This window comes from Piliocolobus tephrosceles, chromosome 6 (assembly GCF_002776525.5).
Source record: "Piliocolobus tephrosceles isolate RC106 chromosome 6, ASM277652v3, whole genome shotgun sequence".
NCBI classification, from domain to species: Eukaryota; Metazoa; Chordata; class Mammalia; order Primates; family Cercopithecidae; genus Piliocolobus; species Piliocolobus tephrosceles.
The window spans coordinates 142,810,381-142,882,289 of NC_045439.1; the positions used below are offsets into that span (position 1 = coordinate 142,810,381).

Genomic DNA, 71,909 nt, shown 5'->3' on the forward strand with positions numbered 1-71,909 from the left:
ACCCACTTTGGGGTTGAAGAGACTTTTTGTTTTGAAGATAAGTGGGACTGAGTATCTCACCTCTCCCACCTCCCAGCCCCTGAAGTGAGTCAGAATCAGAAAGGTAATGGATAGGCAGTTTCCAGTTCTCATCCGGATCTGGAAATTCTGATCTAACCCGGGACAAATGTTGAGGTCTGTTTGGAAAGGCATGAGTGCTCCCTGGGGGCAAGAGAGCTCCTTTTCTCTAGGGGCTTTCCAGTAGCCCCAGCCTCACCGGTCACCTTCAGGTGGTGAGCTGGGCATTTAGGGAAGCTGTGCCTTTTGCCGTTAAGCTGCTGGTTTTGCAAGATTGGAAGGCTGGAGATCTTTTCTCAAGTTAGCAGCCATCGCAGGGAAGGAGGACCAGAGTAGGAGTGCTGGGCTAGAACAATCATCTCTCTGGGCTTCAGTGTTTCCATCTGTGAAACAAGAATTCCAACACTACATTCACAGAAGTATCTGAAGGATAAGCTGAGATAATAGATGCAGAGATGATGTGAAAAGTAGGAAGTGCTTTACATGTGCCAGTTTTCTTCATTCATTCATTCTCATTCACGCATGTACTAATTTAGCAAAAAATGATGAAGCATCCATTAGATACTATAATTGCAAAATGCTAAGTGTTCAGGGCAGAGCAAGTGGACAGACTTTGTAACAAAAGTCTGCTTTTGACTATTTTACTCCTGCCCCCACTGTCTGCAGAAGATAGAGAAGGGTAGAGCTGATGGGTCAATGGACATCTGCGCCCTAGGCTGGGGGTCATCACTAGCCCTGACTTTGCACTGCAATCAGTAGACTGTGTGGGATTCTGTGATGGGAGGAATTTCCTACTCTTTTTGTTGTGGTAGGGAAGAGTTTACAGTGAGTAGGGTCAAGGGTTGTTTTTTGCTTTGTAGTGTTGATTTCAGAGGCTGCCTCATCTGTTGTCTGGCAGCAACGGCACACTGGCCATTGACATGGGCAAAGGTCACTGTCCTGAGATGTGCGTGCAACAGAATCATGGGGCAGCTTTAGCAGACCATCAACAGAGACAGCTCAGTAGATGCAGCTGCCTTCTGAGTATAAAAGATTTGGATTCAACTCTGGTGGGTGAACTTGGACAAGGTGCTTAACCTTACCGAGACTCAACTTCCCCATCTGCAATAGGGGACTCTTAATACCTACCCTTTGTGCTTGGTGAAGACAAAGTGAGAGTCATGAGAGAATGTCCTCCTCCCCTTCTTCCACTGATGTCAATTCATGATTACTGACCTCATTAGGCAGTTATCTGACTCAGATGTATCAGATCTAGCAGGTACAGTGACCTCTGTGCCACTCATACGTCCCTCAGTTATTAGGTACCAGGCTTCTGGTGATGTGAAGAGTGTCTGTTGTAGCCACTGTTTCTGAATTGTTAATAAAATAAGACAGCTCTGGCCTGGAGGAGAGTTGGGGAGAAGCCCAGGAGTCAGATTAAAGCCCATGTCCAGGCGGGCATCCCTGACTGCTCTTCTTCCCTCCCTAAAGGTTCTGAGGATTCAGCCTGTTGCAACTTCCTCATTAACCCTTTCACCCATCATGGTGCTTGTGGTAGGGATCTGCCCCTGAGCCTGGCTGGGGAATGGAAAGCAGCCCCTCAGCATGCCACCACCCACCTCACTGTTCCCAAAAACAAGCACTCTGGCCGTTTGCATAGTGGGGGCTTTATCACTAATCAGAGAAGGTGAACACACCAGGCAGCAAAACAGTAAGCACAGAGAAAGGCAAAGTCTCCAGCAATCTACAAATCCCTGATGCCGCAGGCCCTCACACATGGAGGCCCTACTGGACTTATTCTTTCTGTGCCAGGCTGGGTGAAGAGAGCAGGAGCTAGCAGCTTTCATCTGCTCTATCATCACGCTTGCAGTTTCAGGGGACTTCCAGACCAATCAACCACTCACTCCATCCCCTTTGCCCACCCCAACGCTAACCCCTCTATCCCAGCATTGTCTGGATCTATACTTTGTCTTTGCCTGTCTCTGGACTGTGGGCTCCTTGAAGGGAAGAAGAAAGGTGTTTTCTTCCTTCCTGGGTCCTCAGAGCTATCACGTGTTTCCAACAAGGGGACGGGGAAGTTTGGCCTCAGGTGTGAGGAGCAGTTGCCTGGGTCATTGGTTCATAGGATGGGTGTTTCTGGGGTCTATGCGGTTACTCAGATGGTGCTCACCTTGCTGGGCTCTGTCCCACTCTCTCCTTCTTCTAAAGCACGCTTCTGGGGTGTGAGAGGTACACTCAGAGGGATAGCCATCGGAGTGCATTCCTAGCTTATCCTTCCTTCCATCGAACTGCCTGCTGAGTGGTTTGCCCCGGTAAGAGTTTGCCAATTTCTTGTCTTAACTGTATTCTATTACACCTCATAAAGGTTGTAGCCCAAACGACTCTGAGTTTCAGGATCACAAAACATCAGTATAGGAGGAAGCCTTGGAGAGTGTGTGGTCTGTCTGAAAAATAAAATAAAAAAAAAAAACAAGTGGATAAAAATGGAATGGTGCCTCCTCAAACCTGAGTGGCTTTTCAATGATCCCACCAGCCTTCTAGGCCACAGCCAATATGGAGGGCTAAGATGGGCATGGTTCCAGTGCAAGTCCCTTTACAGGTACATGCCATCTGTCAGCAGGCATCTGCAGATGTTCAGATTTGGGCAGCCTGGCAGAAGATTTTGGGGTGCAGGCGATGGTTGGATATTTCAGCTTAAACTTTGAGGTTTAACTACCCATAAATGACTTCAAGGTCTATTGCATGCCACCATTTGTAAACTGACTGAAGTGGAATGTGAATGGTTGGTGTTTGAGGCTTATAAAAGGAAATGAGGATTTGGCCTGGGAAGGGTCTTGTCCATTGACCAGTATCTCATCCCAATTTGCCCTCAAATGTTCAAACTCATGAAATGATAACCAAGAAAGCCAACTGCTGGGGTTGTGGTAGCAGTGTGGAGGAGGAGGCCATGAAGAATAAGAAAGTGATGATTTTAAGCCAGAAAATAGAAACTTGAGGTAACTTAAATTTTTTTTTTTCTTTTCTTCTTTTTTTGAGATGGAGTCTCACTCTGTCATCCACTCTGGAGTGTAGCGGGGCAGTCTCAGCTCACTGCAGCCTCCATCTCCCAGGTTCAAGCAATTTCTTCTGTCTCAGCTGCCTGAGTAGCTGAGATTACAGATGCACAACACAACCCTGACTAATTTTTGTATTTTTAGTAAAGATGGGGTTTCACCATGTTGGCCAGGCTGGTCTTGAACTCCTGAACTCAGGTGATCCACCTGCCTTGGCCTCCCAACGTGCTGGGATTACAGATGTGAGCCACTGTGCCTGGCCATAATTTTCAGGTATATATATATATATATCTGAAATAAAAAAAATACATATTTTACCATATGAGATAAATTATGTGTTATACTATGTCTTAGTCCATTTTCTGCTGCTATGACAGAATACCACAGACTGGGTAATTTATAAAGAAAATAAATTTATTCGTTACAGTTCAGGAGACTGGGAAGGCCAAGGTTGAGGGGTTGGCATCTTGCAAGGGCCTTCTTGCTGTGTCATTTCATGGCAGAAGGCAGAAGGGCACAAAAGCCCAGGAGAGCAAAAGAGAGCTTAACTCACTTTTATAACAACCCACTCTTGCAACAATGAACTCTTTCTCATGATAATAACATAAATCCACTGATGAGGATGAAGTCCCCCTGAATTAACCACCTCTTAATTATCCCACCTTTTAATACTGTCATGATGGCATTCAAATTTCAATGAGAGTTTTGGAGGGACTTTCAAACCACACCATGCTGGTTTTAGTAAATTTAGAGATTCACAAAATCTTTGGGATATATTCTTTGGAAACGTTATAGAAAACCTAAGGCAATAGCAAAAATCTAGAAACAACTGAAATATTCCTCAGTAAAAGTAGTTATACAATAGGATCAATACATAATGTTTATATTAATAACAATTAAGCATGATATTACTGATATGTACTAAATATGTTATAGTACTTTCATATAATAGAATGTATTACAATTGTTAAAAAAATTTAAGTGATGGTTTAATAAATGAAAAAAGCACGGTGCAGAGAAGAATGTGTTAGTGTGAATCCAAATCCATTAATGTATCTCTTTTAAAATCTTATGCGCATTTATCTCAGGAGAGACTCCATTTTTTTATTCTGGAAAGATACATAGGAACCTGTTGATGAGGGCTACCTGCAGAATCTGCACATCAACTCTCTGAGCCTCCGTTTCTTCACTTTACAGTTGGCTTTATAATCTCATATTCAGGATGTTTGTGAAACTCCAAAGAGACACCTCCTGGGCATAGCCCTTTGCCAAACATACAGCCTAATAGAAACAGCAGCTATTGGTGTGTGCTTGAGGCAATGTGATGGGGAGAAGTTCCATGACCTCTGCAGTCAGGCAGATTATGGCCTGCTACCCTTTACTTGTATGGATCAGAAGGGAGCTGTCTCTTGCTTCTGAGCTTCACTTTTTTGCACAAATTCTTAAATATAAAGTTCCTAACATAGCCCCTGGAATAGAGCATGTGTTAGCTCTGCTTCTGCACAGCTGTGGAAGTCACACTCTGTAGGACTTCCTGACAACTGCCTGTGGGCAAAGGGTGCTTCCTATGAACCCTCCTGGGGCTCCACTGAGCCTGGAGGCCCCTCTCCTGATTGGCGACAGACAGAGACCTGCTCTGGGAAGTGTTCCCACCACACACTTCACTCCTCACACTTCACTGGCTAGTGGATAGCCTTCCGGGAGCAGTCCTAAACACCCAAAATCAATTTGCTAAAAGCCAATTTGCCAAACAATCAATTCACTGAACGACTAATTTGCCATAGGACTAAGGATTTGTTTTCTAAATTTCAGTTTCCTTGTGGCTTTGCATAGAAGTTCTGGTTACAGAATTTTTGCATGAGTCTCAAAGTTCAGATGCTGAGCCCAACTGCAGCACTCAATATTTTATATAGAAAAGATAGGCTCGCTCCATCTCTCAGCCTCTGCCCCTGAATATGCCTCTTCTCTGCTTTTTAAGTAAGTCTTTCTTTCAGATGCAGTTTCTATCTTCTCTCTCTCTTTTTTTTTTTTTTTTGCAAATCTGGCTCTCTGTTTTCTTATGAACAGACATCAGCAATGATAGATTTTTGATGGAGTGGAGGCCCAGACTTTAGCCCTAAGGGGGTTCAAGACCATGCACTGGGGTAATTAGTGGAATGAAAGAAAGGGACATCTCTTGCAAACCTGAGTTTGTGATCTAGGACTTATATCCACTTATTATTATTATTTATCTTTTTAATTTAAGTTGTAATAGACATTGAAATAGCATTTCTAGGTGAAAAGATCTATTTATTTATTTATTAGATTTTAGACTCTGAAGCTTAGTTTAGAAGCATCTTATAGCCAGCACATAGGTGGATAAAATGTGTAGTCACTCCAAACCAGCAGTTAAGATCTTGAGTTATTTTAAACCTTGATTTCCCTACATTTCTTATTTATTTCTATCTCTATGTCTATCTACCTAACCTTGTGCCTATACCTACTTATGAACAGGCAATTCAGAAAAGCAGACTGATCCCAAATGTTTTCATATGCTTTGGAATCTGTGGTACTTTTTAAATTTCTAGATTTTCTCTCTTAGTAGACTCAACGTCTTCATCTGCCAAGTGGGGCTAAAGACATCTACCCAATGAGTGTTCTGTGAGTATGAAAAGAGACGAGTGGGTGGAAAACGCTGTCATTATTCATGGAGTTGAGCAGATGCAGGATGTTAATCTGGCTTGACTTCCAGAGAGGAAGAGCAAATCTCTATGTGTGCTGCCCCTTAGAAGAGAGATGGTCGAGGCCAGGAAGATAAATCGCCGTAGCCAGGTTGAAAAGCAGAGAGCTCCTTCTTTGCTGAAACACTTCCTGGATTCCCCACCCGCCCAGATCAGGTTCTTTGCTGGCCTGAAAGTCCCTGCTACTGCTCCAGCCTCATCACAGCCTCCTATTACCCGTGTGACTCTGAGTTCCAACTGCACTGACTATCTCCAGATATCTGGAATATTCCATGCTTCTTCCTGCCTCAGGGTCTTTGTGCAGGCTGTTTCCAGTTTCCCATTTCCCTACTAAAGACCATCTTTAGGTTTGAGCTAAAATATCACTTCTTCTCTGAACTTTTGGTGACTGTACCACAGCTATGCTCCCGCTGACAAATGTTCGGCCTTAGCACCCTGCATTTACTTATTCTTCCCAGCATCAATTCTAACAGCAGTTAATTAATTCATTGGGTAATTATTTGGTTAATGTCTGCCCTTTTTACTGGTCTATAAACACTTTGAAGTCAGAGGCTGTGTCTGCTTGTTCATGGCTGCATCTCAGCCTTTAGCACTGTGCCTGGCATGTAGTAGCACTTGGTAAACATTTTTTAAAATGAATGAATGATCAAAGCTGGTTCAGGGTCTCTTTGGAGGCAGAAGAGCATGGGACGACGAATGTCTGCCGGAGGGCCCTCTTGTTTCTTATTTTGGCACTCCCTAGTTCGGCTTGTTTTGATGTTTCCCTCGTTAGTCTGTCCCCTAGCCAAGTCTCTGCTTCCGCTCTGGGGGCTACAGTCAATCAGTCAGTTGGCAAACATTGTATGATGTGGAACAGCAGACAGCCTGGGTGACACAGAATGTAAGGTCTGTAGGCCCTCGGAGGAGGAAAATAGCTCAGGGGCTGGGATGACTGGGGGACTGCAGGGAGTGGCGGAAATGCGATTCAAGCAGATAAAGGTTGGGGGAGGCCTGACCAGCTCAGGAGGTAACCCTGTGAGGACCTCAGCCAGTCCCATCTGCCATCAGGGCAATGGCTGGCCTGGGCATTGGCAGCCTGCGTGTGCAATGCAAGAAGAAGGCCTGGAGGTGGTAACATGGCCCTCCAGGGAGAAAGGTCACTCAAACCTGGGCAAGCCCCTGCCAGTACCTGCAAACAGAGCAGGTGTCAGCTCCCAGTTTGCCCCAGGGACTGGCTCGTGTTCTACCTGCTTGCCCAGGCCGAAGGGTGAGGGCAGACTGAGCTCGACTGCATGAGTCTCCAGCTCATAGGCATGGCTGGGAACTGAGAAGCTCCAATTCTCTGACTTTTCCCAGGAACCCCACCTCTTCAACCCTTTTCTGGCCTTCAGTTTCTTCAGAGGTCAGTGCCCTTGTTCTGCCCCCACCTCACTGGAGTCAGTGGATATGCCTTTTTGGTCCTTTTCTACCAGTCCTTTGACCTTACACTTATACAAAAGAAATGAATATTGCATAGAATTTCTTGTGCTCCACTTCCCCCTTATTAGAAACATTTTATGGGACCACAGAATGTGGGAGCTATGGGGAAGCTAGTTCAACTTGATTTTTGCAAGAGGAGGAGGCTCCGACCCCAGGAAGTAACCCGAAACTCCTCGACCCACTTCATCAGTGCATGCCTTCAGTCTAGAATGTTGGACACTTGCTGATGCTGAAAGGTGAAGCCAGCTGGACTTCCGGGTCAGGTGCAGACTTAGAGAATTTTTCTGTGTTGATTGTAATATGCACCAATCAGCACTCTGTAGCTAGGATTGTAAAACGCACCAATCAGGGCTTTGTGGCTAGAGGTTTGTAAAATGGACCAATCAGTACTGTGTAAAATGGACCAATCAGCACTCTGTAAAATGGACCAATCACACCCTGTAAAATAGACCAATCAGTGCTCTGTAAAATGGGCCAATCAGCAGGACGTGGGTGGGGACAAATAAGGGAATAAAAGCTGGCCTTCGAAGCCAGCAGAGGCGACTAGGTGGGGTCTCGTTCTATAGTATGGAAGCTGTGTTTTTTCGCTCTTCACAATAAATCTTGGTGCTGCTCAGTCTTTGGGTTCGTGCCACCTTTAAGTACTGTAACACACTCACTGGGAAGGTCCCCGGCTTCATTCTTGAAGTCAGTGAGGCCAAGAACTCACTGGAAGGAGCCAACTCCGGACACAATGCCTTAAGCCATCATTAGGTGCCATACTGAGTGGAGTCACTGGACAAGCAGCTAAAACTGGTCCCCACAGGGGTGGGAAGAAGGATAGAACCCAGAGGTGGAAAAGCACTGGCGCAAGCATCACGAGAGTACGGTACTCCTTCTCTGTCACACCCTGGCTTGGTGCCTCTGTGAGTGGCCCATTCCTCGGGGGTCTCTTTTCTCATCTGCTGCATGGGATAATAATCTTGTCCCTGGACTGCTACTTTACCAGGAAAGTTGTGAAGGGGTTTATGACAAGATAGAGTTTGGAATGCGTTATGGATTGAATGTTTATGTCCTATCAAACTCCATATGTTGAAGCCCTAACCCCCAGTGTGACTGTAGTTGGAGACGGCGCCTTTAAGGGAATAATTAACATTAAATAAAGCCATAAGAGTCGGGCCCTGAGCTGATGGAACTGGTGCCTTTGTAAGTAGCAAACTCTTCCTCTATCCGTGTGTGCTCCTGGCAAGGAGAGGACGTGTGAGAACACAGTGAGGAGGCAGCCGTATACAGGCCAGGAAAAGGCACCTCCCCAGAAACGGAATCCACTGGAACCTTGATTTTGGACTTCCAGCTTTCAGAATTGGGAAACAATAAATTTCTGTTGTTTAAGCTGCCCAGTATTCTGCAGTATTTTGTTATGGCAGCCCCAGCAGACTAAAACAGAATGCCTGATTTCTGAAATCACCCCATAATTCTAGGGGTATCTGTCCTGGAGCCTGGACTGGGAGTCCTGGGCCTGAAAGCCTGAGAGACAGCAATGTGGGAGAGGCCACTCTCTAGGCAATGGGGAGAGAAGGAAACGTTTTGGAAACATCAGCTTCTCTTGGGATGCTCCGCTCTGGGCTGCCTGTCCCTAGCCTCCATGAGCCTGGCTGACTGTGGACCCATCTCTGAGAGTAGCAAGGATCTTAAGCCCTGAATACTCAGCGTCATCAATAGATTCCTGTTTAAAAAGTCTGTTGAGCAAAATTATATGGAGTTGTGCTTTCTTAAGAAAAATCCAACATTTCTTCTAATGTTTGGTGAGGGAGCTGCTGAATGTGTCCTAGCACCTTGTGGACCCTGTGTCCTTGCCCCTCCATGTTCTGGAAGTCTTGGCTTTGCAAAGCCAATCAGGGGTCTTTGATAGCCAATCACTGTTAGCTCAGATTCACATGAAAGAACCTGGTTTTGCCCAATGCCACACCTCCAGCCTCTCCTCCACAATCCTCCAGAATGTAGAGCTCCAACTCTGCCAAGACTCTCCCACACCAGAGCAGACAGCATACTCTAACCTGGCTCTATCAACCCTCCCTCCCCTTCCCCCTGGTTCCCTCTTCCCTAGAGCACAGGAACGCAGTGCCAAGGCTGGAGTTGTGGCACATCTTTCTCTCTCCTATTCCACAGTCTACCTTCTCTTCCTTCTCTCTTTCCAGCCCCCATGTGAGAGCTAGTGAGCCAATGCATGGAAAAGCAATGCGGGTGGAGAAGTGAGAGAGGCTGGTGGGTCTGGGATAGTCAGGGAGGCCTTCCTGGAGGAGGAGACCCCAGGCTAGGCTTTAAAGGATGGATAGGTTTGGAAGCACAGAGAGGGAAGGACAAACTATAGAACTCAGAGTTTAAGGATGGGTGTGGGGACCCTGGCTTAAGACTGTGGCATAGGGTGGAGGTCAGGGATGTGCATGTGGAGCTGGGAGGAGACTGGCTAAGAGAAGTTTGGAAAACCAAAGCCTAGACGTTTTCTTTGACGCAGAACCCAGTGGTCCCTGGCTGCAACCGCTGTAGCTAAATAAAGCAGTCACTGATTTTGAAACCACAGTGGGCTTGTTGCACTGTGATGGCAACTAATTACGGATTGTAATTTGTCTAAACACAGGGAGGTGTTTTGACCTGAATAGTAATAATGTGACAGGCTTCCTTTGGTGTCTTCCCGCAGCTGGTCCACTAGCCAGGGGCATGTCTCCATGCCCGCCCTGCTCGGGATGCCTGGCGAGGACAAGGGGAAGCGGGGGCGATGTCCACCCTGGCACAGGGAATGATCTTCTCTGGATCTTCAAGAGGCAGACCCTGGCGGTGGTCAGAGCCACGGAGGGACTTGGGGTCCTATCCTTGTCTGTAAACTTGGGGCCAATGACTGGGTTGTCGTGGAGATGAAACAATGAGGAGGGGAAGGCACCTGCGCGTTGTAGGTGCTGGATGCATGAGAGCTGTGATGACTGTCATTAGCACAGCAAAGGTGACTTCACTTTACAGTGAGGAAACTGAGCCCCAAGGGGATGCTTGGCTGAATTTCCGCAGTCACAGGCTTTGGGGCTTTCTGAGGACTCCCCTCAGCGTCCTCTCATCCATGCAGCTTCCAACAGTATGAGTTTCCTCTCTCCATCTTGTCTGTATGCCCTAAGAGAATGGGGCTGTGGCATAAAGTGCTGTGCCCTCTCCCTGCCCCAGCATAGCCTAGCAGAGGTCCTAATAAATATTTCACAGTCACTCAGAATCATCATGTGGACAAGTCACTTTATCTCCCTAAGCTTCGGCTTCCTCATTTGTGAAATGGGAATAACGACTGCCTACCTGATGGAGCAGTTGTGAAAATGAACCTGCAGAATGTGCTTGGTGAGTGGTGCTTCTCCCCATTCCCCCACCACCATCCCAGCCCCACAACGCGGCTTCATCAAGAATCACATCCAAGGAGAGGCCTTCAGGGATGTGTGCAACCATTTCCTCTGTGCCTGCAGGGAGAACGCTGGCCCGGCAGTGGAACATCCCAGATGGATGCAAGGCCATGTCTGACCCTGATAGTGTCCAGATATGAACTCTGAACTCTCCATGGGGGCTTGGTTTCTGTGCCTGATCCAGTTCTCTCCTTACAGCTTCCAAACAGTATGAGTTTCCTCTCTCCATCTTGTCTGTACGTCCTAAGAGAATGCGGCTGGGGCATAAAGTGCCGTGCCCTCTACCTGCCCCAGCATAGCCTAGCAGAGGTCCTAATAAATATTTCACAGGATCTGAGTGCAGAGTTCTCACTTTACGGCTGGAGAGGATCTGAAAGGAACATGATGTTTCTGCACAGCCCAGACTTATAGCCAGGTCTCCTGACCCACTCCACAGCTCTCTCTGCTGCCCTGTTGAGCTCATATCAGAGTTGTCCTCTGCCTAGAATTCTTCCCAACCCCTCTGCTTGTCTCAATCTCATGTAGCCTTCAGGCCTCAGCTGAACTCTTACAGCCTTGACTTCCAACCTTGACTTGGTTCAATCAATCCCCCTATGCTTTGTTCTTACATCCTCTGGGGCAGAGATTTCTGGTTCCTTCCTGACATCCATGATTACCTTCTTCTTCTGTAACAACTCCTGATTTAACGAGGAAGAAACATGAACAGTTAAAAGACCACATTTCACAGCCTTCCGGGCAGCTAGGAAGTTGCCGAGTAAGCCTTCCAGTAAATTGAGAAGGAATCAACTCATTTTTTCTCTTTGCATTTTGTTCTTTGGACCTTTCCTTCATTTTACCCAGAACACAAATGTGATGACTGGAGCCACAGCACCTATTTTGGGCTTGTGTGCTAAAGATATGAGAACAGAAAGATAGGAAAACCCTGAGGACTTTGTGGGAGCCATCGTTCCCGCCCTGGGCTGCCCATTTCTAGACTTGTTTTATGGAAGAGATAAAGCCTTCATTTGTTTTCATCACTATAGTTGGATTTCTGTTACTGGCAACCAAACCCAATCCCAATTGATAGGGGACTCCTTGTAGTTCATGATAATTATGAACTATAGCTTATAGTTCATAACATAGTTCATGATAATTATGGTCAGAATCATTTAATGCCTCCCTTACTAAACTGTGCGCTCTGTGAGAGCAGGGATCCCATCTGCCTTGTTTACTTCTGTATCCCCAGCAACCAAAACAGTGCCTGCCGCTGTTAGTGCCAGTAAATGCTCAGCAAATCTTTTTGAGTGACTACATCCTAGTGAATATTTGGTGGTCTAGCAGAAGTCCTAAGGGGTCATTTGAGGAAAGAGTGGCTCTGATAGTGGCCTTTGTACTCATTGTGACAGGCTGCCCCAGCTGCTAGCAACTACCTTTCCTTTCTTGATAAGTTGACTCCTCAATATCTTCATTTAAAAATCAAATTTTTAATGGAGTATAGTGGCTCATGCCTGTAAAACAAACACTTTGGGAAGCCAAGGTGAGAGGATCACTTGAAGCCAGGAGTTTGAGACCAACCTGGGCAACATAGTGAGACCTTGTCTCTTATTTAAAAAAAAAATAAGCTGGGCATGGTGGCATGTGCTTATAGTCCTAGCTACTTGGGAGGCTGAGTTGGGAAGATTGCTTGAACCCAAGAGTTGGAAGCTATCGTGAGCTGTGATTGTGCTACTGCCCTCCAATCTGGGCAACAGAGAGAGAGACCCTGTCATACACACACACAAAATAAAATAAAAATAAAAATAAAATTTAAAAAACAGAAGGTTAATTTTTTCCAATATGAAAGTCTCTTTGAGGATATTCTTTTATAACCTCACTACCTATGATAGCTGCTTAAAAATACACAAGAAACAAGCAGAACACACAGGAGAACCAACTTTTTCCTGTTCACTCTCAGTTCTATGCAGTTGCTTTTTTCACATAGGCTTACGTAAAAAATTGCATCAACCCCCACTCTAATATCATACTAGAATTTTCCCACTTATTAAAAAGTTGGGCTGAGTTGTAATTTTTAGTGGAGAGACTGCAACCTGTTTTCCATTGAGGAGAATTACTTGGTCTGTTCCCTCTTCATTTTGTACTTTTTGTTTGAACGATGCTGTGATGAACCTCTCTTTGTGCCCAAAGCTTTTTCTGTGCTTAGGATTATTTCCTTAGATAGATTCTCAAAGTGGAATTATTTGATCAAGGGAGGTACACATGCTCCCGTGTCATTTTGCAAAACAGGAGTCAGTGCACGATTAGGGGAATCTTAAGGGAGAGACCCACTCATTTTTCTTTTCTTTGGGCTCAGTTTCCCTAGCTGTAAAACTGAGCAGGTCCAAACAGAGAGAGCTCTAGGTTCCCTTACAGGTTCGAAGCTCTGCTGATGGTTCAGGAATGAAGCTTCTGACGTCTTTCAGGGCATAAAGTCATAAGGCGACCTGGGTGTGTCAGCCATTGCCTCTGGTTCACCCTCTGAAGAGCTGACCTTCACCATGGGGAAGTGGGTCATTGGAGCCTCCAAGCTGTCTTCCTATGTCTTCCTCACAATAATACTCCTTCCCCAGCTGCCAGCAAACTTATGCTCTAGTGCAACCCTAACCCTTCTGGAGAGGGCAGAGAGCTTCATATCCTAGAGTCTGAGGGATGTGAAAGTGGGGATTCACCTTTGACAGCAGTAGCAAGAAGAGGGCAATGCTTAACCCAAAGGGACACCTTGAAACTAGAACATCAGACCCCACTGCAGGCCACTGAGGGACCTCAGCCTGCGAGGCACGTAAACTACTCATGTGCACAGCTGGAGATGCCATTTATGCTCTGTGACGAGGCTCCTCAGCCTTCTCAGTAAGATCATATTACTGCATTTATTTTCATCTCAGTGACCTGCCAGACTGTGAGCTCCTTGAGGACAGTGATTCCTCTGATGTGTCTGCATCTGAGACACAGCAGGTGCTCTCTACCTATTTTAAGTGAGCAAGAGAAGGGAGATGCCCCGATGTGATGGGAAGAATTCATGGCGAGATGGGGAGGAGAGCCAGAGCTCAGACAGGAAAGAGTGGGAGGGAACAGCTGACGGCGGGAAAAGCCCTGGGATGCTCCTTTCTCTGATTCAAGACAACATAAACTGAACCAACTCCCAGTCCCTGCAGCCTGGCCCTTCTTGTGTGTGCAGATTGTAGGCCCTGAGATGGATGTTTAGGGAATGAGTCCTCAAAGCATATACATTGGCAAGGGTGGCAGAACGCTGTGGGTGAAGGAGAAGCAGGTGCAGAAAGAGGAGGCCAGGGGACCTTATGGCTCCTTTGTCCATCCACAAAGCATCAGTTTATTTATTCACTCATTTTTTCATCCAATATTTTTTAGCGTCTGCTCTGTGTTGTGTTCCGTGTTAGGTGCTGGGTGTTCAAGGAGGCAAATGAGAGCTGTGGCCCCTGCAAAGGCCAAGAGCACGCTGAGGAAACGTCAGTACCTGGGGAGGCAGTGTGTGCTGCCCAGCAGAGTTGTGATGGGTGACGGGCATGGGCGGAACACTCACACAGAAGTGGCAGGGTGCCACAGGGGTGGCCGCAGGGGTGGCCATGTGTGGGGAAAGGCGACTGCCTGGTTTGTCAGTGGGCCCTGTGGACAGCAGTGAGGCACCCCCCATGCAGTTCTGCAAATGGCACTCCAAAGGAGAGCTGGAGAATAGAGGAGGGAAAAATGGGAATTCCTTGTCATAATTGGATAGAGCTTTGGAAGGGGTTGAAGGTCATGAGTGGGAAACATGAGCCTAGAAAATATTGCTTACACATGAAAAAATGTCAGCCAAGATCAAACAGCAAATTACAACCTGACATGCATGCTAGGGTCATGTCTGTGAAAATTCTACCTTTCGGAGGTAACGTGCAAAAAAAAAAAAAAAAAAAAAAAAGACTGTTGATTGCATGATGGGAGTAAGCTTATGGGTGATTTGTTAGATGGTTTTAAATGTTTAATCTTATTATGTAGTAGTTATAATCTTATCATTACAGTAGCGATACTAAAATTGAGGAGTAGAACAATGATAGAGTTTAGGGGGATGAGAGATGTTTTCTTGAGATTGATTTCACATAGTAAAAGGAAACCCAATAAAAGTAAGATGGAATAAATCCCCTCTATGTCTTCTTCTGTGACTGGGTCAGGCAGCTGTGAGCAGCTAAGAGAAGCCCTCATCTTACAGGTGGTTCAGCTCCACTTCCACTTCTTTTTGCAATTCGCCGGGGATTATTTGTTTCTCTTAATGGGCAACAATTAGCTAATACCCCATCACTGCAAGCAAAGTAAAAGCTGGGCCTGTGTCAACAGTTCTCTTTTTGATGGGGTCATTGGTGTAACTGATAACTTCTAGCTGTATCAGGACTGGTAGCACATCAACATTGCTTCTCTGTTGTGAAAGGAAAATAGAAACGGCTAAGTCAACCGTATATAAAGGCTTATATTTGCTCTTCAAAAGTTTGTTTTGTTTTCAACATATCTTTGCTGGGGTTGGGCCATAGCTTGATGGATATTTGTTGAATGACTAATTATTGACTTATAGGCTAACAGCCTCCTTTGAAGTAGGCTGAGCAAACAAACCATTAAGTGGAACATGGTGTCTTGGTTACACAGCTCACTCATCTGCTGATCGCTGGGGCACACTGCTGGTTATTACTACCTGAGACTCTGAAAGGAAGCACTAAAAAAATGAAGACAGAGGAATACCAGGAGAGAGAGGAGGTCCAGTTAGACCTAAAGGTGGGCAAGAAGAAGAGGTGAGATCCTCAGTATTGAACAAGTGCAGTGCAGCACATAGGTGATGTCTGAACAGGGGTCTCAGTCAATAATTGTTTGGTTGCAAGAAATAGAAGTATTATAAATTTAGCTCTCAGTAATAATAATGATTTTGTTGGAAGGTTATAAGGAATCTCACCGAATTCAAAGGCAGGGATGACAACCAGACCCGTGAGAGGCTCAAGGTGTACTGGAAAGTTATCAGAGACTCTCTTAGCTTCTTGCCTGTGTTTCTCTGTTTTTTTTTTTTTTTTTTTTTTTTTTTTTTAATCATCTCAGCCTATCTCAGTAGGTTTGCTTCATTCTTTTCTCTGCAGACTGGCTTTCTCTGTTCTGCCTTTTCCCTCCCTCCCTCTTTTCTCTTCTCTTCTCTCCTCTTCTCTTTTCCTTTCCTTTCTTTTCTTTTCTTTTCTTTTTTCTTTTCTTTCTTGACAGAGTTTTGCTCTTGTTGCCCAGGCTGGAGTGCAATGGCACGATCTTGGCTCAGCACAACCTCTGCCTCATGGGTTCAAAAGATTCTCTTGCCTCAGCCCCCCGAGTAGCTGGGATTGCAGGCATGCGCCACTATGCCAGACTAATTTTGTATTTTTAGTAGAGACGGGGTTTCTCCATGTTGGTAAGGCTGGTCTCGAACTCCCAACCTCAGGTGATCCACCCGCCTGTGCCTCCCAAAGTGCTGGGATTACAGGCGTGAGCCACCACACCCGGCTGTTCTGCCTTTTCTAGGTTTAAACTTATTCACTTAAACCTGGACATGATCTCTCAGGTTATAGGTCCACCCAATACTAAGAATCTTAAGTCCAGAGACCCGGGAGACAGAATCTGATTGGTCAATGGCTAGCCAATGGGGTGCCTCCCCTCAGTCAGGAGTCCATCTCTGTTCCAACAGCTGCAGCCAGGGAGAGGTACATGAATGTGGATAAACATGGCGGCAGGGACCTTTCCTGTGGGTGGTCAGGAAAGGAGGCACTGACTGAGCAGGCAACACATTGGCTAACATGTCTGCTGTGGGAAAAACTGGAATGACTTGGCTGTTGGATGAAATATTCACCACATGCAGAAAATGCCCACCATGTATTTTTAAAAATGAATAACTTGTGAAGGTTGGAGTCCAGGTTGCCATAAGGGTCTACATAATACTTGATTTCCAAGGACTTTCCCCCTCGTTTTCCAAGTCTTTGGAGAGCGCAGTTAGTAGAAAATGTTAATGGCCAATTTTAGCAAATGACCATTTTGGTACTCCCAGGCCACTAGGGCTGGCTGGAGCTAATTTTTAGAATGCCCCCTTGATGATCCTGGCGACTTGTTTAATATTGACCTGGAGACACGGCATGGGCCCAGATCCAAATGTATGGCTAAGCCTACATTTGCTGTACTTGTGGGCAAGGAAAAGCCGCCCCAATTACTCCATGTGGATTTCTCGTCTCTGAATACTCTGTGAGTTGTCTGGTCTCACTGCAGAACTGCGGGGTGTGGTTGGGCAGGTTGTGCACAACTGTGCTCATGACTCCCCTTAGACTCACACAGGAGCCTTGATTCTATGCTGGTTGCACGGTTTCATTTCTGTGCCTCCAGGTTCTCCCCCTGGACTGTGAGCTCTGGGATGCAAGAGATGCCAGACTTCCTCTTCTATTGCTTGCCCAAGGGGCTTGTGCAGGTCTGGCCACTCATTTCTCTCCCCTGTGCCCTCTGTCCCTCCGAGGAGACTCTCAGAAAGACCCTGCCACCCATCCTCACACCGGATGTGAATGGAGGTCACTGCAGTCCATCTCTAGGGCTAAATTTTAGGGCCTGTCTTTCACGGTGGCAGAGTCAATGTTGGCATCTCCCAGTGGGCAGGGAGAGTGCTTTCCTGTGGAGTGGGTTGTGCTCAGTTGTGAACTCACACTTAGCCCTGGTAAGACAAGCTCCAAGGCAGAGGCTAGTTTTCTAGGTCTTCCTCATGAACACGTGGTGGCTGCATTAGCTTATCCACAGGGCCCTCCTACTCTAAGCTTCTGGTCCCAATCAGTAAGCGACTGGCCCTTACTAGACCCCCACCTGCTGGGTACTTGGCTGATGGACGGAGTCACCATCTCTTTGCTTGGGCACCTGGAGCCCCTGAGCTCCAGTCCCTGCAGGCCTTTCCCTGCAGAGCCCAACCGCAGGGTTTGGCTGATAGCCTGGAACTGCCTCACCATCATTTTTCACTGGCCCCACCCCAAAGGACAGCCTCCCCAAGTAACCTTTTTCAGTTGCTCCAACTTCCCTGGAGTATTGACTTAGCCAGAGAGCACGCTCCCTCTCTAACCTCGGTGTGTTTGCTCAGCGGAGGAGTGGGCATTAGGTCCGCTTGACTCCATGAGCACACAGGTTCCTCTGTCTTTACAGGAGCGTCCCACGGAGGGGGTGCCGCGGCGGGCAGGGGGGACTGAGGAGGGAGGCGCAGCTTCCTGTTCTGCTGCCGGTTATCACAGGCTGTTCTAATGCTGCTCAAACAATATTGAGAATAACCCTGGCTCAATAGCACCAGTGTTAGGCTGCAAAGTCAATATTGGCTGAGCAAACACAGCAAATAAGGAGTTGCTATTTGCGTAGCTATGAGTACTTGTGTGCTCCGGCTGCCTCGACAGGGCCCTTGGAAATGAACGGGAAGGAGGAGGGTGTCTGGAGGTGGAGTGGGTTCCTGAGAGGGGCTAGGCCAGGATTTCTCACCTTGGCTTTGTTAACAATTGGGGCCAGATAGTTCTTTGTTGTGGGGGACTCTCCTGTGCATTGTAGGATGTTTACCCCCAGCCCTGGCCTCTGCCCTCTAGATGCCAGTAGCACCCCCTCCTGATTGTCCAGAGAAACCAAAATGTCTCTTGACATTGCCAGATGTCCCCTGGGAAAGGACAGAGGGCAAAACCTCCCCATGCTGAGACACACTAGGCTGGGTGCAGGACAAGGCTGAGAAGCAGACGGGCTAGAAAAGAGAGAAGGGCTAGGAGGGGCCCACTATGCCTCTTTGACCCTCCAGCTCTCCAGCTGAGTCTCTCCCCAGTCTCTCGTGAGTGCCAAGAAAAGCCAGCCTCTTTAAGAACTAGATGCAATGTACAAGTGCCTCTTCGATAGAAGAGCCTTTTCAGCTGCTGGCTGGATGTCCGTGGCCACCTCCTTGCTCTTGCCCTGTCTTGGAACTCACTCCTGTTCTCCATCCCGAGAAAGAGAGAGGTTGTAAGATGCTCAGATAATTTATATCTGTCTCTCTCTTGTAGAATTTCTGGCATGTTTTGCCCTGGCCGGTGACCTTCTCAGTCAGACATGCCTATTTATAACAATCTGTCCCTGGCTCTACTTCCTCCCCTTTGCCACAAGGGATTGGCTCGTGCATTCTTGAATGCTGCGAGTGGCCAAGGCTGGGCCTGTGGGAGGGCATGGGGCAGGGAGGGGAGCCAGGCATGCTGGCCAGAGGGCCTCCCTGGGGACAGCCTGCACCAGCTTGGTTCTCCCTCAAGCTCTGCGGGGTCACATGCAGGTTCACCTTTGGTCTGCTGCTGGGAGGGCGGTAGAGAAAGTGTTTATAGCCTGGTGAAGGCCAGGGTGCCTCAGGGGCTTTCTGTGTCATAGCCACCAGTCCTCACTGCTGGGCCGTAGCTGGAGCAGAACGATGTTCAGAGAGGCTGTGCTCAGGGGGCTCTGGCCACATCTTGACACCTGGAGACTTCTCCTCCAGGCCAGGCTGCCATGGCTCCCAGGTTGGGGTGGATTAGGAATGAAAAGAATGACACTGGCAATAAATGAGCATTAGACACTGTTCCTTTTTGAATGTTGATCCTTTTGGTTGTGGTGGGAGCAGAAGGGGAGCCCGTGCTTGGGCAGCTGTGATGATGTGGGGGTTGTGATTGCCATACCATTGGCTTTGGCTTCAGAAAGTGGCATCTTGGGAGGAGGGAAAACTCCTGGATCTCCAGATGTTGAGAAGGTAAGAACAGGCAGGCAGAAGAGAACCAGGTGGCCTCGGCATGGTGAAGCGGCTGCAGGAAGGTGGAAAGTTGTGATTTTTTTTCCTTTTTTTCAGAGTTAGTACACACTTTAAGCACCACTCTATTTGTCCTCTCCGCTGTTCCCCTTCCCTCCTTCCTTAGACAGAGGAGGAGAAGATATTTGAGAAACCTACCGCATACGACTCCCTCCTAAAAGTACTTGTGCAAGAATGTTTCACAGAGCAATGGAAGCCTTTCAAACCTTGTCAGACCCATTGCCTGATTTCTTTAGAGACTTGGCAGGGGCAGGTTGGCATGATTAGACTCAAGGCCCAAAGACGGAAACATTCCTGAAGCAGCCATCCTTATTGTGGGGTCACCTGGGGAAACAGGGATCCCTCCCTCCAAAGCTGATTCTGCATTTGGAGTGTCAAGGAGGGCCTCGGCACCTGGCCCACCCCAGCCAGAGCTCCCCTGCTGTTGCCTTATCCTGGTGCCCCACTTCCCAGCTCCCTGCAGGTGTATTTTCCTTTCTGCTTGGAAGATGGGTGATGTGGGCTGTGGTTGTGGAGAAACAAGCCTCGGTGTTAGCAGTGGGGATGGGGAGGTCCATCAGCTGGCTTCGGTCTCACCTCTCTGGCATCCTGGGATCCTGTGTCGGACTTCATTTGAAGAGAGGCTTCTGCTCTTTGAAAAAGAAAAGTTGCAGCTATAGTAGAAAACAATGTGACTTTCAAGCCAGGGGTAACTGAGTTCCCACCCCTGTTCTTTCACTTGCTGGACACATTCACAGAAGGAGATGTCACCCTTCTGAGTGTCAGTTGTCCCACTCGCAACATGGGAACAGCAACATTCAGCCTCTAGGGCTGAAGCAAGGATAAAACAAGACTGCGTGTGTGTGGTGACAGTGCCGTGCTCAATGCCATAGACACTCAGGAAATGGAAGCCCTTGATGCCTTTGCCTTCCCCTGTAGATCCTGCTCAGCTTCCCAGGCCAGTCCAGGTTGAGGCCCCACCACGTGGTCCCTTGGGACCTTGCTTCTCAGGCCCCCCCAGTGATCTGTTCCCTCTTAGAGAGAAGGAGAGTGACAGAAAGAACACCTGCAGTGGACTCGAAAGACCTGGCTTTAAGTGCCGACTCAGCAACTTAGTAGCTGTAAGGCATCAGGCCAGGGACTTAACCTCTCTGAACTTTAGTTTCCTCATCTGGATAATGGCCTGATGATACTTTCCTCCGAGGTGCCAGTAAGTCAGGAGAAGGCAGTGCTTCAGAAATGTGGGTCTAGTTAGGAAGCCCCCTTTGGGATTTGTTTAAAGTGTGGGTTGCTTATTTTCACTACTCAAAGCTTCTGATGCAGTTGGTCTGGGGTGGAGCCCAGGAATCTGCTTTTTAAATAAGCCAGCAGGTGACTGGGATGCAGGCGGCCCACAAAGAAAAAATATAGAGTGTGTAATCCCAGTGTCCCGGGTGCTCACCAGACAGTGTCTGCAGGGGAGGCCCCCACATAGCACAAACACACCCTATCTGACTCTCCAGCAGCTCAAGCAGGACCACCAGGAAAGTCTTCTCATGTGCCTCTGAGATTCCCCCCAAATGCCGCCTCATGTGGCAGTCACCACATGGGCCTGTCCAGTCCTCTTTCTCCTGCCCTATCTCCCACCTGTCCATGCGCTGTGCACCTAAGGCTGCTTCAGAGGACCTCCCTTGGAAGCTGTCGGCCATACCCAACCTAGAGCACCCTTGTCCGTATTGAGGGCACTTCCTCTGGATGCTTCTGAAGGTTACCACGATGTGAGTATCAGATGGGGATAGGTCTGATGTAGAATATGGGCTGCAGCTCTCTGCAGCTCTGTGTCACTTTTGCCACTGGACACCAAAACTGCACAAAGCATTGCAAGGTGTCTCGTGCTAAGAACTCCTCTTTGCTGGGGCTAAAACTCAGTCTGAGAGCTGGGGAGGACACACACGCCATCTCCTCCTCACAAGATACTGAGTTCTTTTTTTTTTTTTTTTTTTTTTTTGAGACGGAGTCTCGCTCTGTTGCCCAGGCTGGAGTGCAGTGGCTGGATCTCAGCTCACTGCAAGCTCTGCCTCCCAGGTTCACGCCATTCTCCTGCCTCAGCCTCCCGAGTAGCTGGGACTACAGGCGCCTGCCACCTGGCCTGGCTAGTTTTTTGTATTTTTTGGTAGAGACGGGGTTTCACCATGTTGGCCAGGATGGTCTCGATCTCCTGACCTCGTGATCCACCCATCTCGGCCTCCCAAAGTGCTAGGATTACAGGCTTGAGCCACTGCGCCCGGCCGATACTGAGTTCTTGATGTGGCAGACATGTTCTGTCATCCTAGAGTCCCGTGGCGTCTTGCAAAGGGGTGGGCACAGAGCAGAAACCTGGTGAGTGCTTTTGGATTGGTTGGTAGCTCTGTGGGAATGGAGGTAGCTCCAGAGAATGCGCTTTGCCTCTTTTCTCAGCTTCATCCTTTCACATGGATATAGTTGCTCTGTCATGACCTGAGATCCAGGCTGCCAGTATACCCTGTCATCATCATCCCTGCGATAGTGAATATGCCCCTCCATTCATGTAGGGCTTTGGCACCACCTGAATCATGATCTTCCCCACCTTGCAAAGACCTGCCACCATCGCAGGGGACTTCAGTGTCCCTGTGAATAACCCATCCGCCATCCATGCCCCACATGCTTCCTAAACCTTTTCAGGCACATTGGCATCACCACCACTCCATGCTTTCACTCACACCCTCAGTTCTACCCTAAATGCTGGGGATTTAGCATTTCCCAAAAGATGGCCTCTCATCAGCACCATTTGGGGAGCTTTAAAATATAGATTTCCAGGTCCCAGATCTGTTCAATCAGAAACTCCAGAAATGGGTCCAGAAACTGGATCTGACCTGATGATCAGCCACTGATGTGACCACTGGATCCTGTCATCCTCTGTTGTGGTTCTCTGGAATCCAACCTGACAGTAGTCCACCACCACAATCAGTTACCCCCTGTGCCTTGTTTTTCCCCTTGTCAAGTCATTCAGGCTTTTGACTCTCTCTCTCTCTTTTTTTTTCCTGTCCATCAGCTTTCTCCTCTGTTTGTGTGTGCCCCTCATGTAGCCTGGACTAGGTGAGCAATGCATACCCTCTTCCCTGGTCCCTGCCTTACCTGTCTGATAAAACCAAAGGTCAACCTTCTGCACTGCTGCCTCCAGTTTGCCTCTGATACCCCTGGGATCACTGCTGCATGCAAACACGAGGAGCTTACACTCACTCAGGTTCTTTGGGTTACCTGGCAGTCCTCTCCTGAGTTGTCAGCTCCATCTCCCAATCCCCTCCACAACCATTCCAAGTTTCTACTGCTTTCCTCAGTCTTCCATCCCAGCACCCACCGCCTTGTGCACCTACTCTGTGCCCAGCAAGAGATACAGAGCTGAGCAAGTTAGACGTGGGCCCTGTCCTCATGAAGCTTACAGTCCAACGTGGAAGAAAAGACAAGCAATAATGATCAGTGCTCTTGATCATGCGGAAAGACAAGGGCAAGGTCACAGGGAAAGTGAAGCCTGCAGGTGGGAAATGCCTTCAGTAGCCAGCCCCTGCTCCATCTGCACATCTGGGGTCCTGCAGCCACCTGCTCTCCTTCCCTCATTCTTGCTGGAAGAGAGATTTTTCTACTTTACGTGGTCACCCCCTCCTCTGTACTTGTGATCCCCCTTTCCCCTGCCAGGAACTTCACAGATTAGACCCCTCCTCAAATGTTCAATCTCTTCATATCTACTGTTTCATCCCTTTCAGCTCAGTCTCTCTTGCCTTATTGTTATTAGTAATAAGATTAACTGTTTGCTGAAATCAATGCAGGTAAGTCTCAGTGACAACATTATTCACAAAGAACCAGCCATCAGATGGCCATAGAGGGAGGGATTTAAAAAGGCAGAGAAATGTGAGGCATGGCAGTGGAGGGGGAAGGGGAATGGGCTGGGCATCTTCCACAGGTTCTCTTGTCTAATCCTCACAACTTTATGGGGCGGGTGTGATCATCCTGTTTTGGCTTTGGGAGTTGCAGCCATTTAAGGCTGCAAAACTGCTGTGTCAGTCAGTCAGTTAAAAAAACAACCCATTCCCAGTGTTCCATATACACAGGGTGTTCATTCAGGAAATTAGAGGCTGGCCCAGCCACCGGAAGGAAGGGCTGGGGCAGCAAGGGTCAGGAAGGCATCACGGAAGGTCAGTGTGCAGGCTTCAAAGTGGATATCTCTCCAGGGCTGGCCTGGAAGCAGTATGGAACCTCCAGGAAGCTCGTGCTGATGATGAGCCACAGCTATGGGTGGGAAATGGCAGGCACATGCCCAAAAGAGGCTGCAAACCTCATATCTGCACCAGCTGCCTTAGGAGAGGAATGGCCTCTCCTCTCTTTCACCTTCCAAATATCATGTGAGTGTCTCCCTGGCAGGATCCACTGTACAGCCTGGGGTCCTGTAGAGAACGGGAATCTGGAAACTCCAGGTCCTGGAGGAGACAGTGGACGAAGGTGGTAAGGATTCAAGGTGATGACAGACAGTTCAGCACGAATGCCACTGGGCAAAGCTGGGTCAGAACCCAGATCTGCAGGCTTCAGCCCTCCACTCCATTTCCCAAGCCACGCTGACCCCTTTTGAACTTTCTCTTAAAGGACTTTGTTTTTGCTTCACCACTCTGTAGAATTGTCTGAAATTCCTTCAACCATCAATGAATTTGGAAGACAATAGGCCGCTAACTGTGGACTAAACCTTCATGAAATTTCCTTCTTCTTAAATAATATTTCTTGCTTTAGGATCAAACACTCAAGGTATTGGTCTCCAACCTGTGATTTTGAAGCTTTTTAAAAATAATTCTTTGTTCAAATGTTAAACAGAACCCCACCGTACGCAGTGGGTACTGAAGGTAACTAGCCTCCATGCTGAGCGCCCCTATTCTATCTGCCCTGGGCAGGACTAGGGGACATCAGGTTCTGGAGGACATTAGACAGAGGAGGAAAAGGAGCTTCCTCTCAGCCCAGAAAACATTGGCAAGTTAGAGAATTGTGGGAGTGGAGCATCAAAGAGGAGGCCTTTCTCTACTTCCTCCCACTCTCATATGTGGCTTTTATGGTTCAATGACTGGGCTTTTTTGGAAAGAAATAGAGCCTTAAGGATTAATATCTGGGAATGGAGCTAAACAGAAATCTGTGTCCCTTTGGCTGCAGTTTTCCATGGGCATCACCATCTTTTCCCAGAGGGGCTTTAGCAGGGGATGCTGGGAGGACTCTGTTAAGAGCAGCATCCTAGGCTGAATGGGGCCTTCCTTAGGGTCCTTGGAGCTCATAGATTTGCTTTGTCTTGCTTCCCTGGTTCTGCAGCCCCCAGGCCAGTATTTGTGTGCTTGTGCTTGTGCATGTGCATGTGCGTGTGTGTGTGCATGTGTGTGTGTGTATAATTCATTGAAGTGAGAGAGACAATGGATTCTAAATTCTCAGTAAATTACAAATATTGTGAGATGTGTTAGTACTCTGGGCCAAGACAAATGTAATTTTGGATTATTAAGTCTACATGACAAATGAGTGCTTATTAATTTTTATTTATCTTGAGTGAATTAATAGGGACCAGTGATGGGAAAAAAATAATTGTCATTCTACTCATTCATAGAGAATAGCTGATTTGGAGAAAACCTTAAGAAACAGTAGCATAAAATCACAGAATGTTGAAGCTGAAAACTTTATTTGCTTTAATTCAATAAATATGTATTAAGTAACTTCTTGGTTCTGGAAATTCAAAAGCATACAAGAAACTGTTCCAGTCCTCAAGGAGCTCAGAGTTTGGTAGGGGCAACAAGAGGAATTTGATCAAGGAATAAAGGTGGTATGAAATTAGGGCAGGCTGTCATTAACTCCTTGTGGGGGTAAAAGAGCCAGAGAAGGCTTTCTGGAGGAGGTTATATCTGAGTTGGGTTTTGTTGTATGAGTAGGAGCTTGGCAGGAAAAAAAGTTGGAGAAAGGCATTCTTGTCAGAAAGAAGAAGAACATAGGCTTGTTAATCCGTGAGAGGAGTTCAGAAATCCAGCAGTCTGAAGGTGTAAAGTGGAGGGAGATGAAGAGAGAGGGGTGGGCAGGGAGCAGGTCCTGAAATCTGAGTTGAGGATAGGTCTGGACTTTTCCTCCATGATCAGGAGCTATCAAAGATGTGAAGCAGGAGAAAGACCACTTTGGTGGACCTATGGGGGATGCACCAGAGGAGGCAAGGCTGGAATCAGGACCCCCTTAGGAGGAGGTTGCAGTGGATGGGCATAGAAGCCAGGCAGAGCTAATGAGAAGGAAGAAAGTGGATGGATTATATCAGTTTCCTTTTTGCTACTGCAACCAGTTTTAAACTTAAAGCAAAACAACTTAATTTTCTTACAATTCTGGAGACCAGAAGTTCAAAATCAATCTACTGGGCTAAAGCCAAGGTGTCAGTCTGGCTGGTTCCTTTTGGAGGCTCTAGGGTAGATGCTATTCCCAGATTGCCTTTTCCAGCTTCTAGAGGCCACCTGCATGTCTTGGCTCATGGCCCCTTCTGTCATCCTCAATCCGCATTATTCCAGTCTCAGCTACCATCATCACATCACCTTCTATCTGACTCTGACCTTCCTGCATCCCTCTTATAAGGACTATTGTGGATATTCAGAGCCCAGCTGGAAGATCTCCTCATCTCAAGGTTCTTAATCACGTTGGCAAATTTCTCTTTGCCATGTGAGTTAGCATTCACAGGTCCTAGGGGTTAGGATGTGGACATATTCGGAAGGCCATTATTTTGCCTAGCACCTGGATGCAAAGGACTTTGGGAACTGTAGCCAATACAATTTGGTAACTGACTAGGGAGAATGGAGGTGATAATGGGAGAGAAAACCCTTGCGGATACTGGTTTGGGCAGCAAGTGAATGGTGGTGCCACCAACTAAGAGAAAGAAGGAGGAAAGCAGAGTTGGAGAGCAGGTGTAGTGGGAGGTGTGGAATAACGTGCATAGTTTTGAACACGGTGAACTTGAGATGTCCAGTAGGTCATCAGATACGTGGAATTCAGGGGAGAGGTCTGGGTGAGAAAGAAATCTGAGTCAGTCATGTGCAGTTGGTAATCGAAACTGGGGTGTGGGTAATGGTAACTCAGGGAGTGTACAGAAAAGAAGTTTTGGAACTTTATGGTACATCAGAATAGCCTTGGCATAGAGTTGGCAGGTTTAGCAAATGAAAGTACAGGAGGCCCTGTACAATTTGAATTTCAGATAAACAACAAATAATTTTTTAGTATGTCTCACATATGGCACGCACCTCACTTGCCCTGCCTCTCCTTGTTTATCTGAAATTCAGATTTTACTGGGCATCCTGCGTTTTGCCTGGTGACTCTACCTTGGGAGCATGTTAAAAGCAAGGCACCTTTGTGGGCTGCGTTCCCAGGGATTGTGGTTCAGTTGGTCTACGGGGAGGCTGTATTTTAACACACTCTCCAGGAGACTCTCAGGCAGTTAGACCTGTGAGACACTGAAGGAGAGTGAGGAAGGAAGAGGGCTCGGGAGCAGACCCCAAGAACCTCAGCACTGAAGGGCAAGGGAAGGAAGAAGCCAGCGCACCGGCCTGAGAAAGACCAGACAGAGCAGCAGGAGGAAAACCAGCCCTGGTGGCCTCATGCAGGTGCTTTGAGGACGAGCATCAGTGCAGCAAGAAGCTGTAAGAGGCCATGAGTTAAAATGTGCAGTCACTGGTGACTGGCAGATTTGTGGAGACTCCACGGCATTCTTGTTCACTGGAGTTCTCCTCCAGTCTGGGCTGTACCCAGGACACGGTGATCATGCCTGTATCTCTCTGCCTGTCTGCCTCTCTGCCTGAGGGCTTTCCCCAGCACAGCTTGGCTGCAGGCAGGCACAACCTGAAAATTCAGGAGTGCAAATGCCCCAGGACAACCCTCACCAGTGGGGCATGCAAGCTGGTGGACCACTGGCCCAGCCTGCCAGCTCCAAGAGCTCAGTCCGCTCAGTTTCTCAGAGGGGACTCAGAGGGATCGAGCCTCTGTTGCCCACAATGGTGTCCTTCTTATTAATCACACTTGGTTAGCTTCTCTCCCTTCCCTCTCTCACTCTTTCCCTGTCCGTCCAATTCTCATTCTCTGGAATCACTTCCAGAGATTATACTACATGCACCCAGGACCTTGTCTCAGGGTCTGCTTCTGGGAGGGCCAAAACCAGGACCTTGGAGATGTCCGCTCCCATGGAGTCATGGGGAAGAGCTGAGGGCAGCAGGCAGAGGGGTGGGAGGGGGCGATGGTCCCCAGAAGGAGCCATGAGGCAGGGAAAGGCTGTCGTCAGTGAACCCCAGCCTGCCTGTGTGCACCTCTCCTTGGCAGCCTGCATTCCCCAGTGCTTACTTCATGACCCTGGTTCCCTGGGACACCTCTGCAGAACCTCCTTCTAGGATCTCTGGACCCTGGTGGACCATTTCACTTGGACTCTGCCCTCTTCAGCCATGCTAATGAGGGCATGTATCTATCCCCCTTCTCCTGCTTTGCAGCTGATGATGTTCTTCCATTTCAAAATAGGCCTTCAATATCTTAGAGAAGGAAGGAGATGAAGCTTTCCTGAGCACTGCTTTGTATACAACTCTGCTATCTCATTTAATCCTCACAACACCATAAGAGTGACTTTTCCCGTCTTTCCAGTGAGGACACTGGGGCTCAGGGGAGTTAAGTCACCCTCTAAAGTCACCCATGCAGTAAGTGGTGGAGCTTGGATGCTGGTCTGCTGCCTTGCCAGGCTGCCTACACGCGACAGGTATTTGAGGATGACACCCACACTCAACCAAGCCCTTTCCCTGTCCAGGCCGGTGATCACATTTTCTTTAGATGACACTTCAAGGGGCACAGCTCCTGAACTCTCACCTCTCGGGTGACATTCTTGGTCTGCCTTCGCAGTGAAATATAGCACCCAGGGCTGGTAGCTTTCCAAAAGAGCCCTGTGCCAGTTACCTCTGCTGACCTGAACATTACACCTCCATCTCTGACCCCAGGATCGCATTAACTTTTGAAACACCCGCAGTCCTTACATGGGCTCATATGAAGCTTTGGGGTTACCTAAAACCCCCGGGTCATTTTCACATGGCCTGTTGCCAAGCCAGGCTGCTCCTGGGGCAGTTCATCATTTTGATCCCAAATTGATTTGTTAGGACTGTGGTTTTCATGGTTTGGGCTAACATTACAACAAAAAGAAATGCAATAGGTGTTGATTTCCCTATACGGCCAATGACTGGCCATTAATGAATTCATATTTGTGTGCCTCATATTTCCAAGCAGGTTTTCTGTTCCTTGAGGGCAGAGGGCATGCTTTCCCTCTTCCGCATTGCCTACAGGGTCTGGCACAAAGGTCTGCAAACAGTATGTATTCCGCAAGCATTCTTATTGCCTGATTGAGGAAAAACACCCTCAATCCCTCAATCCTGCCCTCCTCAGCCTCAGCTTCAGCTCTTGTCAGCACCACTCTCCGCAGCTGACTGTACTACATGGAGCACCCCCATCTGGAATGCTCCCATAGAGTGGCTTCTTACAGTAGTGGTGGCAGGCAAGATGGCAGACTGAAGAAAAGACTACTGGCCCTGGATCCGAGATACCTGGGTCTGAATCAGCTCTCGCATGTGACCGTGTGCTGTTCCCTCATTTGTAAAATGGAGACAATGAAAACAGGTTAACGTATTGAATCCATACTGTAAAATGTGCTCCATGCTTTTTGCCCGTAATCTCAACCCGGTGAATTAGGGATAATAAATATTTCCATTTTTTAGATGAAAAAATCTGAAATTCAGAATAGTTAATTTGCTTGCTCAGGATCACAAAAGTAAAGCGTGCAGAGCTGGCGTTTGAACCCATGCTCTCTGCTCCACCCTTAGCCATTGGGCATAATAAATATGTCACCTCCTAGATTATTGCACAAGAGAATGGCAACTCGCTGGTAAAGTGCCCGTTACCATGCCTGGCACACAGTAAGTACTCAGTAAGTGCTATCTCTCTCCCCAGCTGCCTCTCCACCTTTAATTTTTCCCTCGCCTCAGGGCAGAGCTAGGACAGAAAGGTGGAAGTAGAGGAGATTCACTTTCAATACGGTCAAGGGAGCAACTCCTGACAGTTTTGAGTCCTCAGAGAGAGATCTCTGTTCTCGGAACAGGAGAGCAGAGCCTGGCTGGTCAGCTGTTCGTGGCGGAACCACTGTCTCAGTCTGGAGGAGGGAGGAGTCATCATGCAGGGGGCGGCTGGGGACCCGTGGGCCTTTGAGGAAAGAATTCCTTAGTTAGCAGGGCCATCCTGACACCTCTCACTCTTGTCTCTCACACATGATCTATCACCACGTGGTGTTGATCCCACCCCACCTGCCCTGGCATCCTTCTACCTGCTTCTCTCCAGGCCACCAGCAACTCTCCTGTTGAACCTGGCATTGGCCATCTAACTGAGTGTGTGACCTCTCTCGATTGTCTATCCACACAGCACTCTGTAGGTCTTCCCAAAATACAATGTGCTCATACCTCGCCCCAGCCCAGGACCCTCAGAGCCTTTCTGTCTGTAGGAAAAGGTGCTAAGAGACCTTCAGAGGTCTCTCTGCCAGTCACCCAGACCCTCTCAGGGCCCCCAAAGCCTCTGGCAGGCCTTTTATATGTGCCTTTCCCTTAGCCCGGGACCTTCTCTGCCCTCTCTCTCTGCTAACTTTGTCTTCCCCTTCCAAGCCTGTGCATTGCCATTTCCTTGAAGCTGTCTTTGATCACCCCTTTTCCTCCATCCTCACCCCAGGTGACAGTGTGAGTCTCATTCATCAAAGCCCCCACCTCTAGGATCTAGAATTGAGCCATGCAGTACAAGCTTTTCTTGAGTCCTCCAGGTGCCAAGAAGACTTGGCCGGACCACGCGGATGCAGAGATAAATGAGCCATGTTCCTGGGCCTGGAGGAGCTCTTGAGAACAGCATGGAGTGATGTGTTGGCCAAGTTAAGCTCAGGTGCTCTGGGGAAAACTACATAAGGAACACAGATAATCCAGACTGAGGGAGTCAGGGAGGGGCTTCCTGGTGGAACAAGTGTTTAAATAGAGCTTTAAGGTCTCAGTGGGGGATAGGATGTCAAGAAGGGAAAGAAGTCTGTGCTCAACTGGAGCCCTGAGTGAGTAAGCCATGCCGGGCACTGCAGAGTGCCTGAGCCGAGGCTGCACAACCCTTGCTGATGGATGCCGCAATGGGTGAGTGGGAAGGAGTCTCCTTGGAGGCCTCCCAGGTCTCTGGAAAGGCAGGAGTGGGGCATGCACAGGAGGACTAGATGTGGAGGGACAAGAGGGTAAAGAGGTTGATCAGGAACCTGCTTGATTTAGAGCCCCTGTGGGATCCCTGAGTGGAAATTCCTTAGTGGGAAGGGCATCTGAAGTGGAGGGAATAGCATGAAAAGGCCAAGAGGCCAGACTGAAAGGGCCATAGATAGTGGGACAATGAGGACACGTGGCTGGAGTGTGGAGAAAGAAGAGGGAGGGACTGGTCAGCTGGAGGAGGTTCCCAAGGTGATTGTACCTGAAAGTCAGTTATGGGCCAGACGCTGTGCTAAGTGCTTTTTTAAACATTACTTTTTATCTTCCCGACAAACCTGCAGCAGCCTCGTTTTACAGATGAGAGCATTGAGGCTCAGAATGTATAAAGGACTTGCTCAAGACCATGTAGTACTAGCCAGAGCCTTGCACAATAGGTGCTCAATATATATGTCCGAATGGGCTGGCTGACTGCATGAATGAATGAATGAATCAATGAATGAATAATAGAATTCAAGTGCAAGCACGCCTGGCTTTCAGCTTGAGCTCTGTCCTGTCCTATACCTTGTTGCCTGAATTCTCTCCACCTCAAAAACAGTAACTATAATTCGAATGGTAAGAAGGGTGAATAACATAGCTTCCCCCTGAGCCTGAAGTGGTCGTGGCTTTGAGCAAAGCCCTCACATTCCTCCAAACCAGGAGCTCATGACCACATGCTTCCCCCCTTCCAGAATCTTCCCTAACTCCTCCTGGGGCAGCTCCATGCCAGCTGCCCTTTTGAAAGCCACTGTTTGCTTTCCTTGCCTCCAGTTTCATCATTTTCTCCAGGAAAATATTTGCCTTCCCATTATTTTAATCATGGCTCACGGGTCCAGCAGGGAGGCCTTGCAGAAGAATAAGCCCTGTTTCCTGTTTGCTGTACTGGGAAGACAAACAGGTTTGTTTGACTTACATGCATTTTCCCAGTAGGTGGACCCCTTGGAGCAAACACAGACTAGACCTTGGGCTTCCTGCCCCTTGGACCTGGAGTTGACTTGACTGGGGAGCATTTAAAATGGAAAGGGCTTCCCTTAAGCCAAGCTGGGGTGGATTGAGCTATTCTCTTTTGTTTATCACAGAGCATGGATTTCTCTTATCATGCACAGTGCCTGAACTGGAAGTGAGCTTCTCTTGAGTCCAGGAAACATTCAGTCTTCCTCAAATAGCAACCGGGCCCTGTAATACTTGAATATATACTCTTAGCTATAAGAGTGAGAGTTCAAGATGAAAATATTCTAGAGATTAGGGGTGGGATTAAGTAGGGGGCTATGACCAGGGAGAAACTTGAAATTATTGGGGTAAAAATGACCCCAATTTTTGAAGCCAGACAGATCTGGTTCAAATTCAATTATAGGTGAACTACTTTTTTTGTGTGTGTTTCTAAGGATAGAGCTGTTGCTTCATTCATTCTGTGAATGTTTAGTGAGCACTTCCCAGGCGTCATCCCTATTTTAAGTGTTGTGATGCACCGGTGAACAAAACAAGTAATAATTTTCTGCCCTTTGGAGTTTACAATCCAGTGGAAAAAAAACAGGCAAACATAAGACATAAGAAAAACAGGCAGCAAGTTAGAAAGGGATCAAAAAAAGTGGAAGAGGGCCAGGTGCGGTGGTTCATGCCTGAACTCCCAGCACTTTGGGAGACAAAATCGGGTGGATCACCTGAGATCAAGAGTTCAAGACCAGCCTGGCTAACATGGTGAAACCCTGTCTCTATTAAAAATATAAAAAATAGCCAGGCATGGTGGCAGGTGCCTGTAATCCTAGCTACTCCAGAGGCTCAGGCATAAGAATCTCTTGAACCCAGGAGCCGGAGGTTGTAGTGAGCTGAGATCACGCCATTGCACTCCAACCTGGGTGACAGAGTGAGACCCAGTCTCAAAAAAAAAAAAAAAAAAGGTGGAACAGGTTTAGTGTGATTGGGAAGGTGGTGTTAGTGGGTGAGGATGCAGTATAAATGGGATGGTCAGGGTAGGCCTCTTGAAGAAGGTGATATTTGAATAACAACTTAAAGGAGGGAAAGTACTTAATTCCAGACATGTCTGATTCCAAAGCCCAAGCTCTTAAGCCTACACCACCTCTCTCCCAGTTGAATACCAGCAGAAAGCTGGACACATGGTAGTACTTGGTAAGTATTAGTGCTTATCCCATCCATCTTCCCTTTAGAGTCTCTTGGGCATGCATCAACCGGGGAAACAGACAAGAGGGTGGTGGGTGGCGATCCCAGCAGGGCACCATTGCCAGAGCAATGTGTGGGCACAAAGTAGGGATCCTGGGGAGCAGGCAGTCACCAAGATGCCCATGACTGCTCTTAGGGTTGGGGTTCGTTCAGCCTGGGGAGTAGAGTTAGGATGGGGAGGGCTAGAACAGTTAGGGAAGGTAAGGCTCATCCACTGATGCTCATTGCACGCCCTAACTTTGCCCTGGAGAGAAATACACTACACAAACATTTGTTGAGGGCCTACTAGGAACCAAGTGCTTCACCATCCATGTCATTCTCCCAACGGTCCTCTGAAGCAGGCAATAGCATCTCCATTTCAGTTAGAGAAACTGAGGCTCAAAGGTTGTAAAGCTTATGTGTTGCTGTCTGGCTTGGATATAGCTTTGGATCTGTCTGATTTTATAGACCAGGTAATTTTTACTTTATAATCATGATCAATTTCTGATTGAACAGAAAATCTATCTGAACAGCTTCCAATGTCAGTATCATCCTCAACCTCACCATCAACATTACCAACATCACCATCACCATTAACACACCATCACCATCACGGTCACCATCACCATTACCGTCACTGTCACCATCACCATCACAATCACCATTATCACCATCACTGTCACCGTCACCATCATTGTCACCATCACCAACATCACCATCAGCCTCACTCTCAATGGTTCTGTGATTACAGGCAGCAGGGCGTGTCAGATCATCTTTCTCAGATTCAGCTTCCTTATCTGTGAAATGAGTATAAGTATATCTACCCCAGAGGTTAGGAGAGGTGCTGAAGTACGTCTCCTATTTCCTCCACTCCACCAAAACTGCTCTTTTCAAAATCATCAATGACCTCTATAATTGTCATCATACTCGCCCTCCAAGAGCATTCAGTGCCTCTGACCACTTCCTCCTCTTGGCTTTGTGAGAGTTGCTTTCTGATTTCCCCGCCAGCTCACTGATCCCCACCCTCCTTTGCTAGCTCTGTCTTATCTACTAGATCCCTAAATTTTTGAGTCTTACAGAGCTTTCTTCAAACAGGCTCTCTAACTGCTTCCTCCCTAGTCCAACCAACCATCGTGCTTCCCTTGAAATACTATAGAAACTCGACATCACTAGGGCATGGTCAGCGAAGCGGCCCTTAGAGTGGGCCATGGAGCACCCCCTGGGGAAGAAGGGTCCCTTCCTGGCCCATCTAGAACTAACAGCACTGTCTTCAAGGAGGAGATACCGGGTCAATCCCGAGCAGAATTTTTCGCAGGTAGTTTGTGAAGTCTCTGCCTCCTGAATCTGCATCCCTTTCAGCTTTCTGTTGCTTGCTGGGTCTGTACTATCTCAGGTGATCAGAGCCCTCAGAATCTTCCCACCCTAAACATGTTCACACTGAGATGTCAGGGACAGTGGCCCACACTTAGTTTCTATTTAGCAGAGAACTAACAGTGTGCTATAGAGAGATCTCCAGTTAATGGGTGGGAACATTTGCAGAATGCTTTCCTGAAAACTGAAATAGCACCCCTTTGGGGGCTACTGTTTCTGCCTCCACATTGGGGGGTCTGTTCTGAGACAGATGGTCCCCTGTTGGGCTGTTCTCACACACACGAGCAGAGGAATTCTTTTAGGTCCTCTTGGCCTCGGGAGCATTTTGAATCAGATGCCAGGAGAAACAGATTGCCTACCCCTTATTCTGGGGGCTGTGGGTGGATGGCTTTGAGAGGAGATCTCTTCCAAGAATGTGTTTTCCCTTACATCTTCAGGATGCCATGCACTTCCCGCTCTGCTCTTTTGAGGCTGGCATAAGCATGAGAGTTGCTTGGGGAGGAACGTCTGTACCGCCTCTGCCCCACTGCTCAGGAGCAATGGCGGGTGAGTGAGTCACTTTTGGCATCCTCCTTTGTTCCCTGTGCGTAGGGCTACCCAGTTGGTAACACTACAATCTGCTCTCCACCGCCAGCTTAACATTCCTAAAATAGCTCAGTGTGATTGGGCCATTCCGTTGCTCAAGAACTATCCAGATTCTTCCACTGCCCGTAGAATGAAGTCCCAGGCTTTCGTCGCACATTTGAGGTTGCTACCATCTGGCCTTCATTTGCTTTTCTAACCATGCCCCTCATTCCTTCTCTACCCAAGGTCTTCCCTCCAGACAGTCAGGTCTACTCTTCTTTCCCAGAATGCCTGGCCTCCTGCCTGCATCCACACCGTTCTCTTGGTTAAAATGCTATCCCCTCCTTGTTGCCTGTATAAACTTCTTCCTGTTCTTCCAAACAGGTTTGAGGCCAACCTTGCAAAGGCCTCCTCTCCTTGGATGTCTTCCTTGATCCCTCCTTTCATTTGCCCCCTGATTCCATGTGACCACACAGAGGCCCTCTTGTGACTACTTACCTAGGTGTGGGCAGGGAGTGGAAGAACCACAAGGGACAGTACCCAGGGCTATTACCACCCACAGGCACTCCCAGCAGCAGGAGAGCTATTACCACTTCTAAGCCTGAAGAAGCGAGGGTAGGAAACTGTTAACAAAACCTGGAAGGAGGAAGGCCTGCAGAGAAGACCACAGGGCTGTGACCTTCCACAGAGATGTAGTCAGCCTGGGGAGAGCTCTCCGGTGAGTCAGGACAATAAGCACTCCTTGGCTAAGACCAACGGGAAGCCAGAGCGCAAGGGAGCCCCTTAGAAAGTCTCTGCAGGGGCTGGGCGTGGTGGCTCACGCCTATAATCCCAGCACTTTGGGAGGCTGAGGCGGGCGGATCACAAAGTCAGGAGTTCGAGACCAGCCTGGCCAATATGGTGAAACCTTGTCTCTACTAAAGATACAAAAATTAGCCGGGTGTGGTGGTGGGTGCCTGTAGTCCCAGCTACTCAGGAGGCTGAGGCAGGAGAATTGCTTGAACCTGAGAGGCAGAGGTTGCAGTGAGCCGAGATCACACCGTTGTACTCCAGCCTGGGTGACAGAGCAAGACTCTATCTCAAAAAAAAAAAAAAAAAAAAAAAGTCTCTGCAGGTCAGCCTGCCTGTGTGGGCAGAGGAGTGAAGGAGTGTGGAAAGGAATCTGAAGGGACGTAAAGAGGAAAGGGATTCTAGCTTTTACCTTAGATGTCAGATGGGTACATTGCAAAGACTTTGAATGTGACAAGTAGAAAGATTTCATAGGCTCAAGCTGTTCAACATCATTTCCCACATAAGAAAGTGGAAGCCCAGAGGGTGTCCATGCTGATCTGAGACCACACAATAAGGTAGTGTCAGAGATGAGACAGGAGGAAGTGTGAACCCCCCAGTTCATTAGTCAATTGTTTCTTTGGAACAGAGCATCTGATAAGTTACACAATAAGAATCTGAGTTTTAGTCTTACTGGTCATGCTGGCTGTGTTTGGTAACTGGTGAGATGGCCTGATGGGAGTCTGTTTGCAAGTGGTGGCTGACAGTCCTCCATGGAAGAGGTGCATCCTGAAGGGGGAAGCCGTGGACAATGATTTTACCCAGTGGTATGTGGATTGACATTATGGACATAGCACAGCAGTTGTTTGTTTGTTTTTAGACAGGGTCTCGCTCTATTTCCTAGGCTGGAATGCAGTGGTGCAATCACAGCTCACTGCAGCCTCGACATCCCAAGCTCAAGCAATCCTCCCACTTTAACCTCCCAAGCGGCTGGGACTACAGGCACGTACCACCATATCTGGCTAATATCTTTAAAAAAATTTTTTTTTTGTAGACACGAGGTGTTGCTATGTTTCCAGGTCTGGTCTCAAACTCCTGACCTCAGGTGATCCACCCACCTCAGCCTCCCAAAGTGCTGGGATTACAGGTGTGAGCCACTGCGCCCAGCTGGCAGTTGTTTTTCAAGTCTCTTGTCCACCTGGGTTCCTGGACACCATTTGAATGCTCCCCCATGGAGATCAGAGTGTGTGTGTGTGTGTGTGTGCGCGCGCGTGTGTGTCTGTGTGTGTGTTTCAAGGGGAGGAATCTACAGTAGAATCTGAAAGAGCTCTTTCACTCATCTCTGAGTCACACTGAACTCTAAGCAGCACTGCTGTGGATTCCCCATAAGGGAGCATAACAGAGAGACGGCTCTCCCACACCCTACTGCATTTATTATTATCATTATTTTTTGAGATGGAGTCTCACTCTGTCGCTCGGGCTGGAGTGAAGTGGCACAATCTCGGCTCACTGCAACCTCTACCTCCCGGCTTCAAGTGGTTCTCCTGCCTCAGCCTCCTGAGCAGCTGGGACTACAGGCGCCCACAACCATGCCCGGCTAATTTTTGTATTTTAAGAGAGACAGGGTTTCACCATGTTGGCCAGGCTGGTCTCCAACTCCTGACCTCCGGTGATCTGCCCACCTCAGTCTCCCAAAGTGTTGGGATTACAGATGTGAGCCACTGTGCCCGGCACTCTGCTTTGCTTTAATTTCACCCAATTTCCTTCTACTCTTTTTTTTTTTTTTTAATTGAAGCAGTTGTGCAATTTTTTACAATGTTCAGACACTGATACTTATGACTCCTTACATCTCAGATCAAGCCGTGGGAAGGCCCGGGCAGGGAGTATGATATCCAATGGTCTGTGGAAGGAATGCACTCAGGGAAGTCAAATAAATGGTCTAAATTCCCACAGCTGGAAAGGGGTGACCAAACAGTAGGCTTGACTCTGAAGACCATGCCTTTTTGATTTTACCATATTGGGACTCTCTCCCTCTGCCAGCAGTTCCTTTTTCTGAGTCTTTTCCTATTCTTTTTCTCTCTCATCTCTCAACCCTTCCCTTCTTCACCTCCATCTTCCCCCATCCTCTCTCTCTCTTTCTCCTTTTCCCCTCTCCCCACTCTTCTGAAAAGCCACAATTTCTCTCTGTTCTAATATGCCTAAGACATCGTCCCAGGAACTTTCTTTTGTGCTTCTTGAAGACCATGCCGTTTTGATTTTACCATATTGGGACTCTCTCCCTCTGCCAACAGTTCCTTTTTCTGAGTCTTTTCCTATTCTTTTTCTCTCTCATCTCTCAACCCTTCCCTTCTTCACCTCCATCTTCCCCCATCCTCTCAATCTCTCTCTTTCTCCTTTACCCCTCTCCGTACTCTTCCAAAAAGCCACAGCTTCTCTCTGTTCTAATATGCCTAAGACATCATCCCAGGAACTTTCTTATGTGCTTCTTGACACCCAGAGCGACTGTACACAGGTATATTTGTAGGGAGAGCATCTGCCTCCATGGGAAGAGAAGCTAACTGATCGACTTTCTGCTACTTGTACCAGCCAAGGGGCTATTTGCAGACAGTACATAAAAATGACAAAGCACCATAAGATATTGAGCAATCTTTCCTTGCATCAATTAGATTCTGGCATCTGCTTACTGTTTAATTATCTTTTGACTGAGGAAATGGAAAAGTTGACAAATAGTTTAACCCAACAAGAGTCAGGTTCCTTGTTTTTCCCCCTTTGTGAGCATGTTTTTAGAACACCGATCTGCCAACATCTCCTGGTTTCTCTGGGGCACTGGCAAAAAATACAGACAAATATTTATGTTCCATGAATTCAAGATGGTTTTCATATTGTTTTCATGTTTAACTGATTTCAAATGAACGACAATGGCTCTTAATGTGGTTACAAGAATTTGCCATTAATTTTCACTTGAAATTGGATGCAGCCGGTATACATGCCTACACCGTATTCTAGTTCTTAACGATTTGCCTTCCAAAAATATAGGCTGCTTCCCACTGGCTGATTGGCACAGCAGCTTAGTGAGGGCATCGATCTCCTATTACATGTTAACAAAAATTAAATTGAGAATATCACCCTATTTCAGAGTGCTTTGCATGTAGCGTTTGAGGCAGGCGGCTGGGACATTGAATGAAAAGCCTGGTGGAGGCAGGTTCAGCATGCCACCCTTTCCTGGTCGTGAAGATGCCAGCTCCAGCTCCAAGCAGGTGACAAGGCTGGGTAGTCAGGGGACATGGGAGTGGGGTTCGAGGTCTCAGAGCATGTTTAAAAACTTCCGTTGTCTTTCTAGCTTGGATTTTGGGAGCACCAGGGTAATGTTCTAAGCCTCTTTGTGAGGTTTAAAGTCTTCCCTCCCTTGGTCTAAAATGTTGAAGTGGGTGGTGGAACAGAGAGGTGACATGAAGATGAGAGCTGGGCCAGAGGAACAGGATTCTTCATCTTTGGGGACGTCATTTAATTTTGGAAACACTCAGTTTCTGTTTAGTCAGTGTAACCATATAATTTGTTGAACACTTTTGAAGGGGTGAATGTTACATTGGATAACATGTTGGGAAAATGGGCTTAAACTGGAGATAAGGTCGACCTATGAATAAAGAAGAGATTAGGCCACATAGTGGGGGTCAGGGGTGGTAAGTAGGTTTCATACCCATGGTAATTACAAAAGAGTAATCAGGCTTTCTGGACTGCATTGTGGAGGGGATGGTGCAGCTGCTCTTAAGCACCATGGAAGAGTTTCCTGATTGATTAGTAATGTCTGCTCTGGTCTCTGGGAAGGATGGCTGCACCCTTGCAGGTATTCACCATTCCTGGATTGGGTGCCTTCAAGAGCCTTTTCAATTCTATTTTTGTAATAAGAATAACTGAGAAGTGAATGAAGCTAACCTTCTTACTTAAATGCACTGGAGGTTGAGACCTGGAAAGCCAGACTGAGAGGCCTATGGCAGTGCCCTTCCAGCTGAATGTGTACACTTCAAAATTGTCAAAATGCAGATTCTGAATCAGAGGTCTGGGCTAAGGCCCAATAGCCTCAATTTCTGTTGAGTTCCCAGGTGATACCGATGCTGCTGGTCTGCGGGTCATACTTTGAGCAACAAAGACCTAAGGCAGCATAGCCTGCAGAAGAACCTGTATATATGCTACTTTCCAAAAATTTTTTTTCCGCAGGTCATTTAAGTGATTCCTCCAGACAGCCTTTTAATGTTTGATAGATTATTTCCCGTCCCCATCACCCCCCCTTTTTTTTTCCCCCTAAATGTGCTTTTCAGGTGCAGCAGATTTAAGTGCCTAGCCCAAGGGCTATAAATGGCAGGGTTGGGACTCACATTTAAGACTTTGCCCTTCCTCAGGTGGCCCTTTGAGCACCTAAGTGGCAGGCCTAATTCTAGAGGTAATGTTGTGAGTGCCCTCAGCTCAAATGAGGCAGCTTTTGGAGCAGTGCCAAGGATTGTACTGATGCTAAATATGCCTTCAGATCATGTCAGAAGCCTAAGCTTGCCTTGTGACCCCCCAGCGCCACCATTTCAGTCAGTCATTAAGGCAGGCAGACAACATCTTACAGTCCTGGGTTCATGGGAACCTTCTTTGTTCTTATGAGGGTTTTAGAGCCAGATAGACATGGATCAGAATCTTTCCATGTCATTTGACCTTGAGCAAGTTACTTAATCTCCCCAAATTAAAGTCTCTTCACCTGTAAAAAGGCACGTTCTTGCTGGGTGCGGTGGCTCACGCCTGTAATCCCAGCACTTTGGGAGGCTGAGGTGGGTGGATCATGAGATCAGGAGTTTTAGACCAGCCTGATCAACATGGTGAAACCCCCTCTCTACTACTAAAAATGCGACAATTAGCTGGGTGTGGTGGTGCGCACCTGTAATCCCAGCTACTCAGGAGGCGGAGGCAGGAGAATTGCTTGAACCCAGGAGGTGGAGGTTGCAGGGACCTGAGATAGCACCACTGCACTCCAGCCTTAGCGACAGAGGGAGACTCCATCTCAAAAAAAAAAAAAAAAAAAGAAGAAGCACATTCTTGCCTTTCAGCATTGTTCGGAAGATGAAAATAAACAATGTCGTAAAATGCATGGCACAGCGCATAGCAAAGACAGAACATTTCGTTTCTCCCCTTTGTCCTTCAGAAGAACTGTAATGCCTTACTGTTGCTATTCACTGTACAAATACAGTGTAACTATCTTACATTTTTCTTGGCACAGTGGTGTACTCCAAAATAATGGGTTCAACTTTATGTAGTGCCTTCCCTGTATACTGTATACAATAAAATAGAAAACTGTATTTCATTACCAAATATCATTCTTTCATTATATAACACACAAATAACTATTTAAACAAACTTCAAAACTTATACTCTAAAACATATCAGCACCAAAAGCTATGCAGGCAACACAGACATATTTGAAAATTAGAAGCAAACTTAAAATGTCTCCGTTGTGATTTGGCATTAGCAAAATCACCGATCAGTTTCGCAACTTCTGCTGCCTTGTTTCTGCAGCGAGTGGTGTTAATTCTGTTAAACGTTGTTGTCACAGAGTGTTCCTTAAATAGTTTTTAATTGGTTTTAATTTGGAGAAAAAACGTTATGCTGAATATACAGGGGCAGGAATTGTCAAAAATAAAATTAACAGATAACATTCTATGGAAAAACTTGGAGACATGCTGTGTCATTGTATACTCTGTTAGCAAATGTATGGATGCTTTTAATTTTGTCAGTTTCACATGTTAATGATTTTCACAGAGCAGTAAGTTAATTGGTAGTGCTTCCAATGGATCCCTGGAATCTTTCGTTTTCACCTCCTGTGCGTTCTTCACAGTGGACTTTTCATCCACATGAATTAATTAGGATGGTGAGAAAAAATGCAATCAAGTCAGCAGTTGTATTTAACCCTGAAATCTTAGGCCTATTTAGGTAATCAGTGTTATCAATTATTCATGAAAAAAGGTAAGCAAATATAAAATCCTTCTTTTAAAAAAATCTGCTGGAGCTCAAAGTACTGCCATCCTGATACTCAGCAAATCAACAGGTGGAGCCAGATGATGTAAATGATGCAAAAATCTTTTCATTATTATGGTATCTTGGCAAAATTTTAGTCCAAGCAGTCTCTTTTTTTTAATTTGGAAAATATAGTCAGATTTTTTTCACCTATCTTTTAAGATATTAGCATAGTTCTATATGTATAAATGCATAATTCTATTAAAGAATTATGCATTGCTTCAGCTAAGGGAGCAACAGCCGCTCTGACAGCTCTGACTTTGCAAATGCCAGCCAAGCGCCCACATTCTCTTGGCTATAAAGGCAGCAGAGGTCAATATGCTTTCCCAGGAGTCATCAAGTATTGCCAAGGAATAGCCCCAATTTCATTGCATATCACATTTCAGGCATGCCGTACTCTGTTCAAATGGCATCTGGTGTAAAATATGTATTAGAAATCGCTTTTTCCCAAAATTGAGAAGATCTGAATTATGCAGGGGGAAAACTGACAAGTACAGCGATACTGTGATGTGTCTGCACTTATGTATATGTAGTATGTCCTTGCATTTGCTTAGCCAATAGGGTACTAAGAGGTAGGATTTGAATGTTCCTGTCTAACAGACAGAGTATGTATTTATTGATAGTTCTCCATAGGCCATTGGCTACAGAAGAGATGTACTTGAATATTAATGATATTCTCATTTGATTGTCATGGAAGCCAGAGTGGAATTCTGTTCAAGTGCAGTTTTTATTTATACTCCAATGGTGTCATGTGATTTAAAAATTAGTTGCCTACATGATAGCCACAGCTAGTACTATAGAAGCTTTAAACTCTCAAGGGCTCCTAGTAACCAATGGCCCTGAAACAGTGCACCATCCCAGCTTGACATGGGTTCCTTCGTTTCCCACTTTCACAATTATCAACTGGGTGATCAAGGCCTCCACAGCCTGGTCCCAGCTTCAGCCCAGATCCCCACCTAACAAAGCCCCTCCCCAGCCCCACTGTGCTGGCCCTCCTGAGCAAGGCTTCTGTCTTCTGCCACTGCTCCTGCAGCCTTGTGTCTGCTGTTCGGGTTTTCTCTGCTCCTCTGCCTGTATCAATCCTGCTCATCCTTTAAGACACAGTGTAGACCCTGTATCAGTCAGTGTCCTGGCAAGAAACAGCTGATGCATCAGAAAGGGGTTGGAAGAGAGTTAAGAAGGGATGCTTTATAAGGAAATGGCCAGGGCACAGCAAGAGCAACATGAGCTTGTCGCTGGGACAACTACAGTGGGGAGCTGCTACTGTCCCTAGGTTGGAAAAGGTGAGACGAGGGAGCTTTTACTGAAACCACAGAAGGCCCACAGCTGTAAGTGAGGACTGCTTGGTGGGAGTCATGGCCTTCACTGGAGGAAACCGTTCATTGCTCACCCTCAGCTAGGCAGAGTAGAAGCAAGAGGAGTGCAAACCCTATTCTTTCCTCTTGCTGTGCATCCCCTGCTGCCCATCAACTTTGGCCAAACCCAACTCGAAGAGGGAGGACAAGAAGTCCCTCTCGTGGCCCTTATAGGTCAGCCTCCCAGCCAGAGCAGGGTGGAGAGGGACGGAGCCTGGATTGGGAAGGGACCCCTCTGCCTTCTCCCAGGAGCACCCTGATGAATCCAGCCCATAGAGGCCTCTCTTCTCTGAAGCCCAGAGCACTTCTGGTTTGAATGCACACTTGGCCTGACTAGCTGTAATGTGTCTTCATGTTGTGCCTCAAGGTCGTTGCTCTCTTGCATTTTTAGTTTGCCTTATGCTCCCTACTGACTATGGAAGCTCCTTGAAGCAGGGGTCTTCACTTATTCTCTTTGTGTTTCTCATATGGAAACAAGTACATACCTGGAATGTCTTGCTTGTGTCAGTTTGGAACATATTGTTCCTTTGTTGCCACTCCACCCCACCCCTAACCCAAACACACACCTCCAGGGCATCAGGACCTGTGCCTGGTAGATTATTCTTGGTAGAAGGGTGGGTATTGAGATAAGGGTGAAGAAGCCAGGGGTCCTGGTTTGGGGAGTTTTCAGCAGATGCAATAGGAAGCCAGAGCACAGGGTCAAACAGAGGGAAGCCGAGGACCAGACCCAGGAGGAGCTGGGTGAGGTGGGCAGAGAGTGTCACCAAAGCAAAAGGGGAGGGAGACAGAGACTGACATGGGATATCAGTTGGGAGTACAGGGCCAGGGGACCCAGACAAGTAAGTTACCACTAATGAGACACTGGAACTGACAGGGAGGGGCTCAGATGCAAGGTTAAACAGGGTGCCAATGGTAGTCTAGCCCTGTACTGTCCAATATGTCAGCCATTAGTTACATGTGGCTGTTTAAATTTAAATTAACTAAAATTTCATAAAATTAAAAATTCAGTTTCTCAGGCACACTAGCCACATTTCAAGCGCTCTACTGTGTTGGCCAATGTGGATGCAGGCATTTCCATCATTGCAGAATCTCCTACTGGACAGCCTGGTCCAGAGCATCCTAGAGATCTTAGGGTCCTAACAATGCTAAAAACATACCTGTTTGTTTGATTTGACCTGGTCTTATCTGTCTCGATATCAAATATACCTAGCTCCCAATCTTCACTTTACTAGTGAATAATTGTGTGATGAGTTCCCAAACCTCAGCTTTCTCTTCTAGGAAATGAGGCGAATGACAAATAACTAACTGAATTGAGAATCTGAAGGTGTCTTAAATGGCCATAGATACAAAGGAGGAGCTCTCTAATAAATATTAGTTCCCAACCTCTTGACGACCACGATAACGATACGAACTAGCACTTACTGAGAGCTTGTTCAGCTGGCACTGAGCTGAACAGTGATCGCCTTATGCAATTCTCATAGTAATTCTGTAAGAAGATACCATCACTGTTCCCATTTTACAGATGAGGCAATGAAGCCACAATAAGATTAAAACAGTTGCTCAATGTCACATAGTGGTGGAGCCAAGTTTCTTTGTATTTGATTAAAAACTGTCAAACATTGTTCTCTGTTGTTTCCTATAATACCTTATCTTCCCACTTAGGCCATTAAAAACATCTCAGGCTTCATTTGAATCTTGCAGTGTGCCTGACGCGGGCCTGGACTGATGCTCAGTTGCTAATTGGCATATCAGTTTTGATAAATTTTAACAAAATATTTAAACTTTCTTCAGTGCTGATTATTGACTTTAATATTTAAGTGCATACTCACCAATGAGGGTCTTGACAACCAATCCAAGAGTGTTCAGTTTCCATCTTTAATTTGGTGCATTGCTTGCAGAAGGCTTTAGATCCTGGAGATTTTAGAACCACCATGCTCTTGGGTGTAGAAGGAAAAGGCTGGTTCCTGTTTGGGGGACTCTAGAAACAGAAAGAAAGTAATGGAACACTGCCTGGGTTTGACTGTAAGCAGCCTTAAGTTGGAATCTAGTGTGCCTTTGGTTATTTATACTCTTGGAATTTCAGTTTCTTTACCTGAAAGAGACAATGTCCTACTTCTCCTGGGGGTAGTCTTGAAGACTGAATGGCTCTATAAAACCCAGTGCCTGAAGCACAGATGCTCTCAGCAGATATACTCTTGTCCCCACCCCAGAAAGCTTCCAGGTCATTCTGATCTCTTTGGCGAAAGGGAAGGATCTCTTATTGTCCAAACCACACGTATTTAAAGAAACTAAAACTGTGTGTCCAGGAAATTATGCTGATTATATGAATTTCTGCCTTGATTGTTACATAGTGCATAGATTAACTAGAACTGCAGAGGGATGGGGAGATGCTAAAGTCACCTCCTAGCCTCCCCCAGCACTGGACTCTGGGCTCCCTACCTCCCTGCCTGACATGGGTGGCTCTAGTGCCCATCAGGTCTTCTTACCAGGTCCTGGCTGAAGATATGAGGGAGGCCTAAGGGATTCCTGGGCTGGAACTGAGATGGTTTAAAGGAAAAACATATGAGAACCTGTGTAATATTGGGGTGTGGGAGAGGTGATAGGGCTGAGAGGCACCGAAGGCAGTGACTCATGGTAGTTCTGCACCCTGAGGTTGTTAGGTGGCATCAACCTGAAAAGAAACCTGGGGCTCACCACCCTTTCCCAGCCGCCCCCTACGTCAATTTCTCAGCAGGTTGCTGTCTATTTCCATGGGGAGACATTTCTGTTATTTCCTCTGGTGAATTCCAGCATGAACTAGTCTCTCCCTGGGTTGTTATTTGGAGCATGGGGGGCGGGGATTCTGAGCACCCCTGGGTGGGATTCTCACCATGTTGTCTGAAGATACCATGTGACTAAGTGTTAGACTCAGCGAACTCATGTCCAAGGAGGTTGGGGTGTGGCACTTTGGTATGGAAGTTACTAATTTTAGAGTCAGAGTCCCCTGGGTTCCAGCCTTAGCTCAGTCATTTGGAAGCTGTGCCTCACTGAGCAGTTACTTCACCTCTGTGACATTTTTGGAACACCAGCTTTGTATTGGGGTTTTCACAGGGGTTATGTCTTCTAATTCTCACAACCAGCCTGATGTAAGGGATGTTATTCCCATCTCACAGACGATGAAAAACTGAGCCTTCAAGAAGTGAAGTAACTTCCTTCCTTCCTCCCTTCCTTCCTTCCTTCCTTTCCTCCTTCCCTCCCTCCCTCCTGACTTCCTGCCTTCCTGCCTTTCTTCCTCCCTCCCTCCCTCTCTCTCTCTCCCTTCCTGCTTGCCTGCCTTCCCACCTTTCTGCCATCTTCCCTCCCTCTTCTCCCATTCTTGATCATTCCCACGCTTTCTTTCAAACATGTTTTCAGTGCCTGCTAGTTTCACCTACATGATCATCTTTAAATATATTTTTGAGTTCAAAGACACCTACTTGAACTGCTTTCCAGCCTCCAACTGGGACATGCTCCTTTGGGTCCAGACCAGCTCTGTTCTCCCAAGGGAAGAGGAACGGCTCTCACAGAGGCGCTCCCTTCTTCTGCAGAATCAGACTCTGCCCTCGTGGCCAGTTGGGTTCCCACCCACCTGATTCTGGAGCCATGGACCAGAGCTCTACGTTCACCATGGGAAGAGACCTTGTGATAAGCCACTTCTGAAGGCATGGCTTAAATCAGGACGCAGGTGGACAGTGGGTCACTGCCAGGCTTGGCCACCACGCAGATCCCCTTGGACCAGGAGATCAAGGTTTTGGGCTCCGTCAAGGACATGAAACAAAGCAATGGAGAGGGACAAAACAGGAAACCTAAAAAGCAAGTATTCTTGTCCCTTGTCCAGATTTTGGAAACATTTTGTCTTGAGAAAAATCTGACTCACAGAGTGAACTTGGGGAGGGGGCTGCAAAGGCAGGTTGAGGAGCTTGGTAAATACCAGAGAAAGAGCCTGGTGGGAGACTCTGTTCTTCTAGCTCTGAAATGACTGTGGGAACACAAAAACGAGATTGTTTTTAATCATCTACCAGCACATGGGAGGAGAGAAAGTTCTGGGGTTTCCCTCTCTCTCCTTTCTTCCTGAATTGAAGAAAAGCTGGGCCATTTGTCCTGCTCTGGTTTCCAATACTGTCTCCTGGGTCCTTAGGAGGTGCTAAGCTGAGTGGTCAGCACACACAGAGGGTGTTATTCCAGCCTCAGGTCACACTAATGAGAACTAGAAACCAAGTCTTACCCAAAGCAGAATGAAATGCACACTTCACATCATCATTGTATGGTTTGTTTTCAAAGAAAAACCTTTATGCCTCTTTCCTTCCTTCCTTCCTTCCTTCCTTCCTTCCTTCCTTCCTTCCTTCCTCCCTCCCTCCCTCCCTCCTTCCTTCCTTCCTTTTTTCTTTCTCTTTCTTTTCTTTCCTTCCTTCCTCTCTCTCTCTCCCTCCTTTCTTTCTTTCTTCTTTCTTTTTTTGATAGAGACTGGCTCTCAATGTGTTGCCCAGGCTGGCTTCAAACTCCTGACTTCAACCAGTCCTCCTGCCTCAACCTCCTACAGTGCCGAGATTACAAGAGTGAGTCACCATTCCTGGCCTAGAATTTTCTTTTGTCAGCACCCCATTTTCCAACAACCTCCAGTTATGTTGGCCAAAGGCCAGAATCTGCTTCTGAAAGCTCCTGCTTCATCTAAAGCCTCGGCTCTTGCCCCTCTCCCTTGACCTCTATGTTGTTAAAGTAATAATTGCTTATTCTTAGAGTTATGGGCTCTGGCCCAGTGTGGAGGGGCCAGAGTCTGACTGAAAAGCAGGCCCAGAGAGAGGAAGAAGCTCCTTTACCCAAGGTCACAGAGCTTTCAGTAGAGCTGGGACAGACATCCTCGACTCCCAGGCTGGGGCACTTTCCTCCAGGGCTCCTCACTCAACCACGAGTTGTTCTTCTTCAGTGATCCCAGGCACCTTCGCAGCTCCAAACATCACCACCAAGAGCTGCCTTGACTTTTCAGACCTCATCAAGAACAATAACAACAAAAAAGCCTGAAAAAAAAAGCAACAAAAACAAAAAGTAATAAAACCCTCCACCATTCCCCTGCCCTGACCCAGGACGCCTTCATTGCACAAATCAGTGGTGAGGTTTCCCCACAGCCTGGTCTGACCAGGGTCATTTTGCAAGGGAAAGTGGCATGTTTTGGGATTGCACCCCACCCTGTGTGTTTGTAGGTACTGTCGGTCTGCACATTTACACTAGAATGTCTTCAAGAGCACCAGCTGCGCCGTTTGTTTTTCTCAGGCTGTTTTCATTAAGGCTGTGGCCTCCCAGGCAGAGCCCAGGGACTTAATTACGGCACCCAAAGGTTATCTCCCCAAACTAAATTTCATCTCATGTCAGGCATCTGGAGCCAGCCCTGCCAGCTGTCTTACTAATAGCTCAGACCTTGCCTCCTGTCCCTCTGCTTGGAAATGAGGCTGGCTGGGTCACCTCTGTACCCACACTTACTGCCTGCAATGCTTTGTGAGGGGAGTTGCCTGCTCGTGGCTCTTGCACACCTCTTCCTGGAATGACAATAAAGGCTTCAGTGATTGAGGGCAGATATTTCCCTATTCACCTTCATATCCCCAGCACCTAGCCCAGGTCCAGCGCAGAGCACAGGAAAGATCTGTCAAATGACCATGTATTTCCATATATTTCTGTTTTAATCAGGTTGGTCAACTCCTCAGCTCTTGAGCCTGCCTTTGGCCTCTGCACTTTAGCTCAGGTTGTTCCCTCTACCTAAAATGCCTTTCCACCTCCTTTCTACTGCTCAGAATCTTGTCACCTTTCGAAGACCAATTCCACCCCCTCCTGGGGGGGCACTTCTTAAGAAAAAGGGTTGGGCTCATTTATGCACGTATCCCTATGTAGAAGTGTTCAGCACATGTCTGTAGCATGAATGAATAAATGAATGAATGAAACTCTGATTTCTCCCCCCACCCCCTCCAGGTTTCTGAGCCCTTCTCAGAAATCCCCCAGCCCATGGCACTCTCTTCTACTCATTGGGCTGACCTCCCAGTGGTGCCTCTTGACTCTTTGTCATCATCTGGCTCAGCATCCCCGGCTGTGATTGGCTATCTTGGGGAAATCTTTCTCTCTGTCTTCTAACACTATTTGCCTTATTTTCTCCCATCTAAACTAAGTCCAAGGGAAGTCCTACATGAGAGGATATACGGCACACTGGCCCAGGTCATGTACAGGGGGCCACCTGGGGTGGAGACAGACAGGTAAAATCATGGGTCCAGGGAGGAAAGAAGTCAGGTCGTGGAGATGTGCTGGCATGCGGGGCAGGGAATGCGCTCTCAGGCACATACCACAGGCTTTAGAGCTCAAGTCAGAGATATTTTCCACCCAGAAGGTGCAGTGTTCCCTAAGGGCTAGCACTGGCAGAAAAGGACTGCTGAGCCAATGACCATGGTTGTCAGAAACTCAGATCCTAAGGCAAAGATGGCGGCTCACAGCAAGAATTGGTTGCTCCGTGCTGGGACTCTGTGCTCTTGACCAACAGGAATGGGCAGTGGCCAGAGGCCTGCAGGTGAATCCTGTTACTAAAGCAGCCAGCGGCATTTCAGGCTCTTCAAAGGCTGGGTGCATGTCACCACCTCATCCCAGTGTTTGTCCAAGTCCCATTGCATCAGAATCTATGGCATGGGACCTATGAACTCTCACCTTTAACAAGCTTCCAAGGTCCTGCTTAGATGCACTAAAATTTCACGACCGCTGCCTCCTGTTTCTCTGAGTTTTCTCATACCACAGTTCATGGTTGGACAACATAAATATTTCATCTTATAAGTCACAGGGGGTCTTCCCTGTCCCTTGAGATCCAGGTAAGATTGGCTCAGATCCCCAAATTCCTCCTCCATGGAGATCCAAGGACCCCAAGACTTCTGAGCCTCTCCAGAAGCTACACATTCAATTGGTTCTGGCTGCCTCAGACTCTTGCTTTCACACTTACTATCTTCATCCCACACCTCACGGACCCAGATGGGAAGCTCAGCCGCTTCTCATTTTCCACATAACAATCTGCTGGCGCAAAGCATTCGTGGGTGAGGCAGATTTATTTGAAGATACGGGGTGGGGCGGGGGTGGGGATGAAGGAAGGATTTGCATCACTGCAATGCAAACAACTTCAAGTTGAACATGAGGTGTTCCCATTCTTAAAATGCCCTTCTGGCCACTCCACTGCTGGGTTCTTCTTTATGGCCTTTTGCTCCAGGCAGCTACAGCTTTGCACCATCTTGCTACTCCCTAGTCCCTGCCTTCTCTGATTCTCTCTCCCGTTTCCCCGTTTCTTTCCTTGTTTCCTACAGAGGAGGTTGGCCTTTGCCCCACGGCCTTGGCTGCAGCACGCATCACATGCCTCCACACCTCCCCATCTCCTCTTGAAGATCTCTCTCCAGATAGAGACCGTTTCCTCCCTAGAGGAATCCTTGTACTATCCATAGGTGAGAACACTTCACCTCATTACCTGGATGTGGAGTGTTGAAGTTGGAAGGGATCCCGGAGATCATGAGTCAAACTCCAGTGAAACAGTCACTGGCCCAGTCTCCGGCAGGTGGGAGGCAGAGTGAAAGCTAGAACATGGGCCTCTGGCACTCATGCTAGGGCTCCTCTTGATTAATTGATTCCAGGAGTAACTCAGGCTACCAAGACCTTCTTACAAATGTAGCAAGGCTTTGGGGCAAGGCCATATTGTCCACTTAGGCTATCCAATAACACCTGTTGGCATTTCTTCATCACCTCACCCCGACTCAGAAGTTAATTCTCATAAGCATAGTCCTACCTCTGCACAGGTCTTGGGGCAAGAGCCAGCCGGGATTCCAGCTCTACTTTTACCATCAACATGCAGCTTGATCTTGGCCATGAATTGTCTTCTCTTTGGGGCTCAGTTTACCCACTGTTAAAAAGGGGCCTGTTTTTGACACTGTCCTGGCAATTTGTAGAACTGTTTCAGAAGCCTTCAAGGCGTGATGCACATGATCCAAGCATATGTGTGGGACTGGTGGAGTAGGGATTCAGCCCCTACTATAATCAGAGGCAGCTCTCCTTACATCTGTTCTAATGACTGGGGTTCATAAGGGCTTCTAATCAAACTATGATTTCTATTGCTTACAAAGTACTTCAAAACCTCTGGTCTAGCTGACATTTGGGGCCCACAGCTCTACTGACCTAGGAGCCTCATGGCTGAGGCCAAGCGGGCTGTCCCTGCAGGGTTCCACATGGCTGCACCTTCCACGTGGCGCCACTTATGAGCAAGTGGGAACATCCATCACGAGGCACTGGGGACAGCTGGGCAGGCGGGCGGGTCCCCATTGTGGAGGCTGTTTTGGGGACTTTCTGAGTATTGGTAAGTGTGAATCAGGCCCCAGATTTTCCATTTCCTCTGCCCATTGCCCTTTCAGAAGAGTGTGTAAGTGTATGCTTCAGCAAAATGCAGGTGCTGAAAGTTCCACGCGTCCAAAGAGGGTGTGGGAGAGAGCAGAGGGCTGGGCCCAGGTGGGCACCGGGCATTTCCACTGTGGGTGGTACCCTGAGGGTAAACAGCCTGCCCCGCCTGCATCCCATCTGAGGGTCTGCTTCCTCATCAGCTTATGCACTCTGGGGCTCTTACATGTCTCTTTGTCCTGAGCGTCTGAGATTCGAAGCAGCCAAGGCTTGCACGGTGGCCCCAGTGTTAAGAGAGGGCTGCTGTGCCAGCCAAGACGGCCCTGGTCCCTACATATGCGCAGATGCAAGCCTGGCCTGCTGTTGACTTCCTTTGACCTCATTCAAAGATTAAATACAACAATATGTATGTGCAGCACTTCAGTGTATGCCCAATGCTCTCTTAACCACGATCTCATTTGGCCTCACACAAATCCTGAGAGGGTGGCACAGCAGGGGACATTGTGATGCCATGTGAGATGCACATGTGGGATGGAACCAGGTCTTTGGGCTCTAAGGCCACCGCTCTTTGCTCTCCACTGTGGCACCTCCCAACTCAGCCTGTGTCCTTGGCTTCATTTTTTATTTCTCCGTCATTAAGAAGGGAAGCATTACTAAAAACGTTTCCTTGGCATTTCTTACCCAGTCTCAATTATTAAAACGACAGCTTAAGGATTTGTTCCTGCGGTCATTCAAGTATTCACTCACTCTCTGAATCACTTGTTTATACACTCTCATTTATTCATTCATTCAAGCCCTTGTTGAATGCTTACTATGTGCTCAGCTGATGATGGGCATCAAGGAACACAAAGAATGCTGAGTCAAGATTCCTGACTTTGAGAAGCTTGTCACACTCTGGTTGAGGAACAATGGAAAGGGGTGTCCTACATGGTTTCTCAGTCACAGAGGATCCAGTTTTATTTGTTCTTACCATTGAATGTTAATAGATACTACTTATTATATGGCTTTCCAAAGTCCCAGATATGTTCTGGTTGGGAAAATGCTGGGCTAGGTGAGTTTTAGGTGATCCGCAGTGCTGGAATCCCATTGCTCTTTAGGAGCGTAGAGAAAGGAGGGTACTGATAGTGGAGGTGGCCAGGGAAGGGTTCCTGGAAGAGGTGCGAGTTGAACTCAGCTTGGGAGGTTGTGGGGGATTTGTGAACATAAAGAGGAGAGGAGCAGAGGCCTAGTATGGCAGGAGGGGCAGGAGTGAAGTCCCGTGCATGTTCAGCAGCTCTGGATAGGCAGCCAGGCCAGGTCTGTGCGTGCATGTGTGTGCATATATGCATGTGCATGTGTGTGCATGTATGTGTGTGCATGCCTGTGTGTGCATGCCTCTGTGTGCATGCATGTGTGTGTACGTGTGTGTGTTGAGGGGAGGTAAGCATGGGAGCAGGGCAAAGAGGAGGGTTGTGGGCTCGGGAGGGAAAGGTTTATGTGCAGGAGGCTGTGGAAGCACCTGCCTCTGGTCCTTTTGCCTATGACTATCTGGCTTTGTGTCAGTTGCATCTGATGTGTGAGGGGGCAGCCACTCTCAGCAAATTTCCTTCTAACTTTAACAAGAAACACAGGCTTTGCTCGTTGTGTGGGTGATAAGACGGCGTTTGCCTCTTTCAGCTTTTGGCCATATAAGCACAAGCAAATATTTTTTTTTCTTTCCCTCCTTTTTAATTGATTTTTCTTATAGGGAAGTGAGAGGGTGCAAACAATGAACTGTGAGTGGAAAAAGAGAAGGAAGGAAAAGGTAGAAGAGAAGGAGAGAGGGGAGAGAAAGGAGGACAAAGGTGGTGGAGAATGGTAAGGAATGGTAAAGAAAGATAAAAGTTAAAACAGAAGAAAGAAAAGCAAATGGTTAGAGAAGAGATGGAGTTAAAGGGAGGCTGGAGGGGAGAGAAGAGGGGAAGAAAAAGAAAGAGGAAAGAGGAAAAGGAAGAGAGGGAAGAGAAAAAAGGGGACTAGAAGAAGAGAAAACAGAGGAATATAAAGAATAAGAAAGGCCAATGACAGTGTCTCAATTCTCTCTAGAGCTTTGGCTAATTTTTTTTTGCCAAATATACTTGGGATAAATACCTGGATTCCTCAGAACCCGAATGCCCTGGACGACCAACTTTACAGGGTTAATTACACAATAAACTGCCTTTCCAGATGGCTGTTTCCGCATCTGCAGAGAGGAAAAGGAGCGGCTGCCTGGGGTCTCCTCTCTCCTCGGCCTCCGGTGGCTGTGCATTGCCATGTGCACCATCTCCACATGGATCAGAACCTCTCACAGGCTCTCTCCTTAACAAGCAGTGTCATAGGTGGTGATGGCAGCAGTTGTCATAGAAGTGCCTCTCTCTGTCTTCCCACTGACATGACCATTCTTAAGAAAACAACGTCACACACACACACACACACACACCTCTCTCAAAAAACTTGAGATAGAAGGTATTTGTCTAACTTGATAAAGAAAACCTATTTTAAAATAGGAATAAGACAAAGATATCTTCTACCAACAATCTCTTTTTAAACATTTTCCTGAAAATTCTAGTCAATGCAAAATTTCATCAAGTCAGGGGAAAAAAGGACCTTAACTACTGAAAATAAGAGAGAACTATTATTGGTTTTAGGTTATATAATCACATATGCAGAAAACAAGATGAATCACTAGAAAAACCCTTAGCTTGGTATCGTGACCAAATAAATGGTAACCCTAAAAATCTCAGGGTCCCATATGGTTTAGTCTCAGCACAGAGTTGTACTAAAAAGAAACCTAAGTTGGACTCCAGAAGCCTGGAAGGTTCACGTGAACTTTTAGGGCAGGCTTTCTTAAAAAGGCTTGTCATGTCCGGAGGTTTTACATATCCCACGACATAGAAAGATTTCCAGAAATTCTCTCTAGATGTTCTTTTCTCTCTCCAAAACTACACACTCAGGGCAGAGGCTAATATGTGGTCACATCTCTGTTCAGGTGGTTCTTCCATTGCCGCCATCTCCCCTCCCACCTATATTTTCTCCTTCACTGGTGGACCCCACTGCCCTGAATCCCATCAGATATCCTTGTGACCTTTTGGTTGTCTCCCCACCCACACTGAGGAAAGGACTGAACCTTTTGGGACTATAGCTTTTCTTTCTCTTTCTGTCTCTCTTTGACCAATTTTTTGTTTTTTTGTTTTGTTTTGGAGACAGATTTTCACTCTTGTCACCCAGGCTGGAGTGCAGTGAAACGATTTTGGCTCACTGCAACCTCCACCTCCCGGGTTCAAGCGATTCTGCTGCCTCAGCCTCCCAAGTAGCTGGGATTACAGGTGCCTGCCACCACACCTGGTTAATTTTTGTTTTTTTGTAGATATGGGGTTTCAGCATGTTGGCCAGGCTGCTCTCAAACTCCTGACCTCAGGTGATCCGCCAGCCTCAGCTTCCCAAAGTGCTGGAATTACATGTGTGAGACATTGCACCCAGCCTCTCTTTGACCAATTTTCTTGTGAATTATCACTTGGAACATTGCTAGTGAATATATTCTCCTCTCTGATACACAAGATAAATACACAAAAATGAATCACTTTCTTATGGACCCACAATAACTAGTGTGAAGAGAAAAGCAAACAAAAACATAATCTACCCGTGAACGATTCTCAGTGAGAAATGTGTAAAGCTTTCATAAAGAAAGTGACAAAACTTTATGAGTTTTGTGTAAGAGAAGACCTGTATAAGTGGAGAAATATGACAGGTTCTTGGTTGGGGAAAAGGAACAACAAAAGATGGTAGTTTTTCCTAAATTAATACGTAAGTCTAGCAAAACGTCAATGGAAACTTTTCATAATTCATCAGAACAACTTTACAATTAATCTGGAAGAATGACAAGTTAAAAATAGCTCAGACATTTTTGAAAGAACACAAAAGACAGGATTTCCTTTAACATAGATTAGAATATATTTTAAAGCTACAGCAACTGTCCAGCAAGGTACCGGCTCAAGAACAAGTCAGCATCAGTGGCACATAACTGACCTCTTACTATGGATATGAAAGCAAAATGAAATAAAAAGAAGCATTGCAAATCCATGGGAAAGTGTTGGATTAACAAATGCTGTTGAGAAAAGTGACTACTTGGAAGCCAATCTTTTTAGATCTTAAGCTTTTTCTCAAGCAAATTCCAAGCAAATTATAGCATTAAGTATTAAAAACCCACATAGCAAAATATGAAAATTTAAGTGAATATTTAAATGATCTTAAAGTGGGTAATACCTATCTAACTTAAGAGCAATTGGAGAAATCACAAAGGAAATTGTCAGTAGAATTACCTACACAAAGCTCTAAATGTATATTTTTAAAAAAGAAACTACAAAAATTAAAAGGTAAATGACAAATTGGGAAAAATGTTTGCAACAGGTATGGTGAAAGGCTAATAGCCTTAAGATACAAAGAGTTCTAACAAAGTCTAAAGCAAAAAAAGACTAACATCCCAGCAAAAAAAACTGGCAGAGAACATTCACAAAATAAGACATACAGATGGCTAACATATGAGAAAATGTTTAATTTTACCATTAGCCAAAGAAATGCAAAATAGAACAATAATAAAATCCCATTTTCACTTGTCCAATTGTTAAGATTGGTGATAAAGATGATGATGATATGTGTTAGCAACTGGGTGACGATATTGAAACATAAATTGGCACAACCTGTCTGGAAGAATTTAAACAGTTTTCATATTTTTGGACTCCATGGTCCTACTTCTAGGAACCCATACTAAGAAAACAGAGGCAATGAGATCAGGATGTTCATGACAGCATTATTTATCAGACCTAAATATTGGAAATAATCGTTAAATGTGTAACAAATGAAGATTGATAAAATAGAGCATATTTATGTTGTAGAAAACATTTTTAAAGCATATATTCAAATAATATTTAATACCATGGGAATGTGCTTGCAATGGATTGTTAAACTTTAAAAAAAACATAATCAAATCTCTCTCTCTCTCTCGCTCTCTCTCTCTCTCTGTGTGTGTGCATATGTATGTGTGCTGAATCTCAATTTTCTACTCTTCTGTAGGTAGTGAGGAGAGCCAGAGTTAATATGATCTGTTATTTACCTTCATACCCTCAGTCCCCTCTCCTGTGAAATGGGATCATAATGATTGACTCTCAAGGCTGTGTGAGAATGAAATGAGACCACTTATATGAACAGGATGTAGGTCTAATATTTCATGCATCTGTGTCTTCCCTATTCAAGGAAGTTGGATTTTCCTAAGGGCAGGAACTGTGTGACTCCTTGACCTGTAAAAGAAAGTGTTGTACTGGGTGTTCATTAGGATTTAACTTAAGCTTTAAAGTTCTGGGACCATGTTGAGTTCCAGCCTTGACTCTACCTCATGCTTCTTGCGTGACTTTAGGCAACTCACCATCTGCCCATGGGCTCCAGCTCCTTGGGATCAGATGAGAAAATGGCTATGCTCCCTTCAAGAGCTAACAGGATGTGATTCTCTTTTAACCTCACGGTTAAAAGTCACAGCCATCTCATAGTTTGTCTGGGTCAGGGATGGGATCGCAGGGTTCTCAGGCTGGGCTACTGCCCATGGACAGATGGATTGACCAGTGGAAGGATGGAGTAATTATGCTCACACGTGACAGCAGGGGTCTTCATCTGTTTTGTCCACTTCTGTGTCGCCAGTGCCTAGAGCCGGGTCTGGCTTCTGGTGAATGCTCAGCACTCATTGACTGAATGAAGAATGAATGGAAAGATGAACTGATGGACAGGCTGCCTGCAAGACAGGCTGTGGGACTGACTTGAGATAGTGTCGTCAGGACCTCCTCCACTGGCCTTGGAGCCATTAAGGAGGGAAGGAGAGAGGTGAAGGTAAAGGTGATGCAGGAGGAGAGAGACCTCCTGCATCATCTTTGTCTTCCTTGGACAGCCTGGTGGAGGCTGGGGTTTGCATCTCTCACTGTGTGCATGCTGAACAAATCAAGAGTCATGATCCTGGGAGCCTGAGCCTCATCCTGTGCTACATGTTTTACATGCATTATATTATTTGGAGCTCACTTTAATCCTAGGAGGGTAGTATTATTCTCATTTACATATAAAACAATGGCCTCAGGAGGGGAGGAAAATTTGCCCCAAGGTCACACAGCTTTTTAGTAGAGGAGTTGGGATTTGATCCTAGGTCTTTCTGATTTCCAAGCCTTTGACCTTGAAGTTATACTCTACAAGTGTTTCTCTCCTTAAACTTCTGCCTTTCGTAGAAAGGAAAGAGTCTACTTTTGCTGTGTTTGCATCTTGGGAGGAGTACAGGCTCTGCCCCTAAATCATAGCCTCAATATGAGTACTGTGCTGGGAATGGGCCATCGGCGTGGTGACGGATCCCCATCGTCCATCACGCCCCCGCAGCACTGTGACATGCAGCGCTGGAATGTAATCAGAGTGATGGTGTCCTGATCTATGGCGATGTTCATCATCTCAGGGCTGGTACCTTGACATATTACGGTAGCTTGCTGTCAGTGGGACAGCCCTTTAATGTATTTCCGTAATACATCACCCACTGATGGTGACCAAGGAGGCCTGCTGATGCTAGTCTCCTGGAGCCCTTTCTGTGAGTCTCCCTGAGTTCTTGGCCTCTTAAAAATTCATGTGAGTTTGTGTGTGCCTCGGGAGAGAGCATAAGAGAAGGAGGCAGGAACAGAGACAGAAAGATGAAGAGAAGATGAGAATAGAGAGACAGAAAGACAAGAAGGAAAAGAGAAAAGGGAGAGATGGGGAAAGAAAGAGAAGAGAGAAAGAAAGATTGGTGAGAAAACGAATGGGAAGAGAAAAGAGGTGTGGGGGTAAGACAAAGATGGCAGAGAAGAAAGAGTAAAAAACAGGAGGAAGAAAAGCTTCAAGGGAGAAGGAGGAAAGGAACCAGAAGATTCAAGGCTAAGGTGCTATGTAAACAGAGAGCAGCAGGAGAGAGTAGGGAAGCACCCAGCTCCGGAGTGAAGCGCAACTGTTGTTGGAGATTTAGATCCTTTTATTCAGCCTTGGTGGAGGCCTGGCTCTCCTGGGAGCTAGAAGGGCTGTGAGAGGAGGTGGGGTTGCCCGAAGGGAATAGGGCCAGGATATGAAAATTCTTTCTCCCTCCACAGAGAGCAAAGAGGTTTTTGTGGTCAGCCACGACCTTTCTTATTCTGCCTCCATTGTTGCAGAGGTCACCAGGGTGGGAAGACTCTCAAAACCGCCTCTTCACCCCCTCGCCCGTCATGTCCACCTGAGTTCTGAACATCTTTGCTCAGATCGCCCAACAGCACCACAAGCTCAGAGACCCCTAACTGTGGTTATTCATTCTACCCTTGGTCTCCCTTCTGGCTTCCCCATTGCAATGAAAGGTGTTGCCAGCCTCTAGGGCCCTGGTTCGCAGGGGCATCTTGTCTCGTAATTGTCTCCACATTTAGATCTATCAGATTTGTAGAGCAACTTAGCCTCTTTGGGCTTCTTACCAACTTCTCTTTGCCGCACCCATTATCTAGACCCTTTAAAAGCAGAGTCTGGAAGCTGACTCAGCAAACAAGAACCATTTCCTCTTAGAAGCCGAGGATGGATTATACACTAGTGATTTTATTTCCTATTACATGTGAATCACGTTCGCCCCTGGCCCATGAGTACTACAACTGGGAATCAAGGTGAAGATCTGACAAGAAAATAGGTAGCAAATCGAGTAGTCAAGAAGATTCAAAAGAGACAGTTTCAGAAGAAACGTGGGGACTGGGCAATTGGCTCAAGAATGAGACCGTGAATGGAGGTGTGAACCGGGGCATCGCTTCTATGTGGAGCCTGGCACATGCTCTGGGGTGGCGGCTGCTGCTGGTGGTGGTGCTAAAAGGGCTCTCAGGCCCTTGCAAGGTCAAGGCTGAACTCCTTACCTTGGCATTCAGGGCCCCTGACAACCTGGCCTGTAAATTCCATTCCCGTCCTATCTCTCATTGCTCCCCCTATACTGACATTCCATTTACTGCAGCCAGCTTCCCCTGCTGCCTCTCACTAGTACTTAGGCTTTACTAGGGTGCTCTGTCTCCGCATTGCTTCCTGTCTACATTCTACCCCATTTCAAGGCTTCACTTAAGTTTCTCCTCTGCGAAGCCCTCTCTCCTCTTGTCATGCTGATTATGTCTCTCACTGACTTGGCCACAGCATGTTGCATCTCCCCAACGAGACTCTAAGCTCTCTGAGGGCAGGGATCGTGTATTCTATTTCTCTGTAACCCTCACAGTAGGGCTAGAATAAAGCCCTTCTGAATAAACAAATGTAAACTAGCAGTAGTGTGAGTCCTGAAAGGAAAGAGGGACCAAGATGAGGCCTTATGGTGAGGCACAGTGGCCCTGGCCAGGCTCCTGAGCAAACTCCTCTTTATCGCTCCAGGCCTGAGTTTCCTCATACGTGAATTGAAAGGATTGATGAGATCTATGACCTGGACTTAAAAAGAAAAAAAAACAAAAAACAAAAAAATACCCTTAAGCCTCTTAGTTCCAGATAATTGTAGATTCACATGCAATTGTAGGAAATAATACAGAGAGATCCCATGTACCCTTCACCTATTTTTTCTCCAGTGGTATCATCTTGCAGAACTACAGTATAACAACTATGATATTGCTATCAATACAGTCAAGATACAGGCCAGGAGTGGCAGTAGGTCATGCCTGTAATCCCAGCACTTTGGGAGGCCAAGATGGGCAGATCACTTGGGTCAGGAGTTTGAGACCAGCCTGGCCAACATGGTGAAACCCCCATCTCCACTAAAAAATACAAAACTTAGCAAAGCATGGTGGTGCACACCTGTGGTCCCAGCAACTAGGGAGGCTGAGGCAGGAGAATTGCTTGAACCCAGCAGGTGGAGGTTGCAGTGAACCGAGATCACTCCACCACACTCCAGCCTGGGTGACGCAGTGAGACTCCATGTCAAAAAAAAAAAAATACAGTCAAGATACAAAATGTGTCCATCACCATGAAGATCACTTATCTCGCCCTATTGTAAGCACCTCTACGTTCCCCTCACCCTCCACCCCATCCCTGACCCCTAGAAACTATGAATCTCTTCTCCACTTGAAGTATTTTGCTATTTCAAGAATGCTATATAAATGGAATCACACAGTATAGAACCTCTGTGATTGCCTTCTTTCACTCAGCATAATTCTCTGGGGATCCATTCTAGTTGTTGCGTGTATCAATACTTCATTCCTTTTTATTGCTACATAGTATTTCATGGTGTGGATGTACAATTGTTTGCTTAATCGTTCACCACTGATGGACCTCTGGGCTGTTTCTAGTTTTGGTGAATACAAATAGAGCTGCTGTAAACATTTGTGCACAGACTTCTGCGTGAACGTGTCTTCATTTCTTTGGGATAAATGCCCAGGAGTGCAATTGCTGAAGCATGTGGTAGATCTATATTTCGTTTTTAAAGAAACTGCCAAATTGTTTTCCATAGTGGCTCTACCATTTTACACTCCCACCAGCAATGTATGAGTTATTCAGTTCCTCTGCAGCCTCACCAGCATTTGTTGTTATCACTACTCTTTATTTTAGCCATTCTGATAGGTGTGTAGTGATATTTCATTACGATTTTAATTTTCATTACCCTGATGGCTAATGGTGTTGAACATCTTTTCATGTGCTTACTTGTGATCTATATATGCTCTTTGGCAAAATGCCTCTTCATTCATTTTGTTCATTTTTAAATTGCATTATTTGTCTTTTATTGCTGACTTGTGAGAGTTCTTTATATGTTTTAGATACTAATCCTTTGTTGAATATGTGGTTAGCAAATATTTTCTCCCATTTGGTAACTTATCTTTTCATTCTTCTAACAGGGAAGATTTTTTTTTTCCTTGGAAAAGAAAACAAATTTAATTTTGATGAAGTTCAATTTATCAATTTTCTTTTTATGGATTACGCTTTGGGTGTTGAGTCTAACTGTTTGCCTAGTCTTAGATCCCAAACATTTCATTTTATTTTTTTCTAAAAGCTTTAGAGTTTTGCATTTTCCATTTTGAATTCATTTTTACATAATTATCAAGCATGAGACTTAGGTCAAGGTTTTTTTTTTTTTTTTTTTTGGCTCTGAATGCTGTACAACTGCTCCAGCACCATTTGTTGAAAAAACTATCCATACTCCATTGAATTGTTCTCGTACAAAAATTGATCGGGCATATTCGTGTGGGTCTATTCCTGGTTTCTCTCTTCTGTTCTATTGATTTATGTGTCGATTACTCTGCCATTACTGCACAGTCCTTATTAGAGTGGCTATATGAATCTTGAAATCTGGTAGACTGATTTCTCGCACTTTATACTTCCTTTTTGAAATTGTTTTTAGCTATTTTAGTTCTTTGCCTTTCTATATACATTTTAGAATACTCTTGTTCATTTATACAAAAAATCTTGCTGGGATTTTGATAACAATTGTGCTAAACCTGTATATCATTTTGGAAAAAACGACATTTTTACTATGTTGAGTTTTCCTATCCAAAAACCCAGTATGTCTCTCCATTTATTTAGATCTTTGATTTCTTTCATTAGCTATTGTGTAGTCTTCAGCATACAACTCCTATATGTATATGTTATTGGATTTATGTCCAAAGTATTTCTTTGTTTAGACAATTATAAATGATACTATATTTTTTATGTTGGCTTCCATGTGTTCATTGCTAGTATATAGAAATACAACTGAATTATGTATTTGTCTTTTATCTTGTGATAGAACATCGCTGGTTAGTTCTAGGAGGTTGTCTGCTTGTAGTTTGTATTTTTGTAGCATCCTTGAAATTTTCTTTGTAGACAGTCATACTATATCTGCACATAGAGACAGTTTTTCTTTTCTGATTTGTATGCCTTTTAGTTGCCTTTCTTGTCTTATTACATTGGCTAACACTTCTAGCACTGTGTTGAATAAGAGTGGTGAGAATGGACATCCTTGCCTGTTTTTAGTCTTAGAAGGAAAGCTTTCAGTTGTTCACTGTTAAGTACCATGTTACCTGAAGGTATTTGGTAGATGCTTTTTATCAAGTTGAGAAAGTTAGTCCTCTATTCCTATTCTCTTTCTGAAAATATTTATTGTGAATTGTTGCTGAATGTGAACAAATGCTTTTTTTTTGCATCAATTGATATGATCGTGTGATTTTTCTTATTTCCCCTGTTAATATGGTTGATTACATTAAGCTTCAAATATTGAACCAGTGGGCATCTCTGGAATAAATCCCATTTGGTCATGGTATATTATTTGTTTTATATATTGCTGAATTCTGTTTGCTAATATTTTGTTAAGGATTTTTGCATCTATATTCATGAGAGATAATGAACTGCATCTTTGTCTGGTTTTGGTATGAGGGTAATACTAGCTTCATAAAAGAATTGGGAGTGTTCTTTTCTCTTCTATTTTCTGGAATAGATTATGTAGAATTGATGTCAATTCTTCTTTAAATATCTGGTAGAATTCACCTGTGAAACCATTTGGGCCTGGAGAGTTGCTTTCGTGAATTAAAGAAAAGTCATTCACTTTCCTTAAATAATTACAGGTTGTAGTTATGGTTGTAGGACTATTTTAATGATCTATTTTGCATTAGGTGAATTGTGGCAGTTTGTGTTTTTTAAGGATTTGGTTCATTTCATCTAAGTTGTCAAATTTATGTGTGTAGATTTGTTGTAGTATTCTCTTATTAGGTTTCTGGCTGTCTGCAGGGTCTGTAATTATATCACCTGCTTTATTTCTGATATTAATAATTTGTGTCTTCTCTCTTTTTTTTATTTGTGAACTTTTTGTCTAGAAATTAGCCGATTGTGTTGATTTTTTCAAAGAACCAAATGTTTATTTTGTGGATTTCATGATTGTTTTCCTGTTTTCAATGTCATCAGTTTTGCTCTTATTTTTATTATTATCTTTCTTCTACTTGCTTTGATTTTATGTTGCTCATCCTTTTTGAGACTCTTAGGTGGGAGCTTAGATTATTGACTTCAGACTTTTCCTTTTTTTCTAATGTATGTACTCAGTGTTATAAATTTTCTCCTCATCATTTTAGCTGTGTCCCACAGATTTTTATATGTTCTATTTTCATTTTAATTCAGCCCTATGTATTTTTTTTTTTGAGACGGAGTCTCGCTCCGCCACCCAGGCTGGAGTGCAATGGCCGGATCTTAGCTCACTGCAAGCCCCACCTCCCAGGTTTATACCCTTCTCCTGCCTCAGTCTCCCGTGTAGCTGGGACTACAGGTGCCTGCCACCACGCCCAGCTAGTTTTTTGTATTTTTTAGTAGAGACGGGGTTTCACCGTGTTAGCTAAGATGGTCTCGATCTCCTGACCTCGTGATCTGCCCATCTCGGCCTCCCAAAGTGCTGGGATTACAGACTTGAGCCACCACGCCTGGCCCAGCCCTATGTATTTTTAAAGTTTCTCTTTGATCTGTGGATTATTTGAAAGCATGTTTTTTAGTTTCCAAGTGTTTAGAAATTTTTCTGTTATCTTTCTGTCAGTGATTTCTAGTTTGATTCCATTTTGGTTGGTGAAAATATTTGGTGTGACTTCTATTGTGATACATTTGAGAGTTGTTTTATGGCCTAGGATACAGTCTATCTTGATTTATATTCTGTGGACACTTGAAAACAATGTGTATTCTGCTGTTATTGGGCGAGGTGTTCTATAAATGTTGATGAGAATCCATTGTTAATGGTGATGACTTCTTCTATATCCTTGCTGGTTTTCTGTCTGGCCATTCTATAAATTGTTGACAGAGGGATAGTTAAGTCTCAGATTTTATTGATAATTTCTGTTTCACATATTTTGTATCTTTTTATTTGGTGAATTCACATTTAGTATTGTTAGGTCATGGTAGATTGATTTTTTTTGAGAAGAAATTTCACTCTGTCACTCAGGCTGGAGTGCAATGGCATAATCTCGGCTCACTGCAACCTCCGCCTCCCGAGTTGAAGCGATTCTCCTGCCTCAGCCCCTGAGTAGCTGGGATTACAGGCACCCACCACCATGCTTGGCTAATTTTTGTATTTTTAGTAGAGATGGGGTTTTACCATGTTGGTCAGGCTGGTTTTTGAACTCCTGACCTCGTGATCCACCCACCTTGGCCTCCCAAAGTGCTGGGATTACAGGCCTGAGCCACCATGCCCGGCTGCAATTAATGCTTTGACACAACAGTTCTATGTGCAAACCTAATTTTTTAGATGTTTTGAATGCTAGCCATGTCCACTATTCTTTTTATTTCTTGAGGTGGAGTCTTGCTCTGTAACCCAGGCTGGAGTGCAGTGGTGCAATCTCGGCTCACTGCAACCTCTGCCTCTTGGATTCAAGCAATTCTCCTGCCTCAGCCTCCCAAGTATCTAGGATTATAGGCACGTGCCACCCACGCCTGGCTAATTTTTGTATTTTTAGTAGAGACAGAGTTTTGTCATGTTGGCCAGTGTGGTCTCGAACTCCTGACCTCAGGTGATCTGCTGTCCGAAGTATTGGGATTACATGAGCCATTGTGCCCAGCCAACAGAGACAGATAATGTCTGTCTCTGTCTCTGGTGGGTTTTATTTACTCCAAAGTCTACTTTATCTGATTATTGATATAGCCACTCTTGCTTGCTTTTGAATATATGTATGTATATATGTATATTTCATTTGTTAAAAAACTGTCAGCTTGCTTTTGTCATTGTATTAGTTTGTTCTCCCACCGCTATAAAGAAATACCTGAGACTGGGTAATTTATAAAGAAAAGAAGTTTAATTGGCTCACGGTTCCACAGGCTCTACAGGAAGCATGGCATCATCTGCTTCTGCTTCTGGGGAGGCCTCAGGGAGCTTTTACTTACGGTGGAAGGCAAAGTGGGAGCAGGCGTCTTACATGGCAAGAGGAAGACCAAGCTGGGGCAAGGGAGGTGCTGCACACTTTTAAACAACCAGATCTTGTGAGAGCTCTGTCATAAGAACAGTCCCAAAGGGATGGTGCTATACCATTCATGAAGAATCCACTCCCATGATCCAATCACTTCCCACCAGGCCCCACCTCCAACAATGGGGATTACAATCGAACATGAAATTTGGGTGGGGACACATATCTGAACTATATCAGTCATTATATGTGAAGTGAGTGTGTTGTAGCAGTATTTAGTTGGGTCATACTTTGTAATCTCTTCTGCCAGTCTCTGTCTTCTAATTGGTATATTTAAACTATTTACATTTAATTTGACTACTGATATGTCAGAGTTTAAGTTGATATTTTATTTTTTGTTTCTTGTTTGTTTTCTGCTTCTGTTTGTTATTTTGCCTTCCTATGAGTTACTTGAACATTTTTGAGGATTTTATTTTGATTTTTCTACAGTGTTCTTAAGCATATCTATTTGTATAGGATTTTAGTAGTTATTCTAGGTATTATATTATATATTCATAACTTTTTACAGTCTACTGGTATGATCAGCTTACCATCCAGATGAGGTGTGGAAAACTTCATATCCCTTTATATCTCTTATCCATTCAAAACCACATTGGACAGTGTTATACCTGTTGCTTCAACCATCAAACATAAATTATAAAACTAAATAACAAAAGGAAAGTCTATTGTTTTCACTCATATTTGTGCTTAATGTGTTCTTTATTTCATCCTGATATTCCAAGCTTTCTTCTTCAATAGTTTCCTTTCTGTTCAGAGAAATTTCTTTAGTTATTCTTTTAGGGTAGATCTGTTGTAAACAAATTTTCTCAGTTATCTTTATCTGTCAACATCTTGATTTCTGTGAATATCCTTCATTTTTGAAGGACAGTTTTGCTGAGTGTAGGATTCTGGATTGACACTTCTTTTCCCCCAGCACTTGAAAAATATTGTGCTGTTTCTTCTGGCTTTTATGGTTTCTGATGAGAAATCCACTGTCATTTAGTTTTTCTTCTGTAAGTAAGGTGTCATTTTTCTCTGAATGCTTTCAAGATTTTTTCCTTGTCTTTAGTTTCCAGAAGTCTTGTCATAGATTTCATTGGCTTTATTCTGTTTGAGGTTCTCTAAAATTTAGGAAATTTTCAGCCATTATTTCTTCTAATACTTTGTCAGTCCTGCTCTCACGTCTCCTTCTGGGAGTCTGATGACAGGAATTCAAATATATTTTGCTGTAGTCTCACAGGTCTCTGAAAATGTGTGTGTGTGTGTGTGTGTGTGTGTGTTGTGTATTTTCTCTTCGATTTTCTGATTGGGTGATGTCTATTATTCTATCTTCCAGTTCACGGATTCCTTCCTCTCTTCCCTCCATTCTGCTGTTGAGCCCAATCACTGAGTTTTTAATTTTGGTTATTGTACTTTTTAATTCTAACATTTCTATTTGTTTCATGTTTATGTCTTTTATTTCTTGACTGAGGCTTTCTATTTTGTCATTCGTTTCAAGCATGTTCATAATTGTTATTGAAGCATTTTTTACGATGACTGCTTTAAATTCTTTGTGAGATAACTTTCAATCTCTGTCATTTCAGTGTTGAAATCTTTTGTGTTTTTTCATTCAGTTTGAGATATTTCTTCTTGATGTGATGAGTGATTTTTACATTTACATCTGGATATTTTTCATTACATTATGAGACTCTGAGTCTTATCGTAAACCATCTGGTTTAGCTGTTTTTTTTTTTTTTTTTTTTTTTTAAACATTGCTTTAGCTGGGTGGGGATTGAACAGCGGAGAGACTACTGCTTTGTCCCTGCAAGGTGGAGGTAGGAGTCCAGGTTCTCCACACAGTCCTCATTGACATGTAAAAAGGGATTTGTCATTATGCTGGCTAGGGATGGGAGCTCCAGCAGTCTCCACTGATAATGAGGTGTGGGTGACCTTGTTACTGCTGAGCCATGGTAAAAATCTTGACTCTCCACTAGGCCTCCCCTAACACCACCTCAGTGGAATGGAATGCCTCCTTACTGCCAAGTGGGATAGAAGTTAGGCTCCCCACTTGATCTTTGCTGGCATGGGAGATGGTGGGGCCATGATGTTTTTCTAGAGCGAAGCAGTTATCACTTGAATGTTTTCTGTCTCACTAGGCTGCCCCTTTACTTGTCCTTTGGCTAGAGAGAGTAGGCTTTAGTTGGAACTTTTCTTATCTGCACCAGTTGGAGTTTCTAGGGTGTTGGCTTCTTTAGCTCTAAGTCTAGGATGTGTTATGCACAAAGAAAATCCAAGGAACTCATCATTATGCAGTTCTTTGAGTCTTAAGGTCCCTAGCCTACCTGCTTTCTATCCACCTTGCAAGAGTCTTCTTATATTTATTTTGTATATAATATCAAGGGCTTCTAGTTTTATACAGGAGGAATAGAGAAAAGAACATCTACTCCATCTTGCTGGAAGCAGAAGTAGATCTGGCCTTTACTTTTAATCTGCTGAGCAGTTCAACAAATCTTGTAAGTGGAAGCCCAAAATTTTAGGTAGAAAAATGGTGTTCCAGTTGAAGTGGTAGTGTGGACTGAAGCCCTGACCACTAGTCTTCTACCCCCAGTAGCCCTCTGAAGTGCTTCTCAGAAGTCCTGGGGTTCCACAGAGAATGCATTAATTGACGTTTTTCCTTTCCTACAATGTGGGACACAGCCATGAAGAGAGACTGGATGAGGACCTGGGGATGGGGATCAATTCGGACCAGCAGGAAATGTCTGGCTACTTCCCAAGTGGACCCCTTTTGCCCACAGGAGTCATCTGCTCTTTTATTTATTTATTTAGAGACAGAGGCTAATTTTTGTATTTTTAGTAGAGACGAAGTTTTGCCATGTTGGCCAGACTGGTCTTGAACTCCTGACTTCAAGTGATCCACCCGCCTCGGCCTCCCAAAGTGCTGGGATTACAGGCGTGCGCCACCGAGCCCGGCCTCATCTGCTCTTTAGCATGCACTGAATTGGCTTCCTTCTCTTCCCTTTCTCACGTCCACACTCCCTGACTGGCGCGTCCCGCGGTTACCTCTCAAACGAACTACTTTCCCTCAAATCCTTGTCTCAGGGTCTACTTCTGGGGGGAGCCAAACTTAGAAGCATACAGATTTAATCAATGTAATCAGTGCTGTGTGTGAGAATGATGGTGGTGAGCTGACTTGGAAATGACAAATAAGACCAATCTGTCTCCATGGCACCATCCTCTGAGTGTATTCCTTATCATCATTTCAGACCCAACTGTGTTGCTGCCGGCGCCGGCAGTGCCCTGGGACCCAGGCCTGCTGTGCGTAGCAGTGTCCTCCCACCCCTACGGCCTGCCTCTGAGATCACGCTGGTTAGAACAGACAGTGGAACCTTGGCTCAGGGATGTTTGCCAAGGAGGCTTTCATATTTTTGTTGTTTTAGTTTTGATTTACTCTGAAAGTACCTGTTCTCAAAGCTGTGATTGAAGAGAAGTTTTCCAGTGCTGTGGGCTGCTTTTCTGTCTTGGATCTTGACCCCTGGCTCCTTGCTGGGGTTTATTTTTGCTGTTGGAGGGCTCACAGGGACACCCTGCAACCAAGAATCCCCACTGCCCTGCTCTGAGGCTGAAGCAGGAAAATGAGGGACCCCAGGCTTGCCTGGTCCTGGAGATTGTCCGACCGCACTCAGCAGAGCTCCTCCCCAGTTCAGCTTGTTCATTCAGCCTTTGCTCTTTTGTACTGTAGGTGAGGAGCAGGCAGATTCCTGAGTCTGCTGAGATTTCCTCTCTGCTCTTAATCCCAAAGAGTGGCTCTTGTGGTAGAATCTCAGGCTCTGGGAGCAAGCTGTCCTACAAGAGGTGACTTCAGAGAATCTTCATGTCTAATCAATAAATAAACAAACAGACTTTGTTAGGGAGAGATTTAGGAAGGAACTGCTGCAATAGAAAAAGTGTTCTGACTGTAAGATCTGCAGGCATCACAGAGGTAAGATAGAAAGAAGCTTTTCTTGTGTAAAAAGGGAGTAAACCAGGCTAGAGAGAACAGGCATGGGGAAGGGAGGTGAAAGGGGGTGACCCTGGGACAGTAGATGGAGAATGTTTTACCCTGAGGCTAGCCTGTCTCTGGAAGGGCATTAGGATGGGTGGCCTGCTGGCTCATGCTGAGGGTAGGTAAAAATTCAGGGGCCTAGGTGAAGGAGAGAAACTTAACCTAGGTTTTTTGTTAACGTGCCTTTTGTTCCAGTTAATCAGTGGGAGCAAAACAGTTAACGATTTATGAGACAAAGAAGGGGAATTTAACGTGTCTGAGTCTGGTCTTGTCATGGGTAAGCAAGGGGTCACCTGAGAGTCCTATTCAAGTCATAAAGAAAGGATGCTTCATTGCAGTAAGCCTTTCCCTGGAACACAAAGGTGTGGAAGGATTTCTTTAACCATCATTATTTTCCAGAATCACAGAGCTCAGATAAAATTCAACATTGTCAGTCCCATCTTGGGACTTGAGTTGCAGCCTGCAGGCAATAGACTAGACCCAGCATTTCTCTATGGGGACGAGATCCCCGTGGGAGCTGCTCTCCCTGGGTGTGGGCCAGGGCTCCAGGGGCTTTTCAGGCCATGGCAGTGTTGTTGGGTGCTGCTCATAGCTCAGAGTTGAGCTTCCCTCCTCCCACCCTCCTACCCTCCCAGCTCCCGGCCGCCCCCTTCTCCGCCTGCCACACAGCTGTTTTGCCAACATCATTGCCTGATTATCTTTCAAGTGGCTTCTCAGAGCAGATGTTCCCGGCTCCTTCCTGCTTCGAAAACAAACAGGCGCTGTCTCTCCTGGGGAAAATCCCTCTGCTGCCACAGACTCTTCTTGAGAGGTTCGGGGATGTCTGTGAAATCTCTCTGGGCTGCTCTTGGCCAGGAATTTGGCTCTGGAGGGATGGCAGGGACTCCTCAGGCCTTTCAAGGTGTGTGTGGCCCCTCGAGAGGCCTTGGGAGTGGGGAAGCACACTTTTAACAGAATCAAATTCCAGTCTGAGTGAAGCAAGGGTGGTATTTCCTTCAGTCACTGTCTCCATCTTATTTAACCTTTTGAAAAACACCATCTTTGATTCTGAAAGACCCTCTGGGAGGGTCGTCCTTAGCTGGGAATGCCTGTTTGTTTCTGATAGCCCCACCGACAAGATGTTGTCAGGCTTGCTTTTTGAGGTTTGTATTATGAAAGCAATAGGTTTTTGGTTTCCATTTTATGAACATGAAAGTCTAGTATAAAGTTGAATGTGTCTTTTAAAATATGCTCATCTCATCTCCTTACCCACAGTGAGAATCAGGGCTCTTCATGGCCCCCAGGCAGCTGCTTACAGGGTGGGCAGGATGATCTGGGTCACACCTGAAAGGCCCTCTTGCCTCTCCAACCTGCTGTGTGCAAAAAATTGAGCCCTTAGCAATTCACTTTTTGGAGGGAAGGCTTGAATGCACAGGTAATACACATTGGCCACAGCCTGCAAACTACTCTGGCAGAGGAGGAGAGAGACACAGGCTGGGGCATGCCTGGGGAGGGAGATGGGGCATTGGGAAGACCGCAGCAGTGAGATCTCTGTGGAGGAGAGGGTCACGTGAGGATGCTGAGCTGGGAGGTAGGAAGGCGGGAGAAGGAAGCCCTCCTGGTGTGTGCAGAGGAATGCTGATTGCCAGCATTCCTGCTCGCTTTGGCCCGCCCGTGAACTCTGGGAGCTGGTAACAGACAGAATAAAATCACATGTGAAATACGTTTGAGGGTCTGTTCCCAAGTTTTCCACTGATTTGGGATGACGTCCTTGCTTCTGTCCATTCAGGAATCCCCAACCCCTCCCCGACTTTGTTGCCAGAGTGTCCTTCTCTGCCGCACTCAGTCCTGTCTTACTCCTCTCTGACTCATCCCAGCATTCCCCTGGAAGCGTGCACGTGGCTGCATCTCTTGGTTCCTGCGCTCATCATGCTTAGCAGACAGACTGTGTTGACCACCTGGTCCTGATTTGCCCCTACTCTGTTGGCCTCTGAGGTACCACCCTCTCCTGATTTCCGTCTTACTTCTCTGCCTATTTCCTCTCTTTCTCCTTTGCTGGCTTTTCCTCACTGATCTGCAAATATACAGATTTCTCAGTGATAGGGCCCCTGCCCTCCTCTAATCTTTTCTTAGACCAGTGTTCTACACATGTCAGATAGCATCCAGACACTGGGGTGTTTGCCAAACATATAGACTCCTTAGCCCCATCTCTAGACATCTCTTTTGGGGAGCCTGGGGGCCCAGAAATTTGCATGTTCAACAAGCACCCCAAAGATTCCAAGAAAGTTCTGCACTCTGCACGGCACTGCCGCATGATTAAGACCATCCAGTCCCAAGGCATTGCCGAGTATTTACCTGCTGACAACTCCCCATTTCACATCTCCAGCTCCAGGCTTGTATCTCCAAATCTACTTTACATCTCCATTTGGATACCACCCAAGTATCTGAACCTGAGCATCTCCAGAAGGAAATTCTTGATTTTCCTCCCCAAACCATTTTTCCTTGGTCTAATCCCTGGAAATGAAGGCACCGACCCCTAGCAGATCCTCCAGACTTCCC

General features: G+C 46.1%; 1 long non-coding RNA gene across 1 annotated transcript; it reads left to right on the forward strand.

Moving 5' to 3' along the window:
• The first annotated feature begins 15,359 nt into the window (after positions 1–15,359).
• Positions 15,360–50,510, forward strand: LOC111548415. Its single transcript, XR_002733399.1, has 4 exons — positions 15,360–15,467; positions 16,386–16,391; positions 38,771–38,891; positions 50,375–50,510. It is a non-coding gene; the product is annotated as an uncharacterized LOC111548415 (long non-coding RNA).
• The last annotated feature ends 21,399 nt before the right edge of the window (positions 50,511–71,909 follow it).